Here is a 72,089-nt window from a genome sequence, read left to right on the forward strand (position 1 = left end):
ATCAATTTACATTGGATGGATACTTTGACAAGACAATGTCTTTCCTTTGTAATAGTTGAACATTGCACCTGAAGTCAGTGTATACTTTTATTTCCCCTTTTGTTATTTTATGTTTCAGAATGAAAAGAAGAACAGTTTAGCAATCCTGGATAGGTCATGGTTGCCACTGCTGCTTTTATTGGCATCGCTTTCAGGTAAATCTTTTGTTTCTTAAACCTAAAAGAGTGTGTTTTAATTTCTAATTCAATGAACAATACAGTGTGCAACACATTCAGACCTATTTAAAGCCCAATTTGTAAAAACATTATTAATAATACAGCAAAACTTTTTAATAACAAAACAAGGAATGTTTATTGCATTTCCTTCATCTTTACTATTCTTGGCTGCTCCCACAAATGCTGACATCAGCCCTGTGCTTCAGCCTCAGATGAAACTGTATTTATGTGATTTCCATAATCCAGTCATGTAAAGGGTTTTTTCTCTCTTGTACATTCTATTAACATGAATATTTGAAGTGTGCAAAGGCTCACCTTGTACACCAAATTCATTGAAAAGGATACTTTGCAAAATGTTTATATAGCCCTTTAGGAATCAAATGTGTGATGGCCGGACCAAATGATGCTGAGGAAAATCTTCCTCCTGTTTTCAGCAGAATAATGAGATCATTCTAACATTTTCCTTACAAAATCTTAGCAAATTAATTTGGCTGTACTGTTATTTGATGTATAAAATGTACATAATTGTACTGTTAATGTAAATAGTGATATGCCAGGAATGTATTTTTTAAACAGGATTGTAAAAGGGGTCAATTTATAAAACAGTCAATCAGAAAGTGAATATTCCCTGCTGGAGAATCAATTACTGCCACTGAAACATATAGACCTGGAATATTCACTACCAGAGAATGTTTCAGTGAATATTCATTGATCCATAAATAGCCCCCACAGCTAATGTTCCCGACTTGAAAAACTCAGAATCTAACATATATTGTAGTAATACAGATCTTTGTATGGGATATGTGAGATGTTTACTAATTCAGCACAAAAAAAAAAACTAACTTTAAGAAAACACACAGTTTTACTTGTAAATGTATACAAAAAGAGTGCAGTAAGTAGTGTGCAAGTTTAGATTTTAGATCAGGTCAGGGGGTTGTCAGCGAACTAGAGTTTTAAGTTAATGAAATGGGATGCTAACAATTCATTTGTGCCTCACTATTATGGGTGTGTAGTGGGCACTGCTTGTAATTTTTTTGTCAAACAGTCCCCGCCGCACACCCATGATGGTCAAGAAGAAGGAAAAGAGTGTCTTCTGGAGAGAGAAGCTTCTCGGTCAAATGTACAAGTACAGGGAGCCAGGATGGAGAAGAGTGGTGGTGAAGTGCCGTTGCAGCGTCAGCTTTGTAGGAGTACAGCCCCAGAGCGAGAGGCCACCCCCTCATGTCTACGACACAGCAGCAGTGAATGACCCGCAGGAAGAAATTTTATCAGGCCAGGAGGCAGAGCGGTATGATGTGGGAGTATCTCAGAGGATTTGTGGGCAGCAGAGTAAGAAGAGCAGGCCAGCATGTAAGTCATCTCAGCGTCATAGAATTGCAGAATATCAATCCAGAGGCTGGAAGTCATCCCCAAGGTGATGAGCTGTACAAAGGCCAGCACAGAATAGTGTGTCAGTAGTTTTCACTGACAGCTGCAGTGCACCTTGAACTTCTCAGCAGGCTGTTCTATCCCCTGTTCATAAAATAGGAGAGCAACATAATTCAGTTCCTGGTCCATCTTCCACCGGCAAGAGCGCCGGCTTGGGTTGGCAGAATTTTTGCTCCCAGAGCTAGAAATTCAGAAGACTCGGCAGTGGCTTAGCGTGCAGGGGTCACTAACATAGGTGAGTTAGGTCAATTCACTAATTTTAATATGTTGAAAAGCTTAGTCAGCTCTTCATCTAGGTTTCCAGACTTTAATCCATCAGCCAGGAAAGAGATTTTACTAGGTAATGGGGTTTAGGTCTTATCAGTAATGTAGGCAAGGGAGCCTTAACCCCCCTAGCGGTAATCCCGAGTGTGACTCGGGTGGAAAAAACTTGCAAAAAGCGGTAACCCTAAGTCACACTCGGGTTAATTTTGGAAGCCCCTCTTACCTGTCCCCCGCGCTCCAGCAGCGATCGGACGATCCCCGGAGCCCCCTGAGTAATCTGCTTTTAAATGCCGCCCGGCCACGTCGCCGCTCGCATCCGCAGTTAGATGCAATGCACCATGCAGGATTTCTGCATGGTGCATTACATCTAACTGCAGATCCGAGCAGCAATAGTAAATTCTGGGGGTGATGCCAGCTGCGATTTCCCACTGGTATCACCCCCAGAATTACTATGTAATCTGCTTTTACTTTTACTTTTACAGTAAAATACACTACAAAACACAAAAAAAAAGTATAAATATACATTTTAGTGCACCAAGCACACACCATTTTGCCCACTATTGGCCCTGATACTGATCTGACCTTTGGATGGCTTATAAATCACTTCCTGAATGTATCATTTCATCACTTTGTCTTTGACCTTGATTGTTCCTGACTGATTGCTGGAGACCACATGGCATCCAAAAGGCATCTCGCTGGTGCAAGCGCTGTTTTGGAGAAATTTGAAAGCAGCAACCTGGGATGAAAATTGAGGCTGAATGCGACGAATCGGTACGCAGGTACGATGGACAACAACAAGGTGCTCCACACCTGAGGTTTGCAATAAGCAGAAAGTGGGAACCTGTAACCAAGGATTACATTTGGCTGTTTTTGGGCTTGGTGATCCTGCAGGGAGTTGTGGGCAAACCCATGCAGAAATGGTACTGGTCCAAGAATAAAATTATTGCCACTCCATTCTTTGGCACAGTCATGCCAGAATACCGCTTTTCCCTCATCATGAAGTACCTGCTCTTCGCAAACAATGAATTTGATGAGACTACCCATCCTGCACCAAAACTGAAGACAATTTGGGAAGTGTCTCAGATGATTCTACAAAATTTCCAGCAAACCTATGTGCACAGCTGGGTGCAGTACATTGCATCAAAGAGGGCATGATTTGTCATGAAAACGTATATGCTGTGCGAATGCTCATCTGGCTACATTTGGAATACAGTACTGTACACTGGAAAAGGGACACAGTTCAACCCCAGATACAGCCATTATGGATTGGCAACATCTTCAGTGCTATCCCCCATTGAGCCATTGCTAGATCAGGGCTATTGTGTCATAACTGACGATTTCTACACCTCTCCTGAGCTTTATGAGTTCCTTCTGCAACACAGAACAGATGCCTAAGGAAAAAGGCATCTGCGTTTGCAAAAGGGAAGCTGAAGACAGGAGAAATTGTTGCCTGGCAAAAAGGCAAGATGATGGCCCCGAGATGGCGTGACAAGAAAGATGTGTGCCTGATAAGTACTGTCCATGATGCCTCCACTGTTCTGGTACACACAAAACGTGGGAAAGATGTTGAAGGCATGGGTGGTGATTGACTACAACAACACTATGGTAGGTGTTGACAGAGCTGACCAAGCCATGACATTCTACCCAGCGATGAGGAAACAGCAAAGGAAGTACTACAAGAAGATTTTCAGGCATCTTGTTGAGCAGTGCCTATGGAATGCCTACATTCTGTACAAAAAAAATAGATGCCCGTGAATCATTCAAACTCCATTTTGCAAGTTTCCGAGTCCATAGTCAAGAACCGCCAAACACCATTAGTGGCTATGAATAGACCTGGGTGTCGTGCTTCCACCGTTGTCAACCAAGAACGCCTGACCGGTCATCACTTCATTGAATACATCCCACCAACCCAGAAAAAGGCAGCTACTACAAGGATGTGCGTGGTTTGCTGCTGAAAGACAGATGACAGAGGAAGGAAGAAACACAAAGAAACCAGGTTCTACTGTCCGGACTGTGATGTTGGACTTTGTGCAGTACCCTGCTTCAAAATGTACCACACCTGGGATGTCTACTAAAAATGTGAATATATTTTTATTCTAAAATCTGCATTTAATTTATATTATTATCAATAATATTGCACCCTTGTTTGGAAAATTTCAGTGATAATTTTTGATAAATTATTTTTTTTGGATAAATTACATTGTTGTGGTCTATTATTTCATTATTTTTTTTAATTATGATTTTTAATTATGTATTATATTATAATTTATGATTATAATATAATAAATAAAGATAATTATTATACCCGGGAGTTAATCCTAAGAATTACAGGGGATAAATGCACAACGTGTTCAGTTAATTTTATTCTTACTAACCTGTGTGAATTTGCAGTAATTTATTATTTAGATTACACTAGAAGGAATGTGTGTTTTTTGACAAGTAGAATAAGACTGTGTAGAAGGGAAGGAACAGAACTGGGAAATAAGGGGAGCTTTCATATAATGTAGATGCAGTTAAAATATAACTAAACCTAAACTCGAAGATGCACATTGAAGAAAAGGTTGCAAACAAGCAGCTGTGTTTATCTTCTTGCAGAAGGCACATTGATCACAAAAATGTGCAGGAGGACATTACGCTACCTTAATTACTTTTTTTTAAACAAATAATTAAGAAAAATGTTTTTTTTTTTAAATAATGTACTTTTTATTTTCAGGTTCTCACTGCCTCGATATTAAAGGTGAACTGCACAGTGACGTACTCTTGCCGTGTGTTGTAATCTACAAGGATGAATTTGATTACAGTTTACTAGTGGTGAACTGGCAGAGACACGAAAATGATGCTTTGGTGCATTCATTTTATCATAGTTCTAGTCAGCCTGAGTATCAGGAGAAGCATTATCAAGGGCGAACCCAGATTTTCTTTGAATCACTGCCTAAAGGAAATGCATCTCTACTTCTAAAGAACCTTACTAATTCAGATGCTGGCATTTACATCTGCAATGTCATTCTACAACAGTCCAGTGGATATCTCACTCAATATATTAACCTTACAGTTGTTGGTAAGATTTTCCATTTTAAGATATAATTAGGCTGTTGCAAATTCCTAATATTTAGTGGTCTATTTATAAATCAGTTTTTCTGATATTCATCAATTTTCTAGGGAATTTTTAGGTCATGTATTCTAAATGGCAATCAGAGAATGTCAGATTCACTGTTTTATAAATAGATATCTTTGGTCTTTAATTACTGCTATTCCTAAAGCATATGGAAAGGTAAGATTTACCTAATTAGTATAGCCTTTGAAGTTAAAGCAGCAATTTAAAGTTACCGTATTTTTCGGACCATAAGACACACCTGATCATAAGACACACCCAGGTTTTAGAGGGGGAAAACAGGAAAATAATATTCTGAACCAAATTGTATAAATAAATATTTAATAAAATATATACTTTATTGTTTGGGGATTATTTGTTCCATACATTGCTACACATCACACTTCCCCAGCATCTATATAGACATGAGCTGCTGATAAACACAGGGAGGGGGAAGGCAGGGCTCTGTGATCGATAGGATAAGGTAGGGGTAGACAGCTTTATGTTTTCCCTAAACCGCGCAGGGGAAGGCTGCGGAACGAAGGGGCCATGCTGCAGGGGGGATGCCAGGCTAGATGGAACTGCAAGCCCCCCTTGGAAGCGTGGGAGGGTATTCAGAGCATAGGACGCACCCCCATTTTCCCCCACTTTTGGGGGAAAAAAGTGCATCTTATGGTCCGAAAAATACGGTAATTCAAATACAAAAGGACTTAGTACGTCTAACTCAGGGAATAATTTTTAAAATGGATTGCAAAGTTGCTTCATTCTAACTTTGACTTTATTTTTGCCAACATGTCTGTGATAACTCTCAACATTTAAATGATGCAGAAAAAACTCAATATAGTGATCCTGTTTCTTTAAAGGCATTTTTGACTTAAATTCTGATCCTGATCACCCTATTGGTCTGCAGCCTTTGTGTAGGGCAGCACATGAGTAATAATTTATTTAATAACGAAAAAAAAATTTCAGAAAAAGAATAGCTGCCAGTATTAGACATAGTGGTAGCGTCAAGGAAAAGGTCTTTAGTGTCAAGATCTTTAGCTTCAGTATATACTGTATGTGTCCTGTTAGAAGTGAATGCCTACATATTAATAAAAGCAGCCTACATGAAGTGGTAACCTAATTAACATAAAATTATGTTGTTCTATTAATAATCTTCTGCATGTTTGTCAAATATAGTTTAGGAGTTCCACATTTGTCTATTAGTCCTTCTGAAAGGACATATTTCACTTAATATTCCACTTAGTCTGGACACACAAACTGGTCAAAACATTGAGAACTTTATCTCTGGGAACAATGTCTTAAAGTTTTCATCCTCAGACAGACAAAATATCACTTATATATCTCCTAAATCTAATAATTGGAAATCAGCATGGTTATTTTTACATGTTTGCCCATCAGGAACACCCTGCTGAAGTGCTCTTTAACCCTATTTTATTTTCAAACTTTCTGTTACTTCTTGTCTATGATCAAATTTTTGTTCAGCAAAATATTACTGTATGTCAGCTTATCCTGGATACAGTTGTGATTTTTTTTTGTATGTGAATTTGATTTGAAGAGAAACCACTATATGTGTACAGTATTATTGAGGCTTTACTTTTACATACAAGATGCTGTGTTTTCCACATTACTGTTAATTCTAGCGGGACAAAACATATGTTGGACAAAGGGTTGTATGTGAAAAAGGAACTGAACTCCATGTTCAGCTCAGCTGTGCCCAAAAAAGCAACATACGGCACACAAATCATTACTTGCTTGTGGTCTTCCTTCAACTAACCTTTTCCCATTACTAATTTACCATGCCTTGATCTGTCCCTTGTTGGAGGCAACTATCTTGGCACAGCAGAGTTTTGCTTTGTAATGTCACAAGGTGAACAGTGAGCATCAACATCACACAATTGTCTGAGACTAGTAGTCAGAGGCAGCAGTGCTTTAGATCTCACATTTGAATAATCAACTAACAAATACTCTTGTAGGCACAGGGGTGTCCAACACATCTTTACATACCAAAAAGTACTGTACTGCACTGTATATTTTTCAAGAGCAAGGCAAGGCAGACGTTATGTTATTCAGGGTACTGCTTGATTACCATTTTTAAATGTTTCCTAAAATATTGCAAATGTTTACATTTTTGGAGTGTTCACTCCAAAGCTAATTTTCAATATGCATATAGTTTGCCATCACCACCCAACATGCTAATTACATATTTAAATAAAGCCTTTCTGTTTTGATTGCATATCCTTTTTTTGGCCAGCGGTTGCCAACCGGTGGTCTGCAAGCAAATTTGGTGCTCCATGGCTCTGGCCGGTCCTTTTCCACTGGGGGTCAGGGGAAGGATACTGCTGGGAGGGTGCACCGGCCAGAGCTGCCGACCATGTCTCCTGTACGGATCACAGGCTTAGAGCCGTGGACACAACCTGCCCATTCTCCCGATGGGAGAGTGAGAGGGTTCTGGCATCATGACGTCACTATAGGGGAAGTTTCTTCTCCTTTAAGTGACACACAGCTCCCCACGCATGCACGATACGGAGTCAGTGAAATTATTGGTCTCTGACATCTAAGAGGTTGGCGACCACTGTTTTCAACCCAGTTATATCATCACAGTCTCTCTATGCTTTTATATGGAAGGCACATAGATCATGGCTGGTAGTAAGGGTCATTAGGGTCCTGTACATAACTTTCTAATATATCACAACACCATGCCTCAGCACTTATTGAAAACCTTGATGCAAGCAGTGTGTTGGCTTTTGGCAGAATGTATGCAAATAAAAAAAATGACTACAGAACTATTTCAAATTAATTATTCAATAAAATATTGAGGAATGTACAGGGAGTGCACTCTCTCCTTCCCTGTTTATATTAGACCAATCATCTTTCTAATTTTACTTTTAGATGCAGTTTCAGATACATCTAAAATGAGTGATACAAAATGGATATTGGTTACAGCACCGACGATAGTAATGGTAATATTGGTATTGGGAGCAGTACTGGTAGTACGGCATTACAAGAGTTCGAAAAGGAAATGTGGACCACCAGATACAGGTACCATAAAATGTTATATATTAACATTTTCTATTGGTTAAATGACAAGACTGCCTCCTAAGTGCAAATATGAAAAATATAAGCTCTGCACTCCAAAAATAAGTGATATAATTCCTTTTGTGATCTAATCATTGCCATTCTGTAGTGGAGTATTTTTCCATGTTAGCCATCAATTAATGCAGAAGGTTTAATAGGGGTCGTTTTATAAAACTGTGAGTCTGACATTCCTTGAAACATTCTGTGATGGGGAATCAATTACTGTCATTGAAATTAGAAAGACCTAGACAATTAGCTCAATAGCCAGTTAGTGACAAAAACGAAGTTGGCAAGAACAGGATCAATTTCTTGCAAATTATAAAAAAAGTCCCAAAGATAGCATCAACTCTTTCAAGTATGATAGATAAATGTCACAGGTTGTTTTCTTCACTTCTTAATCATCTACATTAATATGACATCATATAAATCATACTTTGTATTGTTTAACAGTGAGGTGACATTTGATTCATTTGGCCACTCATACTTATACTTGTAATATTGTAAATGTTGCAGTCAGCAGATGGCAACACTGTCCATATCATTACAAGAGCAGCACATTTACATTTTACATCGTATTTCACTGTGTGCAGTAGATTGAAAAGACTCAGACATTTGTATGTTCCAGAGCTGCACCTTCTGCTAGGTGTAAAACAGGTGTAAACCTGCTGCTACCTGCTACCATGCTACTATTTTCTTTTTTGAACCAGAAATATGTGACCTATGTGAAATAAATGCACATTAGTAAGATAGCTTTATCCTATTTTTCTGTGTAAGGAGCAATTAAAAGCAATGAAAAATGTTACATTTGGCTGCAGTCATTTATAGTTACACCCTCAATGATAATATTATTATTGTGTTTTTTTTTTCAGAGAACGAGTTCTTAATTAAAGATACGCCAGGTAAGAGATGCTAAATTGATATGTACAGAGAAACAGGACTTTAAGGGCATATATAAAACTCCTAAAACATTTTATTGGTACATCTTATTTAAAAGTAAAGTAGAATACATTAATTTTTGCAGTGCCCCAGAATGGGAACCACTGTGTCCCTATATTACAATATACAGACATACATCCACTGCTTCATAAACATATGAGTATAAATACATAGTTGAAACATCATAGCAAGTCTCACAAGAAGTCCAAAAGCCCAATAGCACATTTTTTAGGGTTCGCGACAAACCCTGCTTTCCTCATCGCGTTTAGCACTGCCTGAACTTTTACTAAATGCAAGGCACTATGAATAATTACATCATCCAGGTAGGCCACAGCATATTTTTGATGGGGTCGGAGTACCTTATCCATCACCCGCTGGAACGTAGCTGAAGGATTCTGTAACCCTAAGGGCAAATTTTGGTACTTGAATGCTCCGTCAGGGGTCACAAAAACAGTATTCTCCTTAGCTGACTCGGACAGGGGGATCTGCCAATATCCTTTTTGTTAATGTATCTAGCATTCCCCAACCGATCAGTCAACTCATATATCCGGGGCATAGGATAGGTATCAAACTTTGTGAACTGATTCAGTTTACGGTAATCATTGCAGAATCTCCAGCTCTCCAGGAGACTAACACAATTGGGCTCGACCAATCGCTCTTGGGCTCCTCTATAACCCCCATTTCAAGCTTTTTTTTAACTTCCTGACGTATTAGCTCTCATCAAGCTTCAGGAATCCGGTAGGGTTTCAACCTTACCCTTTCACCTGGAGGGGTGATAATATCATGTGTAGCCATGGATGTTCGTCCAGGCAAGTTGAAGAACATATCCCTTTTTTGGAGCACAAAATCTCTTGCTTCCTGTTGCTGACTCTTTGACAAAGTGTTTGGTATCCAGACTTCTGGAAATACAGAGTCAGACTGAGCGGGTAGCTCTGTGGTCCTCACCGTTAATGCTTCCCTTTCTTTCCATGGTTTGAACAAATTCACATGATAAATTTGCTCTGGTTTCAGCCTACCAGGTTGGGTAATGTTATAGTTTGCGTCACTAAGTTTTTCCATGACCTCATAGGGGCCCTGCCAATAGGCTAGGAACTTACTTTCCACCATGGGAACTAGTACTAAAACTCTATCCCCAAGGGCAAAAGAACGGATACGTGCACCCCGATTATAAATTCTCTGCTGTGCCAACTGCGCTTGGGCCAGATACGCTTTAACCAAGGGCATTATCTGCGCAATTCTGTCCTGCATTTGTGCCACATGCTCATTGACACTACTTTGAGGGGAACTTTCACTTTCCCATGTTTCCTTAGCAATATCTAACAGTAGATCGCAAAGGCAACGTGAGTAGATCGCAGAGCCCTGCCTTTCAAAATAAACTTTAAAGTGCACAGGAGTTATTAGGTCCAAATACCATTCCACTATGACTGATGATCATTTGGAAGTCTGTTTGAGGCTGGCTACCAGGAACTACTGTCCGGACTATGCAATTTTGGCTGATTCCATTCAGTTTAAGACGTCATCGGAGTAAGGTAATGGCCAAAAATGTACAGAATTGTATTGTGCCATACAGGTTCATGCTGTTATGCAAGGTAAAAAATATATATTTTAAATAAAAAGTATACTCGGTATATATAAATAAATATATGTTTACAATTTTTATTGTTGAAATATTTTGACTTGGTTGTTTGCGAGTCAAAAAATTGTAGGCACCCCTGGTTTAAACCATAGATTCCAGTTATACAAAACTTTGTGTACTTATCATTCCTGATAGCAAGTATTCTTTCATAAGCACAGCAAAGATTTAAGTCATTTTTAATTTCTATATGATTTAGGAATAAACCACATCTAAAAAAAATGATTTTTAATACAGAAATATTGGCCTGCAGAAAAGTATGTCCATGTTCGCATTTAATAATTAGTGCAATAACCCCCCTGGCAGTATTTCCGAGTGTGAATTTTAAAAAAATCCATCTTTTTGATTGTCAACCTGTACTTCAAATTCAGAAGCCTGAACTGTTACATCCCTATTTCCCTTTTGCCTATCACAATTCCCAATTTCAGGCTACCTCTGTGCCATCTCCTTTGTTGGGCTCTGATTTCCTATGGAACTTCTTTTCCCTGTTAAGATAATCACTAAGCTGCCCATGCTGACAGCTTTCCCTCGCACAGCTGTGCTGCTGTTGGCCTCGCAGGAAAGCGTGGAAAGAAACTTCCTATCTCCAGCGTCTCCGGCACCCCGTCCTGCACCTTTAACGCCTTCCTCCCCATCATTCCTTCAAATCTCCCCACTCACAGCCACCCAATGCCGATGAACGCCCCCACCATCCATGTCAGGTACACAGCAGGAGAGCCAGCTGCACACCGCTCACTCCGTCATGAAGCAAACTCCGCCCCCGTATACAAAAGGCTGCATTGGTAAATAATGACATTTGTCATATGTTGTTTTAGAGGGTGTACTTTCATTTTCTCATTCAATTTACAACTGTGTGTGTGTGTATATATATATAAAAATATGTATATATAGCTGTGAGGCTGTTTCTTGAATTGTGTTTGAAAACACCATATCTTCTTAGATAGTAGTGACAGCACTGCTTTAGTACAAAGGTGCTTTATGCTGTGAAAACCAAGTTAGACAGTGTACTCAAAGCTCTTTGCTTAAGAAGTACTAACTCACCTATTATGTAGTTTACCTGTTTCCTTTTTGCTTTTTAGACCCAATAATAAAGTACAAAGAATACATGAAATCGAATACGAATAAGCGTAAATATGAAGACATTTTTGAAAGGCAGCTAATTGTTGTGGAAGGAAGTCTTTATATTACATCTCACTCAGACGATGTCAGCTTTGGAGACAATCAAAAAATGATAAACGTGAAAAAGCTATTCACAACAGCAAACAAACATCTTATGTCAAAAAGAATGCATCTTGTTGGTGATGCTGGGACAGGGAAAAGTTATTTCTGCAAATGGCTAGAGGAGGAATGGGTAAATACAGGAAGTCCACTGTATCAATGCATTATCTATGTGTCTGGCAGGAAAATAAACAGGAAAAATGAAATAACAAGGGTGGAAGATATTGTGGAAGAAAAATTCAATAAACTTTCTGAAGTTATTCACATGTCTGATGTTTTGCTCATTCTTGATGATCTTGATGACCTTGTGTGTTATGCAGTCAATACTGGAACTGATCTGCCTTTTGAGAAAGAAAATAACCTGGATACTGATAATACTTTGCAATTAGAAGCCTTAATAAAAGACATAATTAATGAAAAATTGCTTCCTGAAACCAACATTTTAATTGTTTCTCGCCGTGACTCGCCAGTCAACAAACTGCATAAAGACAGCATGTCTACATTTATACTTCAAGAGTTTAATGAGGATGAAGCAAGCAATGTCTATGTCACGGCTGGCAAATCATCATCAGATGATACGTATAAAAGTGTAAAACGTATTTCCAACAATCCCGCTTTTGTTTTAATGATGTGTAATCTCAACAGTTCTGATGAAAAGTTACATAATTTCACCAGTCCTTATGAGATGTTAATCTTTTGTTTTCTTCAACAATATTTAAAACAACTCCATGGTTATGGTTCTGGGACAGAAATTCTACAACTGGTGGAGGAATCATATCACAACTTTGTAAAAGCAAAGAAAAATAATCCAGAGTCCACAAAGCTATGGGGGGATTTTCTGAACTTTTTCAGCTGCACAAATCTAAAATATCAGTGTGTTATCTTGAGAGATATGTTAGCTGCCCTGCATTGCGTATGGCAACCAAAAATGACAGAGAGTTTAATAGAATGCTTAGACTTCTGGCTCTTTGGAGGAAAACACACCTGTTCATTGCTCTGCCCTGTTACCAATGAGCACAACACAAAGTACTATAATTTCATAAGGTTCTTTATGAGACTTCTGCCTTATCCAAATTATGACAGCCTATGTTACAAAACTCCAAACATGGATGATAATCTACGCAAAATGCTCAGTGACTATTTCAAGAATAGGCTGAAGGATCACAATGAGAACTATGAAAAGCTTGCAGTTGTTCACTGTGTTTTTGAGCTGCATGATGAATTTGTAACCAAGGAATTTTCTTCCATTGATCATTTCTCTCTTCTGAACATACCACTGAATCCCTTAGACATCCGAGCCCTGGTGTACTGCTTGATAGATGCAAGGCTGCAGAAGTTGGATCTGAGGTTATGCTCTCTAACAGACAAATATGTGGAACAGCTGAAAAATATCATCAAGAACACAAATTATGTCTTGTAAGTTTTTGTGTTGACTTTGTCAAGTCATGCATTGTAAGAAATGTGAAAACTATCCTGCTTTTTAGAGAATATGTAATACTATATGTGTCCATTTATCGAAATGACTCTATAACAGGTGAATGTTGGCTTAATAGCAATATTTTAAAAGAAATTAAGTCCCTGAGCACATTTGGGCTACTAAAAGATATTGTGGGCTGCCTAAACTCCACACTATACTGATGAATAAACATAATGGCTCTTGAGTTGTGCTATACTAAATCACCGGGGCTGACAATTCCTAAACATGGCTAAGCAAACTTTTTGTTAAATTTAGTTTTTTACAAAATTAAATGTTTTATACAATAGATACGTTTTTGGATGTGGTTACTGGTTAGATGGTCCTGCTTCATTTAAGAGCATATATTAGAACCATGTGCTTATCTAATACACTAAAGCTCATGTCTATTCAGAGATGAAGATACATTGCTAAATGTCAGCATATTGTCCCATTATAGTCCAACTATCTAAAAACAGTGCATAAGATAAAAACATATGATGCCAAGCCATTAATGACCCTGTATATATACCCATTGAAAAGCACACTTTCCATGAGCTGCGGAATCTTGGCTTTCATGCTGCAATGCTGTTTGTGAGAAATTGTAGAAATACCACTAATAATGTCAGGCTGCTAAAGTTGAGCCTGCATTAAAACCGAATTCAAAGATTTGGATATATAAAAAGCAACAACACCGAATCCAAGTGTGTGCCACTCAAACCAATTGCATGTCCATGAGCAAAAGGCATTAAATGTATTTTACATGGAACTAGCATAAATACCCGAATATGGTTTGGAATCAGCCTCTGTTTATCTCCTGATGGTTTTTGCACCACTGGGACAATCATAGCTTTATTGCTTCAATTATACATACAAGAGGAAAGAGATGAGAAAAATGAGATAAGTACACAAATAGATGTGACCAAACTGTATTGTTTACCTGCAATAAGGAAAAGTGAGGTCACTGACTCAGCTATGTTGTCTGGCCTTCTGAAGGTTTATTCACTGAAGCTTTTCATTTATCCAGGTCATCGTATAGCTAGTAGTCACATTCAGCTCAACTTAATTGAACTACTAGTAACTATCATTTAAGAAATGTACATAAGTGTAATAAGTACAACATATTATGTGAGGCTCCCCCCACATAGAAACTCAGCAATAGAATATATATTTATAAATTTATTTTGTTAAACCCATATTGTTTCTACACCCCAAGCATATGTTTTGAAATCTTTGTTTGTTCAGAACTAACGTTATCATTTAACACTTCTGCTGAAAATTAAGATAATTCATATTTCTGCTGAGAAAGGGTCATTTAGGTAATCTTCTGACGGCCTCTAAATGATGAATACTATGAAGCTGAAATTTCCCCTATGGTTGCTGGCACTTTACCTTTTTTCTTGTAGTCTTAGACATTTCTTCTTTCTTTTCTAAGACTTGCCTTTTTTCTGTTTTATATTCTGTGCATTTGTACAGATCTGTGAATTCAGTAGCAGTGATCTTGCCACCCGAGTTACCCAAAGACATACTACAGAATACAAAAAATATATTTTTTTTATTTTTTAACCTACTGTCAGTTTCTTGGCATTTTCAGTATAATATAAATACTAAAGAAAAGCTGAAGATACCTTGGTAGGTAGATGGTGTTAGGATTTGCAACTCATTAAATAAATGGTTGAAATAAATAACACACTAAGATGAATGAACATTTTTAATGATGGTTTATTTTACATGTTATCTGAAATGTGCATGTTCCTAGTTGAAAAATAATGCAGTTTTTGGTATTAATTTAGGCTTAGCTCAAATAGACTGACTGAAAACACAGGAACTTTTTTGGGGAAACTACTACAAGAACCTCAGTGTCTTATCGAAAAGCTTGCGTAAGTAATATTTTTATTTTACTTGCTTTCCTTTTAAACTACAGGTGTAGTTTTAACTTAATTAGTTTTGGAGACATGCAGACATTGCATGAAACAAGAGCAGGTCACCTACTTTTCGGTTTTTATTACGCTTTTATTTTACATGGTTTTCCCAGAATTCATAAGGGGATCCTAACAGTGGTATGAATACTTGCTAAACCCCCCAAACCTTTCCCTTTCCTTTTTCTTACCTATTTCTGTTTTTAGTAATAGATGTGCTAGTGCACAACTGTTCGGAGACTAGTTTACCACCATTTGGAATAGAAAATAGCATTCCTAAATGCAGGGCTCCGCCAATGACAATAAAGTAATTTGTGAATTGGATACATAATGTCTAATTTAATTTTTAAAGCTCCCTCTTTTCCTTTCTCACCCACTTTCTCCAGCCATGCTGGAGGAAAGGGTAGACAGTGCATTTACAAAATAAACACAGACCAGAAGGACCAATTATTTTATTATTATTTTTTATATAATATTTAAAAAAGGAAGTTGAAGTTGGGCTTTTACAAGTGTTTTGGTGCAATATTGCTCGGCTCTAAATATACTGTAAGTAGTGTCATTTTTGTCTGGCAGTAGCATTAAGGGGAGGGGGTACAGCATGTGTTTAGCCTATGGAATCAACATTGACAAAAAAATGTCCTTCCTTGACCTCTCTCAAATAGCAGTAAAAAAGCGGGTATAATAAATAATGAAACTAAAATTACATTTAAATAAATAACTTAAATAAATATGCACAGTGTTCACAAATAAAATTTGTGTTTATAAAATAAAGAATTTAGTGATACAATAGCTCATACTGAACAGCACATTATATGTTGAATCTAATAAATATTTCCAGATTTCATTCTATATAGAATATCTCTCATTTATAAAAATGAATATTTTATTGTAAAACATATATCATTTTTTTGTGTAGTAGCATTTTTTATGGTGTGCCTGTAAATTATGTAATAGTGCAGTTTACACTAACAAAGCATGCCTTATGTTGGATTTGTACAGCTTGGGAAGCAATGACCTTGGTCCACATGGTGCACAGGCTCTCTGGAAAGCTCTGGAACACAACACAAGCCTGAAAAGTCTTTATCTGTATGACAACAATATTGGAGATGAAGGCACTATGGGGATGGATGAATATTTGCTAAAGAATAATTCCCTTAAGGAGCTACAGTATGTCATTATATTTTATTAAGAGAATACCTTTTTCTTATTTTAAATACACTTTTTATATTACTTAGATCCTCATCTTCTCTATTCTTTGATGCTTCCACAAAAAAGTGGTTTTGAAATGTAAAAAAAAACTGACATATTTCAAGAGTTATGTTTAATTCAGATAAGTGGTGGAAAAAAAAAGGAAAACACATATTCTGCTTGATTGCTTAACGGCTTTTGCGGGCATTTGCCAATGATATAAGGATGAGGTATAGACAATTAGATATGTATGAACATGAATTTAGCAATCAGAGGTCTTTAATAAAACAGTAAATTTGACATTCAATGAATCATTGCCAGAATACCTGGCACATCCCCCCTTCCCCTAAGGGTGCTGAGGCTGAGGTACATCATATCGTTCTGGCCAATCAAGATTGGAATCAGGAAAAGAAGAAGAAAGATGGCAGGCCCATGACAGAACAGGGACAGGTGAGTATATACAAGGTTCAGCTCAACACCATACCCCCCCCTAGCGTTCTAATTCTGTCAGTTTTTTGATGCAAAAAGTGATCCTATTTTTTTTTTGCATAGAAATTTTTGTTTATATTGTGGCCCTGTAATTCTTAGGATTAACTCCCGGGTATATTAGTTATATTTATTTATTATATTATAATCGTAAATTATAATATAATACATAATTATAAATCATTATTATAAAAAATAATAAAAGACCATGTAATTTATCAAAAAAAAAATGTTTTTTTATCAAAAATGTCCAACTGAATTTTTCCAAACAAGGGTGCAACATTATTGATAAATAATAGGATAAATTAAATGCAGATGTCCTTTACCTGTGGGGCTTGAGAAAGCCCCTCAAAATAACGTTCATAGTGCAGGACTCCCATAATTCAACCAGTCATGTACCTAATTCAACGTATTAATTCAACATGATTAAACGATCATAAAAATGGTCCAATTTCTGTTAATGGCTTTTTAGCATAATCATGTCATTCCGTTAATTTCTACCAATGATTCAGTTCTGTATAGTGTCTTATAATATTACCTTATTTCTGCTTTATCAGTTTTGGAAAATTTAAACTAAGATGGGATTTTCCAATCTGAAACACACATAGCATTCTACCACATTGATCATTTGTATTCCCTGTGTTGATACTTTTACAATAGCCTTTCAATATGCAATATGTATATGAACAATATTTATATGTGCAATATTTTCCTGTATAAATATTTCCCTGTAATGGAAACCCAGACAGCCGCATGCAGAGCATGTTTTAGAATGTATATGCTGAATGCAGCAACACAGAATTAGCTGTCAGAACAACAGAATAAGCAAACCATCACAACAATAATGGTAGAAACATTTAGGCTGGGATCTAGGATTGCCTGTAATGTGCAGAGCCTCCATCCTCCTCTGTGACTCCTCCTTGTATCTGCACACTCTTCCAATCTCTTGTTACCATGCCCCAGCTGTCTCTACCTCCTGACACTCTGGCTGTTCTATCTCATCTCTTTTACCTGCAGCTGATTTTTTCTCATTCCTCATTTTCTCTGTCATTTACCTGCAGAACCACTTCCTGACATTTTCTTCTGTCTTTTCCTTATTTTCATAACCCCACCTGTTTTTTTATTTTTTTCATTCCAGCATAGAGATCCAGCAGACATTTCTATATCATTACCTTAGTTACCCTCTGTCTCCCCTCCATCTCCATCCTCTCTCAGTGCCAGGCTGTGTCACAGCTACTGCAGTATGGAGGATGTGGATGGGCAGAGTACAGGCAGAGCCCAGCAGATAACAGGTCCGTAGTGATGTATCTGTATCTCATTTGTCCTAATTTTCCCATTTTATCATGAGCTCACGATTTTCCGTGTATCATCGACACAGCAATGCTTTCTGTCTTGTTTCATAACCATCTCTTCTGAAGCACAGCTTTATATTGGTTATTTGGCAATGATTGCACATGTAATGTCTTCAAAATGCTATCTCTACTGCATTGTTATATAACTATTTGGTATGGAGTTTATAGATAAGATCTTATATATAATAATTATACCCATTAGTTTGTAAGCATCTAGCACACATTCTTTGTGCTTACAAATACATGTGTAAGAATGTCATCAACCCAAAGGCTGATTGTATTTATGGTGTTAAACAGGGTCCTTATGGTAAAGTGGGTCACATGACATGCCTTGGTGCGCTGCAAGCTGTTCTTAGCTCATGAGGTCAGAGAAATGTCGTGTCTGCATATCTCAGTAAGCATTACCATAGTCACGGTGCTGCTTTGCTGTCTACACACTGATTTTTTTGGGGAATCATGTCCAAAGATTCTTCACAATACAGTTTTCTTTTTTTTTTTTAGCACACTGCAGCTATTGAGGTTTGATTGACAATGACAGCTATTTTCAATCAACTTTTGTAAAGTTTCATTTTATAATTAGGAAAAATAGCTTTAGGTCAGCGGTGTCCAAACTTTTTGCAAAGAGGGCCAGATTTGGTGAGGTGAAAATGTGTGGGGGCCGACCAATAACCAGGGTTAGTGTGGGCGTGGTCTGCGTGCGTCCAGAACAGCACACGGCCACCAGGGTAACGCAGTCACACTATATATATAGCTTCTCCAGTTTGCAGTTTGAAAACATACATTGATTACATTTTTGTACCATTGTTTTAGATGTTTATAGGTGGTAAGATTCAATATGTTTTTGAACTATAGTAAAATTTATCTGGTGAGTTTTACTTCTATAGCAACACGCGTATTGCCTTTATTATAATTGTGTGTACACCTTTATATGTTAATAAATAAAAACATCTAACAAATGAAAATTAACTGCTCCAGTATTCTACTTGCTGCGTCAAGACATATTATTGCACTTAAATCGCTAAAATAGTCAGTCAGAAAGCTAGTCATGGCAGAAGGATACATCTTGGACAGGGACTTAATGCCAAGGTACAACTCAGTCCTCCTCATCCATTTCTGAGCATTCTCATTTTCAGTAAAATTATATTTATGTCTCAGTCACTACTAGTGCTATCTCTAATCACACTGTTTCACGTATAAATTGCACTTGTGGTTGTGGCTCAAAACTGAGGTTTTGGACTTACAGAAGTAATTGTCATGACCAGGGTAACTCAGACTCCTTTTGTCTTGCCCCCTTCAAACTGTTACCCACAAAAACCTCACCCCTCACCCACTTGCTAACCAACCTTTCTTCCCCTTCCCTAGTAAATTTAAACCAACACCAAATTTTGGATCTAAAATTGGCTGGCAAGTAGCTGTTTATAAAATAACATGTTTTATTAAATAACATTTAAGTAAAACATCAACCAATTAACACCGACTTTGTTACAAAAACATACATAAATAACATAAATAACATTTTCTCGTTATTAAATTCACAGAATTCAACCCTAACTCAATTTTTTGCATAGCTTCCAGTTACCAACTCCATCAACTAAGCTGCAGGTCTGATAGAACAAGGTCCGTACCACCACTAGTTCACCTTCTTTCCAACACCAACCTCCTAGCTGCCCAGCACCGCCTCAGGGGCTCATTACCATATTTAAATTATAGGGGAACTCCACCATAAAAGAATCCTCCCAGACCGTTAACCATTTTTTCCACAAGACCCTTGCCTTTCCAGACCCCAACCGCCACAAAGCACAGATGAGACACCTCACACCAATGCGCCCTGCCACACTTGATGTGCACGTTGAACCACATCTTGCAGTCCCAGGAACCACAGATTAGTTCTGATCGGATGGCATTCAGGTAAACCCCATCCCCTCTCAAAAACCTTCATGTCTCCTCCTTCAGCTCCCCGTGCCGTACCACAATACCACTATTCCTAGCCACAAATCGATCCACTTCTTTTTTATATTTGATTCTGCATTTGTTAAAACGCTCCACAGAACCTGCCCCCCCTCCAACTTCCCATTTTCCAAAACCTCTAATTACCTCCTACCCCAACCCCCACCTAGCCACTTCAGTAGTGGCACCAATACGGAAGGAGTGAGAAGAATACCCTTGCATCCCCTTTGCCAATGCCCATAGACACCGTTTAAAAACTGCCAAACACTGAAATTTGGACAAAAACTTGCCATCCTCGTAAATCAGCAACGGACACTCACTTCGCGATTGCTGACTCATCAACTCTTCCACCACCCGCACTGGACAACTCTCTATTCCTCATCGCTCCAAAAAATGCACAAGGCCCTGGTAAGTAAAACCTGCTCATAACCTTCTGTAAACACATGCCACAACCCTGCAACCACCCTTTGTGGAACTGCCCTTTCACTGCCTGTGGTACCACAAAGTCCTTCATCACATCTCTCACCCCATGCAACTTACACCAAAAGTCGTCCAAGACTTCTCACCCCAGAATAAGCTGTCCACGTTGCCGCACTCACTGACTGCTCAATCAAACTTCCAATGATCCCATTGCAATCACACAAACTGTCAGGACGGGCAACCTTGCTGCTCTGTCTCCGGAGCCAACTCTCGAAACCTGTCCCACTGCAAACGAGACAACGCGTCAGGCACCACATTACACACTCCCAGAATGTGCCTAGCAAAAATTAAAATATTAAATTGAAAACACCTCAGAACCATATGTCAGAGCAGTGGCACCGCTGGAACTGAAGACACCGAGAAACAACTGATAGCCTGAACAACCCCAAAATTGTTGCAGTGAAAACTAACTAATTCCACCTCCGCAACAATCAGAAAGAGCTCCACCCATTCCTGCAGCCATACCTCTGCACACCACTTACCACCAAAATAGGCCCCAAAACCCGTCACCCCCCACCGCATCCGTGAGCACGTTTAAATTTAATCCACTGGCCCATCCAACCACAAAGTCTGCCTATTAAAATCCTTCAAAAACCACTTCCATACCCTGAGATCCTCTCATACCTCTCTATTCAGCTAAATGAAGTAAAGAGGCCCTGTCATGCCCGTCATAGCAACCGCCAACCGTCTACAGAAAATCCTTCCCATCCGCATCACACGGCAAGGAAAATTCAACTTACCTAACAGCAACTGAACTAGCGAATAGCCACTTCAAATGACGGATAAGCCCCCACACAAAGCTCCGGGTAAATACCATCATTCACCTATCCCCCGGGCGGGAATGACAAATGATGGATCATCCTAAACTTACCCTGTTCTTTTTTAGGTACGATGCCCACTGGAAAGACCACCAAACCCTCTGATAGTGGCTCCCGAACGGGCCACTAACTCAACCTAATTCCATCTCCTTTCATAACTTCTCCGCCACCATTGCAGGATGCCGCAATGCAGTCTTTAAATTTGGTATCCTTGCTGGCCGCACTCCCCCACATGGGATTCGAAATTCTACATCAAAACCCTCCCCTAGCACCTGCGTCGCCTCCCTATCTGGGTATCTACTTATCCTTTTCACTCTTACTGGGGTCATCTCTCTTTCGACTCACAGCTTCTACTCCCCCCCGCCTAAAGCAGCGTAAGAGCGCTCTCCCACATCCTGAACACATGCTTATTTGACACCCCTCACCAAACTTGCATCCCCTCTCATTAAACAGCAAGCAGACCCCCTTTTTCTTGTTGGCTGGTGACCCTCCTGTCTGTGGCACACCACCTCTACCCCCACCTGTCTCGCCAATGACATCAAGTGCATCCACAAGCCGATATCCTTGTGGTCCCACCGCAACGACAGTCGCACCGCCTTCCTCTGACAAACTGCTTATCATATCTTACCAATAGGGATGAGCAAGAATGCCTCTGACATTCTCAAGAAAATTTCCTCGAACTTCCGATGGGTCCGCGAAATTTCAGCGAACCAAGGGTGAGGGTTTGCCCTCATTTAACCTCTAGTGCCCGGGGATCTAGCACAGGAGGATTCCCACAGCTGCATTTATGAATGCAGCCGCGGTACTCCTCCTGTAAGTGTGAGTACCGCAGCTGTGCTCATTAATTAATGCAGCCTTGGGAATCATCGCAGGATAATGATGGGGTGTCAAATGCATTCATTCATGATGAGCAAAGCCGCGGGACTCCTGTGTTCTTGGATAGAGAATCTCCATCCAAGAACACACACTTCGGAGCTGCTAGAGCAATCAGGATCATTCCCAAAAAACAGAACTAGCTGAAGGGGGTCTAAGAGCAGCCCCCCCAGCAGCTCAGCTAACCTCTCCTGCAGCCAGGCTTCACCCTGTGAAGCCGCTTCCCCCATGAGTTGTGCCATAAAGGCCTCAACTGACTCCATCACACTAACCTGTGTCCTCGCTAAACTTTTTTTTTCCTACAAAGAGCAAACTTTTTCTTCCTACAAAGAGGCCTCCCACTTCCGATACAGCCCCTCTTTACACTTTCTAACTACTCAACCCTCTGACTTCTGACCAATCCTCCTTCACACTCCCCTCCTAACATTCCTCAATCATTTAACCCTTATTTCTCCTGGGCTCCTAGCTGTGTACCTTGTCATGCAGGCCCTACGCTTATCTTTAAAGCTGCGGGCCTAACTTTATTCATGGTTGCATATATGAGATAATAAAAGTAATGTGGACACACCTTGATCCATATGGCTGGATGATATACATGTTAAAACATACACAAAGAAATCACAAACCCTTAAATCAGGGGAAAGAGGGGGGGGGGGGGGGTAGAAAACCAATCCCTGTATCCACTGTCCTGCCCCCTAAATTAGTGCATATATACCATGAAAAAACTCATATCATTGTTAAAAATGAGTTGGAAAGTAGGAAGTTCGTCTTTGGCAGTTCCAAACAGAAATAAGATAGTAAGTAAAAGTTTTATTGAAGCTTGGTCCAAAGGATCTGATTTTTGTGTAGTTTTTGTCCCGACATGTTTCGCAAAGAGTGCTTCTTCAGGGGCGGAGAGGACTAAGATTTAAGTAACTATAAGGTATATAGCAAATAAGAGGTTTTGTAAATAAATACCAAAAACAAGTAGTTTATTATTTGTCAATAATTATGTAATATATTTGTAGGCAGGCTCATATTTACCTGACATGTTTTGTCATAATAAATTACCAAGCATCAAAGCGGTTGGTCCAGAAGAAAAAAAATAATTTAAAAGGGACAAACTGTGTTTGTAAGCTTTTTAAAGATTAAAGGGTGGGTTGTATAAAACTTTTCAACACAGTGAATACATGAATTATTGATAACAGTTTTTAAAGTGAAACTATGGGCTAGCTTTGAATATCATCAATTAGGCAGGTCTTTGCAGAAAGAGATAGGAGATGTCCCTTCTTTAAAACATTCTCTTTTCACATGTTAAAGTTAGCTTTTTTTAATAGCTTTTTTTTTTAAAAAAAGATGTTTTTAAAGTATGCAAACCATTATCCTTTTACCCTGAGTGACAAACTTTTTAGTCTGTATGATCAGGCAGGTCATTATTGCAGAAAAGGACAGGCGATGTCCATAATGTGTCCTTTTTGCCTGATAGCGCCGGGTTTCTGGCAAAAAGTTGTGTTGCGCATGCACAGTGTCAGCTTTGATTGCTAGGGAAACCTGGCATTCCTGGCTTCCCTTGTGTGTGTCAGGATGAATGTTACTTCTTCCTGGCACTGCCAGTCAAGGTGGCTGAAGATCCTCTGGAAGAGGACGGAGAGAAGGAAGGTTGAGGCCTCTGGTGCTAGAATGCAGACAGGCAAGGCAGCCGGGTTTAATTCTGCTTTAATGTGCTTTCCAACAGCGATCCTTGCAGCACCCATGTGTTCACACTCATATAGACTTCCTGGACCTTAGGTTCCCACTAACTTCTGGGAATGATATTAAAACTCCCACCTTACTTTTTGCACAACCCCTGATTTTTTTAAACATTCTTGATATAGAGCATGTATTGCTATACACTACTGTTCCCACTAGATATCCTCATTGTGCATTTGCCCCATGATACCCTACTTGTGCCTCATTTAATGCTTCCTCCGCATCCCCTGGCTGTACACTACGCAATACCCTACATGAGCCACTAGATGTCACCAGTGTTCATTACTCTATTTGGGATGCACTACATACCGTGTTACCCCGATGATAAGGCACCCCATCAAATAAGCCACCCCCCGATTTTTGCTCAAACAATTTAAATAAAGCACCCCCCGGCAAATAAGACACCCTCCGATACCTGATACTGTGTGCCTCTGTGTGACTCCTCGATGCTGGCTGCAGTGCAGAGTGAAACTGAAAGTAACTTCAAAGGACAAGCAAGCTGCTGATCCCTGCCCTAACAGAGTCTGTTACCCGGCGAGTCAGTGATCAGAAGGGGACAATGAATGGCAAAGAGTGATCAGAAGGGGACAATCAATGGCACATACGGTAGTGATCAGAAGGGGACAATCAATGGCACATATGGTAGTGATCAGAAGGGGAAAATCAATGGCACATGAGTGATCAGAAGGGGACAATCAATGGCACATGGGTGATCAGAAGGGGACAATGAATGGCACAGAGTGATCAGAAGGGGACAATCAATGGCACATGAGTGATTTTCAACAATAAATGTGTACTGTAGTCTTCTTCATGGAAAAATAAGACATCCCCCTGAAAATAAGACCTAGGGCATATTTTGGCATTTCAAAAAATATAAGACAGTGCCTTATTATAGGGGAAACAGGGTAAATAATATTATATTAGGATTTTATATATTATTTTTATTGTATTCATAAATATATATATATATATTTACCATTACCACTACTAAACTATTTTGCAATATAATACCCACAAGTCTTTATTTACATGGAAGCAATATTCCACAAAACCCACATTTATTTTATAAGGCTTCAGAGCATTTAGTAGGTATATCCGTTTTACTTGTTTTTTGTGATATTTTCTTTTCATATTTAATCTTCCCCAGTGTGCCCAGTGGCAGAATCTTGCCATAGTAGGGTCTTTCTGATGGATCTTTTAAACACCTTCTTTTTTGGAAAAATTTTAATTTTTTGGGGGTTTTCATATATTAAACAACACAACATAACACACAACATAAAAGAGTAAGGTACAGGTAGACAACCAAGAAACATGCAATAAAACTGTAACAATATAATAATACCCAGGGTAGGTAGCATATAAATAACTCCAACAAGATTACAGCAAATCACAGATTTCTTTCGGGAGGCTTATTCTAAACTCCACGTCTTATGTAATATAAAGTTCCAATAATATTTTGAATTAAACCAGAAATTTCTTGAATCAAACAAAGAAAAGGGAAAAAGAGAAGAAAGGGAAAGGTGGGGAAAAAGGGAGGATACTAGAAGAATGTAGAACAAATGGTAAATATATGGCAGGGAATAAGGAGGAGTTCCCAGAGGTATCCCCGAGGGGATAATAGGAGGAATACATTTCCACTCTAACTAAACTGAATAGAAAATTGACATGTCACATACTCTCTGCAGCCAGGTGCCTTATTGCTAGACATTGGAAATCTACCTCACCCTCCGGCTTCATGGATTTATATGCTAGAATCAAAGACGTCCAACTCATGGAACACCTTACGGCCAGGATTTATGATAGATATGACAAATTCACAGCAATCTGTGCCCCATGGGACTCATATCTGTTATCAGCCACTAATATGTTTCAACATGTGACTGTTACTCTTCAGTTAGCCCAAGGAAAGAGTTAAGTAATGATGCAGGTGCCGTCAGGGCAAAATTATCCTTACATTGGAGCCATATACCATATGCCTTGGAAAATGCATAGGCCACAAAAGCAACTGTTCTGTGGCATCATGATGTGAGTTCCCGAGAAAAGATATTGAAAGAGTGCAGGGTAGAGCAAGAAGGAAGGTGATGCAAATGCATCACCAGGTAATACTTAAGGAAGTCAGGGACACCAGGGCCGCCTGTTTCTCAGAGGGAGCATAACACTGATTTAGGCAAACCGTGACGTTTATTTCCCAACGCCTTCTTAATATTACTAAGGTGTTGATCTTGTTGCGTGACCCAAACACTTGAGGCCACAAGGGTACTCCAATACACAGGTCACATATCTGGTATGACATCTACATTTCATATTCCCCTCCCATCGCTACTTTAAACATTCCAAACATCTCTCTGATTTTATTTTTAAGAATGTAACAATGTGGGCATCTCCTACAAAGGGAAAAAACAAAAAAAATAATCTATCTAAATGATTTTCAAAAAAAAGTTTTTTTTTGGGGGTCAGTGGGAAAATATATTCTTACAGATGGCTAAGAATATCATTAATGCCAGGTTTGGTGGTACCAAGTGGCATTGGACCCAGAGCTACACAGACATCATCAGACAGGAGCTGAATCAATCACAGGATAAGGAACCCACTAGCAAACCTCAGGAGAAACCCGGGGGTTTCACAGAATCCTGTTTGAGAATGGCAGTTGTGGGTGGTTAGTTCTGTTCTGAATCAGTTCACTTCCATTTGCAGTGGAGATTTTATCTCCAATTTATCACATTAGGTTTGTTTGGGAGTTTAGGTTATAGTACTTTGTCTTGTACTTCTTTGTATTTCATACTATAACCAATAAGCATTGCATATTCTTTACCTTTCCTGGATTTCCCTTTTGTTTTTAATGTATGCCCTCTCTGTTTCTCCAACTTCTTTACAGATTTCTTTACAGATTTTTTCCTTTATAACCCATTTCCTTGTTTAAAATATTTTCCAATTGGCCCCAAAATTCTTCTTTTACTATACAGTTTCTCCTAATCCTAACCAATGGCCAATATTCATTTTAAATAATGTCAGCTCTTTGTAGATATTCATCCATTTCTGTCTGTAGACTTAAAATATATTTTGTGCATGGATGGATCTCTTGCTTAAAACATGAGCAGATCTAAGATGTTAACACTATCCTCATCAGCATGACTTGTACATTTAATTCCATACTCATTGTTATTGATGTTTTTTTTTTTTTTTTAATGAATCATTATCTGTTCTCCATAATAAAATTATTTCATCAATAAATCTTTTCAGTTCCAGGTGATTCATTCTTTCTCACCCTAGCCACACTCTCCTTCTCTATAAATATTTGTGTAAAGTGATGCTCATCATAGTTGTTCAACATATTGTCTGCTGGGCAATGAAAGTACTAAATTGGTTCCTGTAGCAGAACAGTTATGTTCTTTCCAGTGCAGCAGGTTTGGTCCAGTATATCCAAATATTTTTTTCTTGTAGAATTACTGATATTTTTAGGGCCATAGTTTTTATTTTGTTGAATAAATATAAATATATGTTTGTGCTCCTCTTCACAACAGGAACCAGTCCAGGCCCAGGAGGACCTGGTCGCTGGCTCCCCCAGCCTCTTACCAGAAGAAATCATTCTTATCCAAAAGAGCTACTGAATGGTGGGTGTAAGTAAAACTATAATTTCTACCTATATAAAGCATGATTAAGGTTTGGTAGTTTAGTAAAAGAAAAAAAAGTTTCCACTGATTAAGATCAGCACATTGCACTCTTTTCTGTAAAGTTAAAAAAGTATTTTGATATTGAATATGTGCTGCTGAGGATTTCTATTGAATTGGTATTGAATTGGATTTCTATTGAATTGGTAGTATTTGAAATGAAAGTAATGTTGGAAATGTGTGAATTAAAACAATGGTAAAAAAAGACCTTGAATATGATTAAGGCTACGTGCATATGTGCAATAATTGTCATTGGAATTGTCGTTGCAAAACGAACGATTGATCAACGATTATGCATGATTAATATGAGCGATCCCATAGTGCATGATTCTGTACATGCTGTAATGATACGATCGTTCAAAAATAATCCACCAGTAATGTACACACACTAGATACGATTGTTTGAACGATGCAGGAAGTCACGTGTACTAGAGAAAGTGTACTGCAAAACCATCCACAATCACTGAACGACCGTACACACAATAGATTGAGAACTATCGTCACCCAATCTGATCCGCCGGGATGGTCGTTCGTTTTTAGCGACTTTTCTCGTTTGTCGGCATCATTGGCAAGTTATTGTGGACTTTTTTTATTAAAGATTATCAGTCGATCGGTCGTCAATCGTTTGTTTCCAATGACAATTATTACACGTAGCCGTAAAATGAACTTTTTTTATTTTTTGTTTTTGTTGGGGTTCTTCTCCACTCTCAGTATGTGGTAAGGTCCTGACATCATATCAAAAATGCTGAAATTGTACAAAATCTGAATTTAACATCTTAACGATGAAAGTCAACACAACTTTGGCCAGCTAATTTGCTAGATTGGCAAAGCCTTGATTTGCTAATCTGAGGGGAGCTAAAGCATGTCTGCAGATCTGGGCATTCTCCAATGTTTAAAGGCAGCCCAAGGTAAACCTTGGCTCTTGAAATCATTCAGTAATTTGCAACATAACGCCATTTAAGGTGTAGATTTTAAGGGATTATTTGCATGTGGAGTTACTTACTGTATGTAGTTTCCAATGTTTCTAAGCCTTATGGATAACAAGCTTTTGCATTACAATTTAAGCCAGTTATCACCCTAGATCATTGATTGCTCCTTTTCAGCTGCATCATTGGTTTCTCCATTAGTTACAAGCAGAATAAAATCATAAAGCTCATACTGAAGAAAAAACTGACAAGCAGGCTGCTTATTTTGGAGCACTGCAGAATCCAATGCATTATTCATCACAACTAGAAATCGATATTTAATCAAGTCACAATTTTGTCTGTGATTACAGAGAGTAATTGAAAATGTATTAGTAATGCTTTGGTTTTCTCTGAAAAGATTGTTCTTGATAGGATTGTATATAGACACAAGGTACAAGACACCTCAAATATTTGCAGTAATCTTGCAGTTTTGTGCTTTTATTTTACATAATCTTACATAATCTTCCATCTAATGCTGAATACAGAGATGTTTATTTTCCTGAAATGTACTACTTTTGTGTCCATCTACAACAATATTTCAGCTTAGTATATGCAGAAGAATTACTGAAAAATGTGTAATATCCCTGGAATATTGCATATCTATCGAGAGAGAGAGAGAGAGAGAGAGAGAGATTACCACTGACTACCACATATCTCTCTCCTGGCAACAAACTGGTTAGCATCTGCACACTTTAAGTCTGATGCAGGTGCAGTCCTGCTTACTAAACTATTATTATTATTTTTCAAGCAAAAGACAGGTTACATAGACTGAAATGGCATTATTTGAAGTATGAAACCAACATTAAATGCATTGTTTCAAAATGCCCATATTACATTTTTTTTACATTTGTTGTCAGACTCAGAAGATGAGGAGCCACCTGACCTGGAATCGGAATCTGGAGATGTTCCAAGCAGTTCAGAAAGTGGTCCAAATAGCATGCTCCTTGAGAGCCAAGATTTGAGGACACAGATTATCCAGCTGTTGACAGAGCTGGAGGAGACTCGGGAGCTAGCACTGAAACATGAAGTCAGCTTTCTGGAGATGCAAGGTATATGACATCATGTCTTTAGGGTTGTAGAGATTGCCAGTGAGGAATGAAAGGATATAAGACCTTGTTTCTTTCATTTTTTAACACATGCTTAATTCCTTGATTTAATTATTATCAAACAGTGGTATACATATTAGTCTATTAGTCATAGTCTTTAAAATCATGGGCCTATTCATCAAAAGGTCCTCTTTTTTTAGAAAATTGTTTGCACATAAATGCCAGATTGATCAAAGTGGAGACAGGTTTGTTCCATGGTGAAAAGAATTTCAAATGTAAAGTCTAGAAACTTCCTGGCTGCTCTTCAGGCTGCCAACAGCCACTAGCAAGTATTCTCTCAATTCACAAATTCCCTCCTTGGGACACGGAGCAGGCTGGGAATATGCGTTGGGGGACAAGCTTTGTCTAAATAAATACTTTCAGCAAGCAAAAAAAGTAGAAGCAAGCATTGTAAAAGTAGAAAGGTATTAATTCTACAGCCAAAAATGTGTTTTGGAAATATGTGGTTGTTGAGGCTAGGCTATCCCTAAAAGTCATTGCTTTTCACTAACAATACATACAGCTGTAATAGATCCTCCACATTTGTAATTGTAGAGACTTGTTTATTTTTTATATTACCCTCAAACTCAAAATGCCCCCTCCTCTGCTGTATGGAATTAGACCAGGTGCCCCTAGACTTTCTTGGCTCTCCCTTTTTATTTCTTTTACCAAAAGCTTGTCCAGTTCCTTTTTTTGCAGAAAGCTGGGAAAGAAGAACTTTGCAGAATTTGGTCATTACTAGTGACAATCTAGTCATCTGTATGGACTGTACAAACTGTGAGACTGGTCATCCACCATACATTTCCCAATTTAAAACTCTATTTCCTCACACAGCGCCTCTGCTGCACGCCCCAGCTCTGCTTCTTTCATAGACAGCATAACCAGACATGAGTGCTACATCCTTGTATCTCCTCCATTCAAATATATTCCTCCCTTATCTTTAAAATATCTCATAACATCATCCAGCAATATACAATAGTTCCCTGAAAAAGCCCTCGGAGGCTAAACACGTGATTGTGTAATCACTCCAATTCATCTAGGGAGTTTATGTCTAGTTATTAGGTCAAAAGAAACTCCCGTGCTGACATCAGCCATGTCTATTTGTAAATACACTCATTATATTGTGTTATGCATATTCCTATAATTAGGAATAAACTTCTTCTAACATAAATGCCACAAAACACATACCCTGGCTCCTTTCTTCTTTATTTTGTAACTTTTATACCAAAGCCAAATTAACATTATCTAGCCACAAGGACTTACAAGACTCAGTCAGTGTCAAAACAGGGCAATCATTTCTGTAAATGAAGTGAATAAGTATATTCAAATTCTTACCCGACTCATGGAGACAATGCATTGTAGTGTTGGAGAATATACAATGGTTCTTTGTGTGATATGGAGTTTATTTGCAGGTATCCTTGAAGAAGAAAGACTGGCTAGTGCTCAACAGGCTGAGATTTTCACAAAGCAAATCCAGAGGCTCCAGGGTAAGCTATGGAGTAACATATTTTTGTCAAATATTTAATATTATCGTTATCATCTATCTAAATAGTGTCAACATGGTACCCTCATTATTCTTTGAATTTATGGTGGAAAAATATAAATGGATATTAAATGTTGAACCACCTAAAATCATATATCAGTTTTTATATAAGGGCTGGAAAGTTAAAAAATGCAAGGATTTCTTACAACTTTACAAGTTCACCTCCCAGATGTGCTCCACTGCCGTGAACATTACAAGGGGGGAATAAATAATTATACATTATTAATAAATTAAATAAATATACATTGTATGCAACAGTAGCTGTATGGGTCTGAACACACTTTAACTTGTGCATGAAAATTGTTCAGGTATTAAGTACTAAAATCTTGATTTTGTCAACAGAATCTTCAAACAATATAAAAGATCAGAAGGTAGTTCAGTTTACCAGACTCCATTTTTATAGCAAATATTACTTTTTGGGGGAATTAACCTTTTGATAAAATTTTAATTATTTATGCATACAATTACAGGTAATCAGGTTTTAGATTTTTTTAATTGCTTAAGATTTGTGTTAGAAAACTTTTGCATTCATGCAGTGATTGACAGAGCTGGGACAAGGTTCTTTAGCACCCAAGGAGAAGAGGCCAAAGGGTGTTCCTGTCCATGTTCTGTGTGCTGCCTTAGTGTTGATTTCAGTTCTTGGCACATCTTTGCTGCTGAAGCACCCTCTGCCCACCCATCAGCCCAGCCTTGGTGTTCGATGACCCACATTGTTAATATTATATTTGTAATCTGTTGATGTAATATCCACTAATTGGTCCCAGTTTTAACAACACGTCCTGGGTTGTTAGACCCCAATTACCAAGGTAACCAATGGTAAGTCTTGGCAAGTAGGCAGAAATGTAACAGATAAGGTTTGGTCTAAAAGATAAATTCATAAAATAAAGGGAAGTATATGGCACAGTTCAGCTCATAAATTGTCTACATATCCAAATAATAGTCAGAATTGTAAAATGTTTGCCACTTAGGATTTGAAAATACTCCTTTGAGGTTTACCATAAGGAGGTTGAGTATCTTGGTTCTACTTAGTTATTTGATTCTGTTATCTCCCAATATCAGACAACGGACTGTTTAATATCAGTTATGTATTCCACATTATAAATAAACCTTGTTATGACATTTTGTCTTCATCCATCTGTAGCTCAGCTGCGCTCAGTACAGGAGGAGGTGGACAGCTTGGAACAGGAGAAGGACTGTGAGCTGCTGGAGGTGTCCCAAGAGTTACGCTGTGCACAGGAGGAGATCATGTCTCTACGTCAATCAGCAGAGGAGGCGGCAGCTGAACGTGAGAGTGACATTGCCGCACTACAAGAGGAGTTGTGTAGGCTGCGGGCAGAGCTTCATGAGCTTCAGGAAACAAGGCAGGAGTACGAGATGGAGATAACCACCTTAAGGGCAGAGATCAGCATGAAGAGCTGTAGTGTGCATGTAGGACAGGAACCTGCAACACTGCAGGGTAACCACACTGACTTTGAGTTTTTTTTATTGTTCCTTTATGACTAGCAAACATTTCCCTATCGTGGTATTTTTTCTGTCTTTGGCCAGTTTTGGAGATTTTCCTTTATTTCCTGTTTGGGAGTTGCAAGAGGAAATGAAACTCTTCTTATAGTGACCAAATTTTGGAATTTTCCCTCACTTTTTACCCTGTGGAAAACTTAAAAGTTTGCCACAATGACTATGGTTATAAGGTGAATAGAAAAGTTAAACAGCCACATAAACCAGATAAGAGCTGCACCCCTAAAACTAAAAAAAGATTGCATTAAAAATATTTATACAAATAGTATTCTTAATCAATGAGCATTCTGTGCCACCACTAATATAGATATCAAACATGTGTAAAGTGCAATCATTGTGGTAAGTATAGGAACCTGGGTATATGAAATATTTATAAACAGACTTGACTACAACAAAGTTATATTTGTTATACTAGTACAGCATTCTACACATGTCCATTTGCTTTTGTTGGAGTTATGTTATCTCCACAGGTTATATTTGTTGGAGTTTTATCTGCTTTGCAGGTAGGCATGCAAGTCAATGGAAATCAAGAATGCTGATTTGGCTTAGGAGCAGAAGGAGATCAATGGCATTGCAGAAGTACCAATCAGTGTTGGAAATAAATTTAAGAATAGATTGGTTCACATAAATTCAGGAATACAAAAAGAAGTGAGCACATTTGTCAGGAGGAATCTTCCTTGGAATGTGACCTCCATTCTTACCTGTGGTTCTTTTAGAGGTTCTTAAAGCTTCATTACTGTGGCTGATTGCCCTCTAATGTCTACCTACCAACTTTAAGTCAAAGGTCACTTCCATGACATCAATTATCTTTATAGCTGTCTTTAAGGGTGGCATTGAAAAATACATTAATATCTATAAGTCTAAAAACTCTAACTCCATGCCTAAGATTTTCGGCCTGCTCATTTTTGTGTTCCATTTACCTCTGTAGATCTATATTTCGTAATAGAATGCAGGTTGTTATGATTTATTATGTTTGTAATCACATGCCCCTTTGCACATTTTTGTCCCTATGGCAGGAGAGCTGCAGTTCCTGCGGGACCAGTGCCAACATCTTCAGATGGAGCGCAGTATTCTGCAGGAGAGTAACAGCCAGCTGAAGAGTCATCTACTGCTGATGGGAGGAGAGAGGTACCCATCTTTATTTTATTTTTATTTAACATAGAGCTGTGGTATCTTGTGATTAATCTATGTGTTGTACTATCTAATCCAAGCAATGCCTCACAAACACATTCAAGATGTTTTATGTTCCTGTATTGTTGCATTTAGTGAACCGCAGTTTTACTTGCTGCAGAAAACAACTGACTGGTTCATGATAAATCTACTAGATTCTGATATATGAAAAACGTTCTTACAGAGATACTCGTGATAACCCTGCAGGACATTTTATTTGAGTCTTTATTAGTTCTGGCACCTTAGGTGAGCATATTTAATTATTAGCTCAGTTTATTATAGATATTAAGCCCTGATGCTGAGATAATTATCTTGTAATGGCTGACAATTACAATGAAATGGGAGGAGTGCTTGCTTTGGAGTATTAGCATAAACACAATGGAAACGATTTTATTAATCTACTGCACCAAAGAGCACTTGTTTGATGCAGAATAGGTTTATTATAATTATATTCACAATACAGAACCATGGCAGCAGAAATGTAATTCTCCTTGTCTCTTGTAGGGGAGAGGATGAAGATCAGGGTAATGCAGTAATTGAGTCCCAACCAAAGCAAGCAGAAGAAAATGACCTAAAAGAGGAAACACTGTCACACTATGATGCTGAAAGCACCATTGTCATTACGGTGGCTAGTGAGGAAAAGGCAATTGCAGATGCTGAGAAGCAAAAGCTGACCAGAGAGGAGGAGAGACAAAAACTGCACGTCCAGCTCCAAAGTGCAGAAAAGAAAGTTCAGACAGCACAGACTGAGGTGGGTAATGGGTAATGACAGCCTATTATTATTACAAAGTCCATAGTCATGTCACTAGCTGTCCCTCAAGGAGGCTCACAATCTAATGCCCCTACCATAGTCATATATAATTAACACAGTCTAAGGTCAATTTTTGGGGGGAAGACAATTGACCTAACTGCGTATTTTGGAATGTGGGAGGAAACCGGAGTACCTGGAGCTTGCTTTTGGCTAAAATGAGAAGCTTCCATTATCATTCATAACTCATTACCATTGACTGCTGCGTTTGAGTCCTAAATTTTCATACCACATCCCTATGAAACACTGACATAGAAAAGGGCTAGCAAATGGGACTTTAAAGGTATGCACATTAAAAAAATAATTTACACTTTAATAAAAAAATTACAAACATATATACAAATTATAAAAACGAAACCATCACAATTACCATTTTTCTTAATAATCACTGACACGTTTCGCACTTTACACATTTTTGTGTCTAGAATAGACAAACCCTTTTATTGCATTTGACTTTCACTCTACTTCCATTTATCCTACTGTTGCATTCCCAAAATTGCAGATGTTGTTCTGTCATTAACAAAAGCCCATCATAAAATTTCTTCTATTTCATTCTTTTTGTAGTGTGCTGGTCTTCTAACTGAGATTGAGGATCTTCAGCAACGTCATCGGATCAGCCAGGAGGAACAGGAGAAGTTGCAGGAGGAATTAAGGTTGTGCAGAGAGGAGATTCATAGGCTGAAGGAAAGTGGCTTGCAGGTAGCAGCTCTGCTACATTTCACTTACAGGCTTTAGTTTCATAAACCATTATTGTGTTACAGTGCAATAATTCTTCCTTCTTGCTTCCTAGTCATTCTGCTCAAGCAGTATAGTTTTCCCAAAGAATACCTAGTTCTATTGACACCTGCAGCACATCTGACACTCTGCTTACAAACATATGCACATTACATGCACCCTTTCCTATCTATTGTTAGAGTGTACTACACTAGATATGAATTCAAAACCCAGCCAAATATACAACTTAGGAACTTTACACTTGGCAAGTTAGCAATATAAAAAATGTAATAATGATGCTTATAGCAGTTATGAACTATATGCAGCCAGAGATGTCTTCCCAGAAACTGCTACTAGATGCAATGTGTGTGTGGAGGGGTGGGGGTCCAGAAAAATAATAGGTAAGCTCTGACACTTTTCCTTAACTTTATACCAGCATAGTTAGGTTCATTTTGACAGTCTCTTTATGTCTAGAAATGGGGACAAAATAATTTACTCCTGCTAAAATAAGAACATTAGAGCTAAAGTACAAGGAGTGCATCATTATTTTGAGAGGTGCCATTTTTATAGTCATATAGCTTTTTTCTTAGTGAATTGTGATAAGATACATGGTCATACTGTCAAATCCCATGTAAATGAGGTCTCAGTTCCCATATACCATGTAACTGAGATGATTTGTTGTCATATCCCATGTTACTAAGATGCCATGCTATCATATCCTATGTTGTGGAGTCACCACGTTAACACATCCCATGTTACTGAGGTGCCATGTTGTCATATTCCATGTTATTGAGGTGCCATGCTATCATATCCTATGTTATGGAGTCACCATGCTGAAATATCCTATGTTACTGAGGTGCCATGTTGTCATATGCCATGTGACCGATGTGACATTCTGTCATAACTAATAATATTAAGGTGCCATGCTGTCATATGCCATGGTATTGAGGTGCCATTCTGTCATATCTTATGTTACTGAGGTGCCATTCTGTCATATTTCTTGTTATTGAGGTGCCATGTTGCTATATCCCATGTTACATAGATAAAAAGTATTCATATACCATGTTTTATCCTGATATGATTTGGGGTTATATGTTGTTTGTAACATATGTCACATTTCAGTATATATTTAATTGATGTGCCATGTTTTGTTACATTATGTTGCATTAATAGAATACAATGTTACCATATGACATCTTGATGAGGTGCTACATTGCTGACCATGTTACCGAAGTGCCATGTTACTGTACTACATTACCATGTCTTATATGGAGGTGCTATGTTACACAGTGCCATGCTGCCATGTACTATGTTAGTGAAGTGCCCTATTACCGTACAATATATTGTTGAGCTACCATATTGCCTCATACTCTGTTATTGAGTTGCTATGTTATACAGTGCTTTGTTACTCTTTATGTTGTTATGGACCTGCCATGTAACACTGCGCCATATACCATGTTATTCAGATTCCATGTTGCCATGTATCATTTACTGAGCTGAATGTTACCATATACCATGTTATTAAGGTTCCATGTTACATAGTATCATGTTACCATATTTCTTGTTACTGGGGTGCCATGTTACATAGTTAAGTACCATATTTAAAACAATATTTCAATAGAGAATAGAAAGCTTAGAAGCTTAGCTGTCAGGTTTTTATAGTAGTCTGTGAAATCTTATCTATGGGGACAGTTATCAAACCTGCTACATGGAGTTACCATTTTACCAATAGAATCAGGTATTTTTTTTATTATTATTATTATTATTATTAATAAACAGGAGACCTTACAATCTAGGAAGTGGGGGAAGTAACACACAATAGGAGGGCAGAAATTTTCAGCTAACAATTTTTTTCCCCACTGTTTATGGGACTCGGCTAAGACACCCAATAACATACTCCATGAAAGTATGTTAGAAAAGTGAGAGAGAGACATTGCTTTGACCTATATAGAGAGGGGCTTCCAGAGTACCATACCAGTACCAGTATGGTGCACGCTCCATGTGGCTGTGAATTTGAGAGGTAGGTGTGATTTATAGCATTTATTCTTTACGTAAAAACTGGGCTTCCCTGCTGCTTTTGTGCAGGACGGAGGCTTTAGGAGGAGAGGGGGCAGTTTGCAGGACTTGCAGAAGAAATCTTTTGCTAAACACAGCTGAGGTTGTGGGTGATTTTAAGGACTTATCTCTTCTGCAACCTTTTATAACCCTTTAATTTCCAAGACATACTCTGTAGTTGTTTCTTTTTGCATTTCGGCTAACAAATGTGATTCCGGAACTAATTATCTTTGTTAGCCGAGGTATCACTGTATATATATATATATATATATATATATATATATATATATATATATTAAAACTTGGTATTGTCATTTTTTAGGAAATCTATAATGAAAGAAGCACAGATGTCAGACATGAAGGGCAGGTATCTGAATGTAACTGGTTTGTTGGACTTTCTAAACCCTAACAGTGGTGGCCAAATTTATCCATGGGGGACCTGACCTCAAACAAATTGAACTGTTCTATCCTCTACCTCAAAGACATTTTTTTGTCCGCTTACATCAAGGTCCACTTTGCAGGTCTAAAATACTGAACCAATTGGCTACTGTCAGAAATTTCATTATGTCTTCTATTCAGATGGATCTTCTGGATAAAAGTAAAATGGTCAATGCAGATTGAATACACCCATTTCTTTAGGGACCACTGTGATGGGGGAGGCATAGGGGTTTTTGAAAAATAATAATTGCCCTGTTTCTTCTTAACTCTGTAATCATTCTCCTTGTTTAGTGATCATTCCTATTATTTAGTGAGACAGCCTATTCATTCATCATAGTTATAAGTCGATAGGAATTCACAGGAATAAAGCACAAGCTTCAACACAACTAGGATATGTTGAAGATTTGCTCATTAGAAGAGGCTGTTAGGCTGCTGAAGTTATGTACATGTCTAGGTACCTGCACTTTATATATGTTAACAGGTAAGTTGCCACCCCTATCACGGGGTTGTTTTAGGAGTTGGCTTCTTTTCATTCACTGTAATAGGAAGTCTGATTATAAACTTTTTTTGCTAATGTACTATGCATGTGTCATCTGACGTCTTTACATTAAACATTACAAATCCTGCAGCTGAACATTTCTTGCATGCAGCTTTGGCAGCAGACAGTCTTGCATTATATTTTGCTGCTAACAAAAAAAACCTCTTTAGACTACAAATAGTGATACAGGAAAAATACTGTAAAATACAGTTAACCTTTTTTATTATGTATTTTTTATTCCAAATTTTTGTTTTATAAAATAAATGCCATCATTACACTGACCATAGAAAATTTATAAATATATCTTTTTTGCATGGTCTCCTTTAAAGCCCACCTGTCATTAGATAAATATGTCTGGTTTCAGTAATTTAAATCACACAACCAAAACAAGCAATGCAACCAAAAATTACCTAAAATGAAAAAGTATCTGTATACTTATTTTGGGATATTTCCATTATTGGCATGATAGCCAGGCAACAAATAATCTTCAGCATTAGACAGCCGAAATGGCAATATTTATATTTTTTCAATGATTTCCTTATACCTCCCTGGCGGTATTCCCAAATGTGGCTTGGAGTTTATTTTCAGTGCCAAAAGCGGTAACCCCGAGCCACACTCTGAGTGGAATTGCCGGGAAGTTCTACCTGGTTCCCACATTCCAGCAGCTTCTTCCAGCAGTGCTCACGGTGTCCTTCAGCAATGCCCGTGGCGTCCTCCAGCAATGCCTGGCATGTGCTTCCCCGGCGTGTGAACGTTGGGGATGCAAGACTAGGGAAAGCAGATGCCAGCCGGGCATCTGCTCGCGAGCCTTAGGCTGGGGGGCAGGACTGTGGGGCTGGTGGGCCAGACCAAGCAGGAAATTTAAAATAATGGGTATTTATATGTACAGCTTTAACATTTAAAAATACCGCCAGGAAGGTTAGACTGACCATAGTGAGGATTATTTTCTTCCAATCGATCTGACGAAGGTCATTCCATTTATGTCTTTCCATTTATTTAGGGAACAAAGAAAGTTTGTGACTCTTTTAGCTAGCCTTTTACTAGAACCACGTCTCATTATCCAATAACCCAGTTTATACAAATACAAATAACATTTTGCTAATGGTGCACTATGAACCTGTTTCAGTTCTAATATACTTCAAACTAGTTCTAAACGTGATTTCAATTGTCCATTTTGTAGGACTAATTTATTAACCTCGACATTATCTATCGTAGTAACAAATTAAGATTGTTAAAAAGAAGAGAAGAAATTGTGCTCCCTTACCTAAAATAACATAAGGTGTCCAACCCCTTATGTAACATAGTTGAATAAACTTAAGAAAGAAACAGAGGAACAGGGGTTTTGTTTGGCTGTAAAGTATATATTGTTTGCTGTACAAAACAACAATAACATTAACTTAAACAAAGTACAAGCTTACATTGACAACAATGCCCTATCCCTATTAAAAATAATGATAATGAAGGACAGTTATTAGTCTGACAAAGACTCAGTCATTATAAATGATTCCGTTTCTTCACAGTAGGGTGAATTTAAAAACCACCAGCAACCTGTTTCCTCACCCTACAGAGAAGAAGGGAATCATTTATAATAATATAAACTTAGTCTGATTATTACCTGTCTAGACTGAGTCCTTTATTCCCATTATTCTAAATAGGATAGGGCACTGTTTTCATTGTAAGCTTGTACTTTTTTTAAGTTAATTTTATTGTTGTGTACAACATACAGTATATACTTTATGGACAAAGAAAACCCCTGTTCCTCCATTAATTGACCTGGAACTGCCTAGAAAGTCTCCCCACTGATTTAGAAATACCCATTCTAAGCAATCAGTTTTCCCCTAACGGTAGAAGTCTCCAAGGGTCACAAAATGTACTCATGTGTTTTTATAAGCTAATTATTATCAGCCACCCACCTGTCATTTCTAGGAGTATCCTGGAAGCAAGTATTTATTATAAAAAATACCACAGCCAACCAGAATCATCTAAAAATGGTCAATTAGTAACAAAACTGTATTGTTTTTTTTCAGGACTACTTCACATTATTACTTACCAAACTTAAGAGTTACAAACTTTCTTCTACTACTTTAGTAGCAGTACAATCACACAATGGCTTTCTAATTTTACCTTTACAACATGAAAACAAAATATCTGCATGCATTATTATACACAATACTACAACTGAGTTGACTGATCTTTCTTCAGGTGCCTTTATAACCAAAATATTTCTTTTTCTTTTTCCCCTTTTTTTTCAATCTGTCATGTCACTTGGTCTTTCTTCATTCATTATGGCCTATCCTCATTCTTTATGACTCCTATAAACTATATTTTCTTCTCTATACATGTTAATCTTATCTCTTGAAAATAAACATGTTCATCTATTTCTCCTCTCACACTCTACTGTTGCAATATTTTTTCATCCAACAATCCATCCATGTGTTTTCTTTTGGGATTTGCTGTTCATGCACAATTGTTATTTTCTGTGCTTGCCATATGGTATGTGGGGAACTATCTCTTCATCCTTGTGTTTATTTTTTCACTAAATCCACTGACCTATAAATACAAACTTCTGCATTCTGGCTGTTGGGGGGGTCTGTTTTTTATCTCACCCTTCGACAATATCCTCTTACCCTGGTGTCTTGTCTCATATTGATCGGTCTCCTGATATTTGTATGGAATCTGCCATAACTTGTCATAATACTTTCCATACACATCTGTTTGGTTTTTCTATTTTTTATTACATAAATGTAATTTCTTTGTTCCTACTAATTCTAATTCTAATTTATACTCATATGCATTTTATTTCTGTTGAACCATATCTTTCTTCTTTAAATTGCATACAACATAACTTTCTCTCAACTTTTCTTTACTGTTGCTGTGACTTTCCAATTCAAACGCCTGTTTGAAATCATTCATACTTTTATTCCCATTCATGTAATTTCTAAAACTGGTTTGACTCCACCTTCTCCATACATTTTTCTTATTTTGTTCCTCACCAAAACATTCATCCTTCCCTTCTTATTTTCTTTCCTACTTCTTTTGTCCCTCCTCTTTCCTCTCAGGCCCCCTCTGGATCTGACCCTCCTGTTCTCTCCCTTCCCCTCCTAGGACTTATTGTTATAATGGGGACACTCTGGTGCTGGTGGGCTGAGACGTCCTAGTGCACATCAGGTACTGGTTTCCTTGTGACTCCTCGTGCTCTGCATGCATTGCTTTGCAAGGCTAGGAGTATCTCTAATGCTTCTGCTTCCATGCCTGAAACCTAATCTGTCTGCCATCTTTGTATGTGCCCTGGCATCTTCTTTCACTTTTCTTTCATAACATTTCTTCAGATGTATAACACTGTACTTTAACATGTGTCAAAAAGCAAAATCAATGTAAAACGTTTAAGGTTATGACATAGAAAGTTGATAATGAATGTTCCCCATGTGTTTTGTTCTTGTGGTTCATTGCTTATATTTGTGGCTTAGTAAATGCCTGTAGATAAAGATGGCTTAAAATGTGACTGTGAGCCAACATTACACTGACATTACTTCATACTAGTATGAGGGTAAATATGTAAATTATCAATATATGAAGGGTTATAATGAATGCCAAGTGGGTAAACAATGAAAAATGTCAAATACATTTTTGAATTTGCAGATGGACTGATTTTCCTACAATGCAAAACAGTTTTGGCAGACTGGACAGTTTGCTAGCATACCAAACTTTGTACCATTTGACTACCTATACCTGTATAATTGGCTGAAGCAGGCATTACCTATGGGACCAGGAGAAGTTAGTTATTAGATGTCAGAGCCAGTTAGATTTCTGATTTCCTTTTCCATTTCCTTGGAAGTAATTTTGATGAAATTTTCAGTGAATGACATTTCTAGAACCTACTGTTCTTAGTAGGGCTAACTTTTACTAATATATTGGGTTGTTTTGCATTATGGGAAAGTGTCTATTAGTGTCTTTATTTGCTTTTACCACCATAGAAATTATTATTGTTAAGACAATGAGCCTGATTTATCAAAGTTCTTCAAGACTGGGGAAGATAGGCCATCATGGGAGAATCTGGGTGATTGAGCAAACCTTAAATGAATCTGGTCTAGGATTGAAAACATTTGCCAAATAATAGCATATGATTTAGGAAATGTTCCAGGTTTGCTGGATCACCCAAGTTCATTCAGTCTTTCTTCTCCAGTCTTGGAGAGCTTTGATAAATCAGGCCCAATGTGTGGAAATAACTGTTCACATGTGCCAAGCCTCCTCCGCTAATTACCATATGTAGATGCAAAATGTACCTGTTATAAAAAAAAAATTAGGATTTCTTTACCCTCATCTTCTGCCTACGGTGCCGTGGTGGGGATGACACTACCATCCACCTGATGTGAAGCAGTTCTGGTGAAATTTTGCAATTATTTAGTCATAATACGTGTCTTCTTACGTGTCTTCATAATACAGTGTCTTCTTACGAAAATTTAGTCTGCTCTGTTTCACCTAACACATATACCCAAAAGAATTTTGGTATTAGATCCAGCAAAGCTCAAGACAGGGTTGAGTGAAGATCACGGGAGTAATCCTAATCTAACCCTTTTATACGTAAGTTTTTTATCTACATATGGTATAGTAGGGGATTTGAGGAAGAAGGAGAGAGCTCTGAAAGAAAGGTAAGGCTGGAATTTGGCATTAATATTCTTTCAATAAAGCATAATAAAACTGGTAAACAATGCTTTCTAATGCACATAAGAGACTTTCTAATATACTCCCAACAGAACTAAAGTTTATGGCAAGAATTTGTTTCAAAAACTACCAGCGACTGACCTATATGCTTCCTACAGAGCACTAGCACCTGGACAATACACTTTACAGAAAGCATTGAGAATGAGACCATAATGTTTCTACAAGACACCAAGGGCTGGAACACATACTGTATTTTCACCTGGCACCATGGACTGAGTAACTTACCACTAACTGGAAAGTAGATACTGGACCAGATATTGTGTACTGGAATTAAAGACTGGGAAATCAATTTTGTACTGGACAACAGCAATTTCACAGACAACCAGGGACTGAGTGATGTATCATACACCAAAATTACATGTATTTTCTCAGAATTACAATATTATGTCAGGCATACTCAATTTGGAAACACCACAGTTTATGGAATTTTACAAATAGCTACATTTTACACAGTTATTTTCTGCGCTCAGAATTGGCAGCACACTTTACCATGGAGCACTCATAAAGGCCCTAATGAAAACAGGACAGGCTTACAGGTTTGGTGTACATAATATTACAAAGAGCAGTGACAATATGCAAAATATAGTAACTTACAACAGCCAATCAAGTTTAGGATATCTAGAGGAACTTATCATAAATCAAATACAATTTCTGTGATTGGTGACTCACAGAGCGGGTACAAGTATGGTGAAATGATTTAAAAAAATGCTATAAAGGGGTCAGGGAAGAAAAGGTATTATTATTAGCCAATATTTATATAGCCATGACATATTATGCAGCACTTCACAAAACCCATAGTCATATCACTAACTGTCTCTCAAAGGGGCTCGTCCCTACCATAGTCATATGCCAATATTGTAGTCTACGGACAATTTTTGAAAGCTGATAATTCTAACTGCATGTTTTTTGGGATGTGGGAGGAAACTGGAGTACCCAGAGAAAACCAACGCAGACACAGGGAGAACATACAAACTCCTTCCAGATAGAGTCCAGGCTGAAATTTAAACCTGGGACCTAGTGCTGCGAAGGCCTGAATGCTAACCACATGCTGCCTGTATGTTGATCATATATGTTCTTAATGGCAGATTTACTTTTTTAGTGAAATATGAATTCCAATTGGTTACTACAATTTTCACTTTTGTTTTATAATAACCCCATATCATACCATATCACACTGTATGCATGGTACACCTAAAGGGGGACAAGTCTGCAATGAAAGGTTAGGTTAATTAGGTTTTTATAATGCTTATCTAAATTTTTCTCATCTGTATACATTTCAAATAAAACTTTAAATTTCAAATTCAACATTTGGGTTTGAAATAATTCCACATTTTGTACCTCATTTTGTATTCATAGTAGCAGTTTGCTGCATTTAAGTTCTTATTTATTATATCTTTCACATCTCGTGCTTTAATTTGTGTGTGCTGGGTCTATTATTGACTGGGGTTAAAAACAGTGCAAAATAATCGTTATGAGGAATACACACTAACAATGTTACAGCATGAGCAGATGTCTGTGTTGAATGTCTTGGGCTAAGTCTACATAGACTGTTTGCCCGAGTTTAATGCAGTTTTTAAAAACTCCTGTTTGAAATTCTCATTCATTCAAATTGGCTAGTTCACACCAAAGCATTTTGTTTAAAGGCTGCAAAGAGAATGCATCCTGCAGATTGTGGACAGTACTTAAGTGCCCATAAACGCTTGCAAATGCCCCACTTAATATCACCTACAAATGTATGAGGTATTCATTAATGTTGGTTATTTATGTGGATCTACAAATGTTTGTTAGATGATTGAATGATTTCTAGACAGTTTATCCCAAAATAATTCTTCTCTGTCACATAGCTTGGTTTTAAACACCTTTAAAATGCTTAAAAACTCAGACAAAAGCTGCATCACCATTTAAAAATACCATCAGTGTAGACTTAGCCTTATATTTTTTCTATTGACTATTTGTTTGTGACTTTGAGTTCTTTTTTAATGTTTTCAATGAAAAAATATCAATCAGTAATAAAAGCCCCACCTTCTTAATAAGAACATAGGCTGGTAATCTGGTTTATTCAGTAATGTTAAATAGACCCAGCTGCAGACCATTCATTAAAACAATATTGCAGTTACATACTTTATGTATGGTATTACACATTTACAAAACTTGTGTACACATCTAAAGCCGTGAGACTGCTGCTGGGAGCCGCCATCCAAGATGTAGTGTATTGAGCCCCACAAGCCGTTATCCAAGTGACACTCCAAGGTGTTTTCAAAAAATAAAAGTCTATGTAGGGAAGTTAGGGGCAGAGGAGATGGGCCAGAACAGAGAGTATTTAGACACTACAAGAAAAGAAGAGGGCTATGGTGTGATAGGAGGAGTATGACATAGCTGTGCTAGGGAATTTACTATTTCTGGAATGTTTGACTTCCCTAGTAAGTCCAAAGGTACATTTAAAGTGAATACATTATTGTAAATAGAAGGGAAAATGCTGCTAAACTATTTAAAAAAAAAAAAGATTACATAAAAGCAAATTACTGCTTTTTTTGTGCTTTTACTTGCAATCTTTTAGGTTACTTGGAGCCTGACCACTCATCTTTAAAGAGGCCCATTATTACAATACCCAGTTCCATTTGCACAGATTCCCATAGGACCTGTGTTTATCCGTATAGATCCTCAATGACTCCTCCTGCTGAGTTATATTCCAGAGGACATATGAGACTGTGAATCCCCTGTGAAGTGTTAGTTTCTAAAGAGACTTCTGGGGACAATTTATGTTTAATTAAGCAGCATTTAATGGTGTTTATAAATGCTTTTTTTCAAACACTTACTGTTAATTATTGATGTATTCATAATACCACAGTTAGTCTTCTGTACTGCAGGAATCCATAATTTATTTTATTCTATTCAATGTATTTCCTACTTGCTATTACTATAGTGTCAGAGAGCAGGATCAGTTTGTTACCAATCACATGCTTTCTCCATTGCCCTGCCCAACACATGGCCTATGGGCTGTATGCGGCCCACCAACCCTCAAAGTGTGGCCTGCTGTGTTTTGGCCCGGGTCCGTCACCTGTTGGGCACCAACTGGGGCATTACAGAGCAGCACAGGGATGTCACCGAGCTCTCTGCATTCCAGCACCTGGCATTATAAAAGAAGTAGTGTCAGATCCACCAAAACATGGTTCCAGTTTTACTTGGGAGAAAGCAGAATTTGATCAGGTAAGTGACACTCTTGCCATCATGAGGGTAATATTGTTACACTGACACAAATGTGGGGATATTATTACTGTTACTGACACAATTGTAAGATTTGTTTTTGCAGCTACTAATGTTAATGCTGGAGAATTTTACTGCATCCACTGACAACAATGTGGGGTTTATTTTTGTGAACACAGACACCAATGAAAGGGTTATTATTGTGGTCATTGACAACAATGTGGAGAGGTATTACTGAAGTTATTAGGGCCAATATGGGAGTTATTATTGCAGTCCCCAACACCAATGTGGGGCTTATTATTGTGATAACTGATACCAAAAATAGGGCTTATTTTACTCCCATTTTGTCTTTAGGATATGTTGTGGCACAGTATAACCAACATTTTCTGTAAATGCTGTAAATGTGCATTACAGCCTGTTCCTTTTTGAACAGACTGCCTAATTTGATTTATTACACGTCAACACGTAACACATGCCACTATTTAGCATCCTTCCTAATGTGTCGGGGCAGAACTTGCTACCCTCCATAATTTTAACGTTAGCCACCATTGTTCTATTACATTTCCTTGCATACTCCCTTCCAGCTACGTATATCACAAGGCTGACTCTGATCACTGAGCTCTAGCATGAACAACTCACAGCAAAAATGTTTCTTGCTTCCAATAATATAACTGAGGTAGGAATAGAAATAATGAACAATTGCTAGTTGTTTTTGAAGCAAGGAATCTGTCTTTATACATTTATAATCACTGGACAAAAGGCTGTGAGTTATAAATCCTTAAAACTCTACCCTAATATCAAATAAGGTTAGTTCAGTTCAGTTTTTCCCCTAAATCTCTACTTCTATACCTGACAGATGTATTAACACTTCTGCACCAAAAAATACATTTTTTGGCTAAAGGTCTATTGTACATTGTGCACTTGTCATGTTTTGAGTGTGCTAGTTGCCTGGATGTAATCTATGAAACGTTTATAACCATTTGATTTTTGTTTATGCCCTGTCTTTTTTTTATTTTGTTTATAATATTTGTTGTACTAAACAGAACACTATGAAAGTGTTATGCATGTTAAATATCCTGTTTCGCCCAGCAGTCTAACATATTATTTACTACTTTCCTTCTGGAAGTGTTAAAGCTGACATTTTTTCTGCTATTACGTTTTCTGATTTTGCTTCAGCAAAACACATCTTACCTCTGGCAGAAGGTTGGTCACCTCATACTGGTAATACGACTAATGTTACCCAAGCTACCCACTGGCTGTTGTCTGCCATTAAAAAGGAAGGGCAACCAGGGGTCCAATATACAAAGACAATCTATAAGCTTGGATTGACTGAGCTTTTGTTTTTAATTTTCCAGTCAATTTAATGAGATGTAATAGGATCAGAAAAGAAAAATTAGTAATACTGATCAGCTACTTTCCACTTTCCCCTACAGCTTGATTTTAATGAACGCTTGGATATGTCAAAAAAAGGATGATGATTTTATAGGAAAATCGTAATTAAATCAATTTTTTTTTAATATATTTAAATGGTATATAAATCCATTTTAAATAGATTTTATTATAAAGTGGTAATGTCGCTGGTGGTTGCCTGAGGTGATGGAGGTGGCCTCTTTTGCCAATTTGGCCCCGGTGGCCCTGATTTTAACGACAGAGGGTACTGGGTGTCATGAGGGCACAAGTGCCAGTACACAAGGTACAGAAGCACAGATCAGAGGCGGGTTGAGTAAAAGGCAGAGAATCAGCCAGGTGCTGGCAAGTGCGGTAGAATAACAGTAGGCAATGCAGGTCTAAGGACAAGCCAAAATCATCAATAGTTAGACAGAGTCCATATAATGTAACAAGAAGTTGATCCAAGATCAAAGTCAGGGTACAATCCACCATAAGTGATTCTGAACATAGGTCAGAAGAGGTGCATACAAGGCTAAAGACCAGTCAGCAAGGTAGCAGACTAGAGACCGGGTTTAACTGCTGACACTGCTGAGGAATGCATATGTGCATGAGCATGTTTGTGCACAGATACGCATACAAGTATGGGCACACGCCTGCTCAAATCTTTTCTTACTGGTATGCACATGAACATGAGCATGTGTCCTAACTAATCCACATGCTTTTTTCCTTACAGCTAAGGGGTTACTACCAGTGTCAGGTTTTTATTGGCATCAGTATCTCTGTTAAGAATATTTACTCTCTTTTATTTGTCTATGTTAGCACTGTCACCAGGTGAGAGGAAAAAAACTAAATTTTGAGTTGCCAGGATAACAGGAATAGCGGAGAAATCTTCCAATGACAGCATTTGTTCCAGTGATAAATATCTAATAGGGCATTTCCCAAACTTTGGAGAACTTTCCTCTTTTCCTGTTGTGAAGGGAAAGGATTTTTTTCAAATGGGACAAACAACAACCTGCTCCCACCCAAAAAACTTTACTGAACCTTGTCTTTATTATTGGGCAAATGGCAGTAAAGCAAGCATTCTGCTATAAATACATGGGCAAGTCTGCATGGCAAAGGCACATTAAAAAAGCTAAGAATCTCTTAATTGGTGTCTGACAGCAAGTGATCAACAAGACAACCATTTGTTATTTTAGAACTATGGCACACAGTCACATAAAGTAGATTGCTCATAAACATGGCTGAAAGTAACATGAATATCGAAAATAGAGTTTTTATATTAATAAATTAGTTATGCAGAATCCACCGCATTTAATAAATGGCTGCATATGGAATGATTACATTTTTCTTACATCCCCTTCTTTCTCTTTCCCAGGCTGCTCTGTGGAATCCTCTCTTCCTCCTGGCAGTGGCCGCAGCTGTTGTATTATTATGTCCGAGTCTAAGAAGAGGCCCCGACTGATTCTCAACAGGAACAACACAGTACAGCATTTCTACACAGACCAATATAGTGCACCTCCTGTATTTAGTGTCATCCATAACCACCTATTTATTATTCTGTTAATGTAACAAGAAGCTGCACAGTGTCTTCAGCACTCTAACACTCCATATACACCTAAATACAACACAACAATTTCCATCTACACAACACAGCATAGTGGGTAAAAAATACCCAGCATTGAAAGTGTTTTTTTTCAATGATTCTTGATGAATATAACACTTAGATCAATTCATAGAATAGTCTGTTACAGTGAGCAGTGTCTTTAAGAGCCAATACATGGCACATTGTTTAAACAAAGTGTATACAAATTCCATATAGCTGTTGCATTTTTATTTGTATCAGTCTAATGTATGTCAGTGTGGATCATTTTAGAAGTATCATCATTCAGTTTATAACAATGAAATTCTTTTTATTTCAAAGGCAGCAACTGGTATGTGTTATACACCCCTGCTTTAGCCCTGTCCCATGTAGAACAGTGTCTAAACGAAGAACTCCTATATATTCACGGATCACTTTTACAGTGCCGAAAGGAACATGGAGAATGGCTGCAATGGGCAGAACAATCATTTCCTTTAGACACTTTCATACATGAGGGTCAATGTAACTGTATTCAGTAGCAGGCTGCATGTTCTCTAGGGCCTTCAGAACTACAGGGGGAATGTTTGAATCATCTTTAAGTATTAAATCTTACTGTTCTTGGAACGTTTAAACTCTAACTTAGTTACCGCTTAGTTCTATGGTTATCATGTTATTTATTACACTAATGTTCGAGTACTAGAGGTGCTATGCTACTATTTTATTTTATTTATTTTAGTATTTTATATGGTCATAGCCATGATAGTTAGGATAGTTTGATATATTAGCTGTTTATTTAAAGAGCCAACTAAGTAGACCTTTCTGTTGTGCGATATGGGTGCTAAGCTTTACCTTTTCCTATCTTTAACTGTATACCTGATTTTAAAGATTACCAGCTACTTTTATAGTAACGTATAGCCTTTTGTTTCCTTTTTAGGATTGGGATTATCAGTGTAGGTTCACTTTATATTACAGAAGGAACCATCCAATGAATAATGTATAAAACAGCAAAGCCATCTAAGATTTAGTATAGTTACCATTAACACACATAAGGAAAATGCTTTATAAAGATTGATTGATTCATGATATTGTAGAATCCAGCCAAAATATCTTTTAGTTTTGGAGAGTAAAAAAGGGGTTGAATCATTTTGCTTATTAAACTGAATTATCACTCTGTAATATTCACTTAGATTAGTGAATGAAGCGAAGCCTAGCTATCCAATCATGTGCATGGATTGGGTATACCTTGCAAAGTAATGCATTCAATAAGCTATGTAATACTTGTAACAGCCCAAACTTTAGTAAATCAACCCCAATGAGTACTAAACCCCAGAAGGTGTGCTGGCTAAACTTAGGGTATTATAAAAAAAAAGGTAGATTCAAAGTACAAAACTTTGATGTTTTTTTTAATAACTATATAATTCCCCTAACCCATCAAGCATGTAAAACCTCTTCAGATACAAAAGCAAAATATAGTACCCAGTTCAAAACTGGACGAATACATACACAAATGTATATCAATCCATATAATATTATGAAGATTTCCCTCCCAGTCAGTCTATTTGACAGGTACCAGAAGTAAGGGAATTCCCTATTTGATGGGCGGACATCAAACAGAAAAGTTAGCCAGGGGAAATCTCCCAATAGTAAGGAAGGTTTAGTATTTCTCTCAGAAAATATTTGCTGTATATTTTCCCCAAAGAGATTTCCTCTTACTTTTCATCCAAGTGACTGATGCCAGGCAGAAAAGGAAACTTTTTGAGAGCAAAATGGTGATCTGAGATCTTTAGATGGCACGTTTGTGTTCTCTCGATTTTTGAAATCCTAAATACAATTTAAATCACAATTTTTACACTCCAAATTGATAAAAGAGGCAACAGGTTTTGTTACGTGGTGATAAGGGTTTCAAAAGTAGTAAATGCCCATACTGTATTATTCCTAAAATAGCAAACATAAGCTCCATTCACTTGAATAGAGAACCTGATCACCATATTCGGAAACAGCTTCCACAGCCTATTCACTTTCGTTGCAGCTGCACACTCCTATTTTGTATTGTGGTAATTGCAGCAAAAGTGGCAATCAGGGTGAAACAACCACCATTTTCCATAGGCCTACTACAATTTCCATAGGCCTACTTAAGGAAATTGATGAAGCCGGAATAAAGTGCCAGAAAATAGGTAACACCTAATCATAACATTGGCATTCATTCAAAAGAAGTGGTAATCTTTTCTACTGATGGCCACTTCTATAACTGTGGTGATGCTAAATATACTGCTACTTTAATAAAAAGAAAAAAACTTTTCTAGATTGCCCTTTTTATAAATGTAACAGAAAAACGTATTCTACCTCTTTACCCCTCTATTCAAATATAAAACAACATTTTGGCTGGAATTGGACTTTAAGAAGCCCACAGGACCTTAGGGCCAAATGCTGTACAAACCTTGCATGCTCATTGGTGAGCTTGTCTAACAAGATTCCCGTGCTAATGGCTTTGTGTGTTTAGGTGCACTATTACCCATTCAGGTAGGTTTCACTTGGTCACTTTTAAGGATACTTTGTTGTTTTGTGGACTTTGAGATTCTAATAATAACAGGTTGTGTGCTTTTGTGTAACGAATATGTTTTTAAAAAGTACAGCATACAATTAAAGTTTCTGATAATGATGTGATCAGTAAAATGCAGATCATTTTTGATAACATGTTAACAGGGTTTCCAATAGTAAGGAGGAACTGAATATTATTAATATTTAAAGCCATTTAAAATATTTAAAATTTATTAATATTAAAGCCATAGTTGGAGGATAAATTTGGGATTTGGTGCTTCCTTATTGTACACTAAAATAGTATATAAAAAAAGTTCTTTTTTCTTTCATTCTGTGTTATAAACTTTGTTAGAGGTAGTCATTTTTTGGTAAAATACACAAGATATGTCTGACAAACACTTAAAACATGCAGAGACCATCAGTCGACATATAATGATTTTGGAACGGATTGCTATTTTTATGGCTTGGGAAAAATATATACTATTATCAGGTTTTTATTGTTATCCAATACCCCAATAGAAGGTTCTTCCTGTTTATCTGATCTCCTGTTTGTGTGACATTGTGATAAAAAATTGTCACTGGCATAGGAAGACAAAGACATTATAATAACATGATAAAGGTTCTACTTATTCCCTGATTTACAGAAAATGGGTGACTTGGTGCAGTTTGAAGTTAATGTTTGGCTAATTAACATTAAGACATTCAACTTTAATATGTCATGTTTAGAACACCCTACGTATTCTAAGATTTTGTCATCTACATCATGGCTCCCATACTGTGTAAACTTTGCTGACCAAACTGTTGCAGATTTGTTCTGACTGTTATGTCATGTTAGTTAATAAAATAGCAAAAGCGCAGCAAATAATAGCATGTCTTAGTACAAGCCAGAAATATGTAATATGGTGATGTCCATATCATTGCAGATAGTGTCCAAGCCATAGCAGAGTATATTTAATTTGCAGAAGATAGATAGATATATGCTTTTGTTTATTAGTACATTTGAAAGTTGGCTGAACATTTTGTTTCTTGTTCATTTCGTTTTCAGAAGCAGACCATAGCTGGGAGATGGCAGATTTGGGGCCCCAGTTACTATAATAGCAATTATAAGGAAGTGTCCAGTGCAGCAGGATAATGCAGGGACCAAAGGGCCTCAACATTTTTAAGCTGATAAATGTATCAAAAATTTTGTTTCCTGCTTATGGCCACCCCTGGTGGTTTAGGTTTTATGGTCATACTTACAAGTGTACTCTGGGGGTTAAAAGTTATGTTGGGAAAATTCAAATGAAATCAATCTTCCTGAAATAGCAAATAGCAAATTGCAGTCATGTACTATGGACCAGAAACTATTCAGCTCACATCTTAAAGTTTTTTTTATATAAATGGCCAAAATGTTAGTCATTGCTTAACTGTTATTACTAAAGTTTTGTAAATAGAACCTGTGATCAATCACAGCTTTCAGATCTAAATCTGCACTGAGCTGCTACTTTATGCTCAAGAGCCCCCAGTCTCCATGGCATGCTAATTTCAACCAACCTTTCTTTCTCTCTTCTCTTCTCTCTTTTTCTCTCTTTCTCTAACTTAAATATTCACTTTGACGTTATCCACATTTTATCCCAAAGTGATCACTAGAAGAACTATGCTCACTTTTTAAGGTTAAGCTTATGTGAGATCCAAAAATTAGGTTCATTTCGTTATTAACTGTCTAGCTTTTAAGCATGAGGCCTCTGCAGAAGACTTAGATGCATAACGTGTTTGAAAAGCTGGAAAGGCATTCAACCAAAGCAAAGCTACATAATCCTTTGTCTTTAGTGAACAGCAGACTTAATATACAATATGATAAATCAATTTAATCAGTTTATTAGAATAAAACAATACAAATGGTTGCAAAAGTGCTATAAAACCTAATGACTGCTTTTTGGTGGAAAGCATTGATAACGTGAGCAGAATGCAACAACAGAGGGTTCAAGCATGCCAGGACTTACTGGCATCCAAAAATTCTTACTATATGAAAACATTTACTGTCATTTTGCTATCGGCTGTTCTTTAGTAAGAGCCTTCTTTTGCCTTTTTGCTTAGGCAGATATTCCAACAAAAAGCTGTATTAAGGTATAAATATACACATACACATTCTTTCCCATGACCTGCCCACCCTAATCCTTGGTGATTTTAATGTTGCAATGGATGAGCCCAACCTTCCCTCCTCAACCAAACTGCTCTCCATTACCTCCTCATTTGGACTCACACAGCACATCAATGGCTCTTCGGGGCAGGGTCCTCTCCTCCTGTATCACTGTCTGTATTAGTCTGTCATTTGCAATCCCTATTTAATGTACAGAGCTGCGTAATATGTTGGTGCTATATAAATCCTGTTTATTATTAATAATAATAATAATAATAATAATAATAATATTACAAGAAACCATAAACAAAATTGAACTAACTACAGATATCACAAAGTGATAATTTATTTATATTAGGCAAGGCAACAATTCAAGAGTCTCACTGGTCTATGAGCCACAGTAAAAATATATGTTTTGCAGGGAGGTCTGGTCTTGAATCATACTAATATTTAGGTAACCTCTAAATATATATAAATCAACTATGATACATGTTAATAAATAAAACATTTTTATAGTTTTTTGAGATTACCTGTAAATGCTGCTTTGGTACCCACACATTTCTAGCTGCTATGTACATATCACAAACTTTGGAGGATGTACCAGGGTGCCATTGGGATACAATATATAGGATGTCAATGATAAGGCTAAATTACACAGTAGTTGCATTGTAATAAACAGAGCACTTTAACTTTTATAATAAGTCACACATTTCTAAAGACTTTTATCATTGATGTAGTGATTTAAAAGCAGCTAGGCAGGTAGGTTTGTACCAAAATTAAACCTTTAAATGTTGCATGTACAATCACAAACTGGATGTTGGGAACAATCTGACACAGGCTAAAGACAACTGTGTATCAAGCTATTGTATTTCACAAGGTATATACTAAAGTTACACTTGGGAACTCCAAGTACATCACCTTACAGAAGGATACACATATTAACTCTAAAAAGATGTGTGAAGCAACATGTTGCCATGCATCAGAGTAAGAGAAAGGAACTGGAGCTCCCCGCGCATGTGCGGTCCGGAGCCCGTGCATTTAATGGTCCGCGACCTGCAAAAGGTTGGGGACAACTGTTTTACAGTTTTCCAAGATGCTTTATCAGTTTTACTAATGTAGGAAAAATGCCTCAATATTTACAGTCAATATTTACATTTAATTCAATCACTGTGGAATGTGACACTGCAGATGCTAATTTTCCAAGATCAAGGATGAAATATATAGGATAACTCTATTCTATTAACATAAACCTATCCTTGGTATCCTATCCTTGGTAACATAAACCTGTCCTTGGTCAAGTCTGCATAGGCATTAAAACTTCAAACTTAAGATAAAGGTGTAAAGAAGGTAAAAAAAAGTATGATAAGTAGAAAAAAATATAGCATCAAAGGTTCCCACCACAGGGCTACCCATCCCAGTCTAGGTAGCCAGATTTCAAAGCACCCCTGGTATGTTATTTGTTCTTTTGTCCCTGTGCTTGTTGCTACCATCTGAGCTCAATGTTGCAGAAGTCTCACAACCCCCAGTATATGTTCCAGTGGGCTGGCAGAAGGCTGGCACTTAGTAATATCTACTAAGTGAAGTAAGAGCCCTCCTCCCTAGTGTGGTCACAATGGAAGGACGTGCTTTGGCATTGCACAAAACTTCTGAGACCCCTACACAAAGATGTTTAGTCTCTTCTACTGATATGTAATATATGATTGGATTGCACTGAAGATTTTGTAGCTGGGATAATGTCCACAGGGACTTGTTGGGGTGCACAGCTTGGACTAAAAGTCCCCTCTCTGATTGAGTAAACGTTCTGTCTGAAAGGATCTTTATACACTTACCAGGTTAACACTTCTATTCTGCTGCTGTTTCTGGATTGTAGTAGTAAGTTATTGAATTTGTTCATCTGTCTTTGCTCTTAGCATGTTTCACTAGTTAGACTCCTATAAAAAAAAATACACTAAGATCACAGTAGGTAATTGTGATGCCAAACACTTATTTGTGCATCAATAGTGTAATGAGTCTATCTCACCCATTCATTCAGTTTCAGAGGCCCTTGTAAAATAATGGTCTATATACAGCTTTTTTTACTGACGAATCCAAGCACAAACTAATAGGGTTTAGCTCATGATGTTGACATCTGATGTTGAAGCATAGTTGGCTCCTGTAATCCACAATTTTTCTTCTCGTATTCTTATGTTACTGCGCTAGTTTCATGGTTTACACCCATGGTTATCACACTCATTTGCAGAAAGCATCTCTCTAGATGGACAATTTAGCCATATTGACTGTAAATAAGATGGAATATAAGTCATTTAGATAATAATGTGTATTTATGATTTTTTTTCTAAATTTTTATGAGGATGGGTTTGCCATTGTATGAATTTTTTAGGGGTCAGTATATCAAATATAAGAACCTTTGTACCCACAAAAGGATTTGATGTTTTGTGTAGTCAAGTTTGTAACACAGACAGATGCTCAATTATTTTGTTCAGCAGCAGCCACAATTTTGTCAAAAATACTGATAAAAACACACACTTAGCTTGCTGATTTGACAGTGGAGGAACAGCAACACATTTATGAGGTTATGCCTCTGCTCATTCTGCTCTCTGTTGTTATCAGCAAATGTACATGCAGAAAAGTCTGATTGGCTGCCAGTGCTGCATCTCCCTCTCCCTCCCTAAGTACCGCTATATAAAAGATTACAAGAGGCTGCTAATAAAACACATTTAGGTACTTACGCTTGTTTTATTAAAAAATACAGGTAATGATCTTCTACTAAATATAGAACTGCATTTTTTATATTTCTGCCTTGTGATATATCTAAACTGAATGATACATACTGTACGGCTGTTGTTAAAATGACTGGTTACTTTTTGTTTTTTGTAAATAGATTTGCACATCCATTATGAATGCTTTAATATTGCTGTAAGTAGACAAAAAAAGTCTGGTGTGCCATTTGGTAGGTCTGCAAACCTTTCTTAGAGCATGTGACAGTGTTTTGTTTTGTTTTTTTTTGCTCAAAGTTATTGTAAGAAGATAACCTCAATGAACATGCATTGCCCAAAAAATATTAATGGGATGGAAATATGAAAGGTGAGAAAACATATTTCACATCTATATCAGATTTCATGTATCACACCCTGCCCTGGAAGAAGGACAGTGAATGTGATCAGGTGCTATTTTAGCACTTTTGTTTTACTTTACTTTGAAATCAGACTCATGATAAGCAAAATACTCCATGCTTGTAAAATATTTCACAGACATTATTGGTGCTGTTCAAATGGTGCTAATTAATCTAGTGAAATCTCCCATGCAAATATTTAAACTGTGAAGAATATATACAGAAAACTAACCGGGCCAATAAGAGGATCAAACTTTTGACACTTTTTGATTATTTTATATGCAAAACAAAGCTGACAACGTTTTGTAGCTATTCTCATACTAATAGAAAAAAAGTACACTAAATATTACATAATATACAATTGTTGATTTTTATATAGCCATATGAAAAGGAATTCCTATTTTGGGATATGGTTTTTGTCCCTTCTGAACAGCTGGACTCACAATACCATTTGGGGTTAGTGTAAGCTTGAAGAGCAATTGTTTCTGTGATTTATATAGTACAAAGTAGATATTATTTGCAGGTCACTGTGATTATTTTGTGATGCATTTAAAAAGTAATTAGCTAGACATGAGAAATACCTTACTCACCGTTCTGCTCAAGTAGTGGCTAAATAATGATGTTCTGCTGATGCATCTGCTATGATTTAGTATGTTAAGAACATATAGCACTTTATGAACCGCATACTCTTTAAGTATTCTACTGCTTTTCGTAGTATTTTAAATTAAGTTATCTTGGCTATAGTTACTAATGTTAGAGCTATACAGACAATTTATAGCAGCTTAGTCACATTTTGGAAAATCACTAGTGATGCATTATTAAGAGTAGCATTTGGTGGCTAAACAGCTGAAACAAATAATTGCCTATGGTGTAAAATACATCAGTACCATGTAGGAGCAAATATTCTTTCATGATCACACAATACTTTAAACTAGTGATCACTGCTACATGCTACTCGTACACCTTACAATAATGGGAGCTGTGAATTCCATCTAATTAGTGATCAGAGGCTACTCTTAGAGATTTTAGTAATGTGACTGAGCTCAGATTGGAGTTGTGATGATGCCAGGTTTGGTATTTTTTGGATATTTTCTGTTAATAACATAATATATGTATAACAGAGAGTTCTGCTTCATCAAAGGCTTTTTTTTCTAAATGACAAAGATAGAAGAAGTTTGTATGACTAATATGCTAATAAAATCATGTATAGTTCATGCTGGCTTTCTCTTCTTTTCAATAATTTTTATAGAGATGTACAAGATGAGATAGAAGTCTCAGATCAATAACAATAAATAGAGCCAACAGAAGAATGCATTATAATGAGTCATGGGCTAGACATAGACCAAAGGTCAACAACATAAAACAGAACTACAATAAGCTTTTTAGGTATAACCCCATTACAGAATGATCTAGTCCACAGAGCTTGAGGAAAAGAGGGTGACAAAACTCCTCACAAACTGGAATTAAGGAAAATCTTGTCATTACCATTAAGCTTTACTAAGAAAGGAAATAACAAATTATACATCACTAGAGAGCCAAACCAAGGAAATTAGTCCAGCTAGAAAACAGACATATAAGGAGGGTAGGTGGAATAAAAGGGGAAGACAGGGAGGGCCAGGAGCCATCCCAGTGGGACAGAAATGAAGGGTTCTTGGGATTATTAAGATCCTGAGATTTACAAATCCAAATCATTCAGCATGTAATGGTCTAACCAAGAGGGCCATACACGTGAATTTGTCCATGGAGTCAGTCATAGCTCTCATCTTTTTAGTGTACAATATATACTGTATATAAAAATTAGGCCATTTCTTGTTTTACTTGAGCTACAGTAGGAGTTGCAGACCACTAAGAACCTTCAAAAGAATTATTTCAGCTGCTGTGAATAGGTAAATCAACAGGCGGAACTGAACATTAGTATACCAAGTAGGTTTATGGTTGCCCAGGACAATTTGTAAACCTTGGAAAAACTTGGAAGCACCACCCATATGAAGTTGGGACACATTTCTATAAGCTCTGCACAAACTCATTATTAATTTATAGTCATGTTAGCTTTCCTAAATTAATTTCTGGTAAAGGTAGGCAAATAGATAAACATATACACATAAAATTCATGTATGAAGGCTGTTTTACTTGTGTTTCAGTTCTTCCAGTCTTGAGATTTACACAGTTCTTTCCAGCATCACAGCCCTGTCTAGCAGAATACAGCCTGATATTTTAGATTCTCTTTTACTCAATAGTCCCCTTACCACTCAAAATTGTGCTTGGACTGTAAAAAGAAATGCCGCACATGTATGATCTCTTTCTGAGCTCTGCTGTGCACATTAGGTTAAAAGCAAGTTATATTCAAGTACTTAACTGCTTGCATTTAAAACAAGTTTAATGATATACTACTGATCACTGGACTACAATAAAGTGTGACATTTTATTGTATTTCGCAAATGTGGAACAGGAAAAACATTTAGACTCTCTCTAAAACTAGTTAAAACAAATCACAGAATCTATCAAATGGCCTAAGTTCCCAAAGTTTTAATTTTTTTAAAGGTGATCTCCATCAAAAAATTATAGAAAGAACAGCAAAAGGTAAATGTCCAGACAGAAGGGTGTTAGGGTCAGACACCTGTTAGGGGTTGGTAATCAGACAGCAGGGTGTTGGGAAGTGACCAGGAAATAGGTAAATGTGATGTTAAAATATACGTAAACCAAAAGAATAAAAACATAACAAATGTCTATGTCAAATCCATGGAGGAGCAGGATTGTCACCCCAAGCTGTTCCCATGATTTGGATCACAAACTTCTTTCTTTCTTCTGATCCCTCTCCATATTGCACAGAAGACAGCTGGGAGGGCTGATAACACTGATATTTCAGTTTAGCGCGCAAAAACAAATAAAACAAAAAATAAAAACAGAAAAGTAACCACCACACCTAAGGGTTTGTAAGAAGCAATATATTATGTTTTTGTACCTGGGTTTTGATAGACTTTAATTGCATTTTCCTCTGTGCTGTTCCAGATACAGCGCTATTTATTGTACAGCGCTGCGTAATATGTTGGCGCTATATAAATCCTGTTTAATAATAATAATAAATACAGCTCTCCTAAAACTATCCTAGGAGATCAGAGATACTATAAACAAATGGCAGCTCCCTATACGTCTATGGTCATGACTGATTTGATCCATAAAACAGCAAGAACCTGAAGTAGAAACCATATGGACATAGCTAACTGTACATAGCTAACTACCGTATGTTATTATAAATATCAATTTAGACACTAAAGTTGTAGCTTTAATATGCCAGTGCATCATGAACATAAAGTAACAACTTTATTATTAGGTACCAACATGATCTTTTCTGTACAAACTAATAGTTAACAGTAAAAAAAAAAAACAGTTATACATACCAACCAAAGTTTGCACAAGGAAAGACAAAAATGGAACATTCAAGTTTCATTTCAGTTAGCTAAATAAATGGGGCAAAACCTCAGTTACCCTATGCCTATCGCATATGGAGGTCCTGCCCCTTTTACATACCCTAGACTGCAATCTTTGACCATATATACACTGCTCAAAAAATTATAGGAACATTCCATTTTATAACATCAAGTCAGATAAAGGTCTGACATATTAATCTATCCAGGTAGAAAGCGTAAGTGATTGTGATTCCTTTCTATGTGCTTTGCTACAAACAAAGGCAGCAACAGGTGGGGCATCAGCCAAAGAGGGAATGTTTTTTTAACACATACCATTTCTCTATCCTTATTGTTCCAGACTGATTTGCCATCTGTCTTGCAGTTTGCTATCACCCTTGCCATTATTGCTACTGTACAGAAGCATAAGATGGCACTTGGGTTGCACAGGTAACCCAGATCCTCCAGGATGGACATCCATCCATGTAATCACAAGAAAATTTGCTGTGTCTCCCAGTATCAAGAGCATGGTAAAGATACCAAGAAAAGGGTATTTATGCAAGGAGATGTGGGCAGGGCCAAAGAGGGGAAACAACCCAGCAGCAGCACCAGTATCTGCATTTTTGTGCAAGGAGGAACAGACATACTGTAACGGCATAACACTACTTCTACAAGTCCTACAAGATAACATCCAGTGGTTACACATATGTATGCTTCTGAATCACTGGTCAGAAACCGAACGGATGAGGGTGGGATGTGGGTCTGATGTCCTGTAGTGGGACCTGTGCTCACAACCTAGCATCATGCAGATCAATTGGCATTTGCCAGAGAACATCAGAATTGGCAGCATGCAGCTCAATCGGAATTTGCAATGGAACACCAGATTTGGCAGGCTAACCATTGATGCCTGGTTCTCTTTACTGAATGTATCCTCGGAATCAATGTTCTAGCCAATGGTACCATAACTGCTGTTAGGCACTGGGATGAAATACTTAAGCTCACTTTCGGACCTTATTCTATTGCAGCTAGGCCTAAGATCCTCCTGGTGCAGGACAAAGCCTGTCTCATATGACTGTGTAAGCAGTTTCTAAATGATGAATGCATTGATGACATTGACTGGCCCCACACTTCCCATACCTAAATCCAATGGAGACCCTCTAGGGCATTGTGTATTAGTGCTACAGGTTGTCCAGGAGCTCAATGCCCTGATTCGGGTCTGGAAGGAGATCCCCCAGGGAACCTTTCACTGTGTAATAAAAAGCATGCCCAGACATTATCCGAAGGCTCACAAAGGTATGTGGTGGCCATACACATTACTAAGCCCCATTATGAGTTGTGATCAATTTCAAGCAAGTTTTATCATTGTCTGATGTTGCTCAGTATAATTTTGAATCCAGCCTTTCGTTTCAATTTGACTGTTTTCAAATATTTACACAATTTTATGTCAATACAGATTTTCAACTTGTATATTTCAGCATCATCATCGAGATCTGATAGGCAAGTAGAATGTTTTTCGGAACAGTGTATATATAATGCAGTTTATATAGAGAACACTAGATGGCACATCTATGCTAGCACTCTAATAAATAAGGTGTGTAAAAGATTTGTAAACTGACCCATGTACTGGGAACTGTTCCAATTTAGATTTAGGTTGACTTTCAGTCCAAGCCAAAAATCCTTCCCAAAATTAACTTGCCGATAAAAGATGTCATATGGGAACACAGCCAGTTACTAGAGAAGTTCTAAGTCCAACTTTAGGTGCAAAACTACTCGTACGAGGTATTGCTTGCTAAAAAAATGTGTAAAATAGCCCATAGCCTGGGTACAGGTTCACTTTAACATATGAATATGTCAGGTTTGAGCAGATTGAAATTGGTGCACCTGGGCTGTTAAAATTCTGAATTATATTGCATAGGCTTTAATTGGTGTTTGGCATTTAAACCTGTACTCCAGCCATGAATTCCCTCTTCTCCCTGAACAGTATTCCCATTACCTTATACCTAATCAGTGAAGCAATTTAAAAAAAGGAAATTCTGAAATATTCACGTAAATCAATGTACAAGTACTGTTCCAGAGTCTTTGTTGAACTGCAAAATGGGATCGTCCTCTTTGAAAAACCATGTTGCTTTCTGGTGATGTGAACACTTTAAATTGGATGTCCATTGGCAGGGTCCTGACAGATCCTAAAGACTCCATTGGCAGCATGGTGAAACCACCAAGAGGGACAAAGACAAGATCCATTGGAGGTGCCTGGACTATAGAACTCAATTACGCTGTCATAAAAAAACATCATGGGGAGGGGGGTATTAGTTAATTTAAAAATTTGCTTTCCTGGTAATAAAAAAGTTGAATTACTGATATAGACATAGAGTTTTTCACCCAGTTATGTTTAGGCCATATGTGCACGTTATCCACAGTGTAAAGTGATGACTAATATTAATGATATAATTCATGTTGTTATCGTACTGATTTTCTGCTGCAGATGGAGGCGGAATAAAACTGGATCAGTATTTTTACAGCAAGGCTCACAAAAAATGCATGGTGTCAGAGGTAATTCTGTATCAGCACCCTGATTACATTGTAATTCTTGTACGGAACACTGAAACATTAGAGGACGTGCAAAGAGCTGATTGATTTAGATGACTGAATAAGTAGAAATAGCATAGGTTTGAGGGCCCAAACCTAAAACTAGATACAGTATGTTGCAAGATACCAATCTATATATGTGGTGGCCAGGGGTGAAGTAGAGAAAAAATGTTTATCTTGCCATAATCCCAGGTTCTTTGTACATTTTGGTGCATTCTATGAATATATCAAACAATTTTATTAAACAAACTTCTCCCTATATAATGGAGATAAAGAGTGGGGTGGAGTTAGCAGTCTAAATGTAGATAGCAACCTAACAACAACCCTTACAGCGGAGAAGTGAAGGTTGTCACTCCAAGACAAGAAGTCTGGTATTCACAGGTGTTCCAGGTGACAATAAAGGTAAAAAAAAGAAAATGAATACAGTCATCACACTTGAGGAAAGATAAGCTGTACAATAGAAAATGTTTTTTTGGGGGTAAAATACAGTTTAGACATCAAGCATATCTAAAGCAAAAACTTTTTTTCTTTACATTTTAAGTACAGTAGGGAACAGTTAAAACCAATTATCTTTTCTCTTTTTCATTTTCTTTAATCCTGCCATATAGACCAAGAAATGATAGGTTAGATTTCCAAAGTGAGGGAAATCCCCAAAAAGCAGAACCAAAGTTTTACAATGCAAAATTGCAAGCAAGCAAGATTTTGTTTGCAGAAGGGTCGGGCAATGTCGCTTCTGCAATAAGACATACTTACCTGCCTGATCGAATTCTACTTTCCGAAATAGACTAATATCAGGATATGCCCAGTATCCCTGCAGCCCCCTGAAGGAACTCCTTCACACCTGCATAGGAGTTACGTCATCCTGGGCTGGCCAATTAGGATGGCTGAAGATCCAACACCTGGAAAAAGAATGACAGAATATGGTGGTGCCCACATCAGAAAAAGGACAGATGAGTGAAAATATTAAATTGTGATCAGACTGGCAGGAAGATTTGTTTTAGTGCAGGAGGAACAGATGATGCCTGGTTGCGATTTTTAATTTTTAACAGTTTTGCTATAATCAATGGTCACTATACCAAGAATACCCACTGAAAGATTTACCCTCGGCCCCTGTTCTGCTGATCAGGACATTTATAGAGTATGCATTCACCTAACAGACAGCAAACCTGAAGTGGTTCTATTCATTTCACTACCCAGATTGATATAAAAAAGTTTTGACTTAAGTTATATTTTAATCATTATGGTCAAGTAGTCTGTGCCAGATTTTAAATTTCTAAAAAATCAAATACATGAAGTTGTAAAAAGTGCAAGTCCTGAAACCCTACACATAATCAGCAAATACTTCCTTGATTAATGTTTATAAATTGACATCAAGAATGTTTAGGTTAATACCTAACCTTAGGGGATATTCTAACTCTTCCATTACAATAGGTAAACAGATATAGGATGAGCACATATGATGGCAGACATGAACCTATGCTAAATAGATTTTTTCCAACCACATAAGTGATTATAATAAGATATACTTTGGTAATGTGCCTTGGAATGTGTGTCTCCTGATACTTGTGGGGATATAAACCAAACAGCCTAATCTGTTGTAAATATATTCTTTACAACTTTATGCTTGATGGGTCCATAGTCTTGCTGAATAATTTAATCTCCTAATTGGAGATGCGTTTAGTTTCCAAACACATAAAAAAAGCAAAGTTCTGTCCCAGGTGTTAAGAGGACCTCATAGGATTTCTGTCATAGAACCTGGCACCTCACATTTCCAAGCATAATATATATATTTCCAAGACACTAAAATGTAATGCCAGCTCTATTTATTGTACTTCCTACAAATGATAAAGAAAACCTCATAATTGGGTTGTTAAAGTGAAAAAGCATAACTGAAGTGAATATTTACACAGTTAACTCATTTATCTTTTATTAAACCAGCCCACTATTTATAATGAGTAAAATGGAGGTGTATTTTATTTAAAGCAATCAAGCAATTGTGGTAATGAGAAGAATTACTATATTTACCTGTCTGGAAGCCTGTGTGTTCTAATTTCCCAGTTCTAGACCTACAGTCTCTATTATTGCCATTGACACTGCTGAGGGATGCCTGTGGCCCTTGTCATGAACCGTGGTCCCTTTATTTGCCCAATATGTCACTGTTGAGTTCTGTAGTGTTGTAGTGGTATGAGGAAGGAAACACGACACAAAGTTGGGGGCACAGTCATCTGGAATTCCTATAGGTATAAAATTCATGGGAGGGAGGAAAAACACACACCAAAGAGCTGGGTGTAATAGCTCTTCTACTGCACATACATGATTGTTTAAATGCCCCTGAGAGAAGCTTCCTTATTTAGTTCATGCATTGTGTGTACAACCAAAGTTCAAGAAGAAAATAGAATTAATTGTCCCTACTTTACTAATATGTCATTACTAACCTAGGTTTAATTTATGGGATATGGAAGGAAACTTGGGCAGAACATACAAATTCCAAGCAGACATCCGGACTGGGATTTAGACCTGGGGCTATATTGCTCTACGGCCACAGTGCCAGGCACTGTGCCATCATGCTGCCCTATGTGATCATATCATCATGTTGATATATTGATATTGATATATTTTTAAACATTATAGACTGATATTGAGATACAAGGATGCCAACGCTTTCCATTTATGAACAGTGACATATCCACTAATAAACAACATGTCCTCTTCACGTGGAGTGACTGAATGGTGAGGAATCTCAGACTGCATACTGGTAACATATAAAGTTCAATGCCACTGCCGTCTCAAGGATACACAGGAAAGATGTCAGCTCAGCCAGCAAACACGTTACATTCTGTCCAGCACAGAGTTATGTAGACAACCAAGTTCAAGAGATTAAGGCAAGCAGCCAGTATTTCTCGTTTTATCCAGTGCAGTGCTTTTCACCTTTTGCTTTCAGTAACCTTGGTGAATGATATAAAGATAGGGCCACAACTTGCATTTGATGACTTGCATTTTACATCAGTTACACTTCATCTGTTATTTTACTTCATAAAGAGGGTTCTGATAAACGATGTTAGTAGTACTTGAAGCCATGTTCAGCCATTTTCCATATATCTACAATATCGGAGTAAGCATTGGAAATTCATGAGCAAACACGTGTTCTGGCCTTCAACCTAAACTACATCTCCCACCCTTTAATAAAACAAATGGAAAAATCATTCTATATTTGGCAAGCCTAATGTTGTCTACACAAATAACAAAATAATTGTAAAGTATCCTTTTGATTTACAAATACAGTTTGAGGACACACTAAAATATTCATACCTTCAATGGATATTTAAGGTGTAGCCCCATGCGGGCAATTATTGCTGCCCAGGCTTGGCATGTTGTCTGTTTAATAAATAAGCGGAGTGGAGAGGATGAACGGGAGGTGCCCCACTGTGTCTTGTTGTGAAACAATAGCTGTTGTTTGTGTCGGTGTTTAAGTGATCTGACACAAAGAAATAAATTATTAAGGAACAAGTAATAAGGTAAGTACCCTGCAGTACACTAACCTAACTTGATTCTAGCAAAAATGCACTCAGCTTCTAGTTTTTTATTGTGGGTTGATCAATGCTCCATTGGAATTGTAAAGAATGGTGTCACCCCCTTTCCATAAGTCTAAAAACATAGATGGGAGTTGTTCCAAGGGAATACCTGTAAAGGTTGGTGGAATGTTTAAGAAAAGATTGCAGAGTGGACAAAACACAGGAAGAGGCATTCTTTTGCATTCATCAAACACATATATCAGACACTTTCAATTGTACATTTAAAGATAATTTCTGCTATTATTTTAACCTACCACCTTACTCTAACTAACCTGTCTTGGAAAAAACATCTAAAACCCTTTTTTACACATCATAAGCATGTATCATGGGATACCTAAGCCCTTAGTATGCTTCGTTCCCGCTTTACTTCTGGTGGCAACTTTCTTTGGGTGTCCAGAGGATCAGGGGACCAGTTAGCATATCAGCAGTGCTGAATCAGTTATTACCCAGGCCAAGAAGCAGGTAAGTATAACTTCCTTCAAAAGGTAAGGGAAATGTGAAAGTATTAGGGGCTGGGTTAGAAGGGGTGAGCAGGAAAGATTTTTTTCTGGAAATGGCTTTTAGGAGACAACAATGGATCAAATAGTTTATTGTTAGGATTTACATACACTGTCATACACTGAGCTTGAGAAGAAACATACTCATAGAGCAAAATACTAAATACATGGAGTCATTAGCGAAATATATTCACTTTGGTAGCTTTATAGGTCAAAACTGCATTTTTTTAACGTTCTTTATTTTTTCATTTGTGCAGGTTTCAAAAAGACAATACAATACAATACAAACATATTAGTAGGAGTCAGAGATAATGTGATACAACACTCGGCCTACATCGGAATTAGAACAAGAAACAAATTTTACATTGTGTATGACAGATCACTATACATGTAAACATGAACATAGTCAAGTATCTATTCCAAGGCCGCATTTTAATATTGATATAGCACTGGCAACCCCTTGTATTTACTGCATACATTTTGTACAAATTTGTACAGTGAATAAAATTACTTGTAAATATAATAAATTACCATGCAACATCGCATTCACATTAGCTTGGCTAGGTGTAGGTACATATATTTATTAGTCCTATGTCTGATCTATGTGTCTTTTATTGTTTTGTTCTAAAAATGTGTCCGCTTTTTCCACTGGCTATTTCCAATATTGTACAGGCATTTATGTGTTAAAAGTGTTAAGTCTCTGACTGACAGATGGCATCCCTACTATAAAATGTGACTGGTACAATGTCTACATGCTTCTGGCATCCAATGAATGTTTGCTATTTGCCTGTTGTCTTATCATACTTCCTTAGCCATAGAAAATTATTATAAGTAACACCATACATATACTTATATATACCAAAAGTAGGCAGTATGACCCATTTCTGTAATCACCATTTTTAATAGTTACCAAATGAAGCCCATTCTTAATTCACCAAACTTTTATCCCTTACTGTAAAATACACAGGAGGGTATGTCAAGTCAAAAAGGTTTTTCATAAATTTTTGATAGCATGGGGGAAGATTAGAAATCTGGTTGTCGGGGAGAGGGTTTTTTTTTTGTAACTCAACAAATGTGGAAAGAGGGTTAGGGTAGCAAAGTGTCAAGATATCAGCAGTTCACATGCTGCAGCATTCCATACAGTCAACACTGACAGCTGACCTTTAGCATCCTCTCCAAATTGATCAGTCCATAGTGAAGTGTGAGAGAAGCGTTACATCTCTGGAATGGGTTACCCCTGTGAATAACAGTTCCAAATTCAGCACCAACAGGATTCTTTCCTAAGTTTCTCTTTTCAGGGTCTAATCCTTTAGCTTCTTCCTGCTGAAACCAAGCCCTCTGGTTCATCCCCGCAGTAGTCCAGTCTGCAGCCTCCCTGCCCTAGCCATGGGGACTGCAGACTGGACCACCGCAGACAGGGCTGTCCTGCCCTGACTTCCTTAGCTTCTTTAGTAATCCATAGCATGGGTCTTCTTGGCCCCAATTAGCATCAGAAAAAGGCGCCAAACATTATAATAGGCCCCAAAAATGACTGTGGCAAAACGTAGCCAACTATCACTTATTAAGGAGAACTAATTCTAAAACTGTCCAGAATACACTAAGATTAATACCTTAACCCATGAAGGTATCTTGCTTTACTAAAGGGGTGCCACATGACAATGACCAAAAAACCTCATATTATAACTATATAACTATATTATAAAGGGTGGGATGATCCCAGATGTAACATTTTGCATGTTAACTGCATATGTGCTCTTTCCCCTCTAGAAGGAAAGGAGTTGGCTCTGGCAAGTAAAAGGAGGTGCACTGGCACCCAAAGTTTCTTTACCTTGCCACACCTCTTCCTACCTGCACCACTGTTTCATCCATGGTCCTCCTGTGCACAGTCACCTTGCGTTGTATTTCACAACCTTCCCAACATTTATATAGATCCAACCTCTTCCACAGTGCTGGAGTTAAAGAGAGCAATACACAGCAAGCACTTTGCAGTATACCCTGCCAGTATATAACAATACAGATAACAAGAGAAAAGGAGACAGAATACTTATTATTGCTAATAAAACAGTTACAAATGCCAGATCTTTCTGGGCCATCCTCTTGGCTTGCAATGGTGATACCTATGTCATTCATCTGAATGAATAAAATACAGGTTAACTTTTAGAAAGCCATAGGCATAAAAATGATTGTTGCCCAAATCTACTGACTTGAGGCAAATTAAATCACAATCCTCATGGCTAAGCCAGCTTTAGACCTTACCAGTAACCCAGACCTAATTTTTAACCAATATATATATAGGGAGACTGACCACTACAATTTCACCTTTAGATCAATATTTGGAGTAGTCTAGCAGTGCACATCTGCATTCTCTACAGGGGATATCACACACCCATGTATGCAGAATAATTCTTTATTAATTCTTCCATCTGTCAATATAGGTTTGGGTTTTTGGTTTATGACTCAAATGCTTAGAGCTGCTCGTTTATATTGCTTTGGAAAAGATTCAGTGATTTGTGTATTATGAACAAATAGAAATATAGACTACGGACTTTATAAGTAAGTCATTTCTTTCAAACAAAAATACATTTGTTGATGCTTTTGCTTTTTGACCATGATGCTGACATTTTCTGCTTCGGGTCTCAGAGTGACCTATATTACAATGTGCAATGATCTGCCATAGTTCAGTTCATAGTTCATAGTCAGATGGTCTGGATGTCACAGTCCTGAATTAGAGGGTGAGGCAGGCCCCTGTGCTCGCTGACTCATCCGGCCCAGGACGGACTGTATTCCAAGCACAGCTGACAACTCTCCAGGGGGGAGATAAAGGGACAGCTTATTCCTCCAACGTTTTAAATAAATATATATCATATATAATGGCCTTTTAGAAAAGCATTCAATCAATCCTAAATTCTATATTCCAGAGTAAGTATTTAGGAGTATTACTTGTATTTCTAGTGCAGTGTGGTTTGGAACCCAAATTGGGTTGCATGCATGTTTCTGATGGGTTGCCACTTGACTGTGTAGCCTAGTTTATACAAATATAAAATCAGTGTCTAGTAATAGAGCACTATGGTAGTTCAAATGTATTAGGGCTTTTAGGGGTGGAAGAGAATTAAACATCAAGGCCTAACCAAATGTAGGTGCTTTTCCTATTTGCATTAGGGAAAACAACCATAAACTGCAAAAATGTAAAAAGCTCTGCATGACTTCTGGATGAGGTCAGATGCAGCTTGCAGCTTCCTGCATACGGCCACTCTTTGACATGGTACCTTTACAGCTTACAAGGGACCAGTGCACAGCTTATGTGAACACACCCTTAGGAATAAATTCTCTTTTTTGTAATATATTTTTGGTTTTAATAATATCGTGTTACTGGTTCCCCTTTTTTCCTGCAAATAATAAAACATTGAGAGCTATACTTAAAGCAGACCCAATCTAAAAAAAAGGCCCCTAATTCGCACCGGGATGAATGAGTATTCCAGGACCACGCTGGACCTGATCCAGGAAACCTCCAGAGGGATTGACGGATTTGCAATAATAAAGGTGAGGTGTTTTTTTTTAGTTTACTTCCACTTTAAAGTGTTTAGTAGTTTTGCTGTTAGGGGAGGATTAAGACCCTGCCATGTTTTGGACCCGGCCAGTCCTTGGACCAGTTCTCTTTTCTCTATAAACCTCCTCTCTCGGTAGTCTCATATCCTCCTTTGGCTTACAGTACCATCTGTATGCTGATGACACTCAAATCCATCTGCCCACCCTTGACTTGTCTCCTTCTGTCCTGGATAAGGTCTCATGCTGCCTGTCAGCCACATTTTCTTGGTGTCACCTTCCAATCTACCCTCTCATTTACCCCCTCATCCATCCTTCCCTCCGCTCCTCTTCCGCTGCATCTCCTTTTAGTTCTTTCTGGCTTCCATTTAACCTTAGAATCAAGTTCAAGCGCCTGTGTTTTGCCTTCAAATCCTTCCACAGTTCTTGTCCTATTCACGCTTCTGACCTGGTAGAAAAATACTCCCCCAGTCGCTCTCTCTGCTCCTCCGATGACCTACTAATGACTTAATCACTCATAACCTCATCACACGCACGGATACAAGACTTCTCTAGAGCTGCCCCAATTCTCTGGAATGGTCCTCCTCGTCCTAGTCGGCTTGCTCTTACTTTCTGATCATTTAAAGGAGCACTCAAAACCCATTTCTTTAAACTTGCCCACCCATTTTCTTCTTGACTAGGGCACAGCAGAGGAAGCCATGAACTGCACCTTCCCCAATCTAACCCAACTTTCCCTTAAAAATAGACAACACCATTTTGTTGGATTAAATTGGCCATAGCAGCTCATTTTATTAACCATTGTATATAAAAACCTTTATATATATACATCAACATATGTACAACATCAAACAAATTTTTTCATGACAGCCTTCTATTCCACCAGCCATTGTTTTTCTTTCTAGGTCCATGAACCACATCCTCCCATCCCAATCCTTTTACCAAATACCTCCACTCACTACCCAGGCCCCCAGCCGCTATCACACCGACTCGGGGACAATTAGCAAATAAGCCCTTTTAACACCTAGTGTCGTGCAAACAAACAAGTGTCTTGCAGGACCACCACTAACAAAAAAGAGCCCATACCCTGATAGGCCCTACCCCCTTGTTCCCTTTCCTCCCGAACCTTAACCCATTCATGGACCTAGTAAAAAACCACCCCGCTGCTATGACAAATACCCAACCCTTCCTTCAAAAAACAGGGAGGGAGGGTGGGAGTTG

At 37.7% G+C, this 72,089-nt stretch overlaps 2 protein-coding genes across 6 annotated transcripts in view; both read left to right on the plus strand.

Annotated features, from left to right (window-relative positions):
* Positions 1-16,471, plus strand: part of LOC140324219 (uncharacterized) — a 21,590-nt gene extending 5,119 nt beyond the window's left edge. For both annotated transcript variants that reach the window (XM_072401902.1, XM_072401903.1), the window contains exons 5-11: positions 119-194; positions 4,621-4,965; positions 7,891-8,040; positions 8,946-8,975; positions 11,725-13,279; positions 15,110-15,196; positions 16,235-16,471. In XM_072401902.1, coding sequence (XP_072258003.1) covers positions 119-194; positions 4,621-4,965; positions 7,891-8,040; positions 8,946-8,975; positions 11,725-13,279; positions 15,110-15,196; positions 16,235-16,424 — 2,433 coding nt within the window. In that variant the 3' untranslated portion in view covers positions 16,425-16,471. The remainder of the gene's footprint in view (positions 1-118; positions 195-4,620; positions 4,966-7,890; positions 8,041-8,945; positions 8,976-11,724; positions 13,280-15,109; positions 15,197-16,234) is intronic.
* Positions 16,472-27,586: 11,115 nt separating this feature from the next.
* On the plus strand, positions 27,587-54,289 carry CCDC136 (coiled-coil domain containing 136). 4 transcript variants are annotated; one of them, XM_072401904.1, is made up of 9 exons: positions 27,587-27,718; positions 29,598-29,789; positions 31,238-31,312; positions 32,510-32,824; positions 33,900-34,011; positions 34,558-34,804; positions 35,426-35,560; positions 41,666-41,774; positions 49,297-54,289. In XM_072401904.1, the coding sequence occupies exons 1-8, from the start codon at positions 27,604-27,606 to the stop codon at positions 41,762-41,764; spliced, it is 1,290 nt and encodes a 429-aa protein (XP_072258005.1). In that variant the 5' UTR covers positions 27,587-27,603; the 3' UTR covers positions 41,765-41,774; positions 49,297-54,289. The 4 variants fall into 4 exon arrangements, with proteins under 4 accessions (XP_072258005.1, XP_072258008.1, XP_072258006.1 ...); XM_072401907.1 differs by having other exon boundaries at positions 41,712-41,774; positions 49,297-49,371; XM_072401905.1 differs by lacking the exon at positions 41,666-41,774.
* The last annotated feature ends 17,800 nt before the right edge of the window (positions 54,290-72,089 follow it).

Source organism: Pyxicephalus adspersus, chromosome 2, assembly GCF_032062135.1.
Source record: "Pyxicephalus adspersus chromosome 2, UCB_Pads_2.0, whole genome shotgun sequence".
Lineage (NCBI taxonomy): Eukaryota > Metazoa > Chordata > Amphibia > Anura > Pyxicephalidae > Pyxicephalus > Pyxicephalus adspersus.

Excerpts from the sequence above, each read along its gene's own strand:
- CCDC136 (XM_072401904.1), top strand. The coding sequence starts at position 27,604 with ATGTTTGTGCTCCTCTTCACAACAGGAACCAGTCCAGGCCCAGGAGGA. Across the intron at positions 29,790-31,237 it reads CAGCTTTCTGGAGATGCAAG|GTATCCTTGAAGAAGAAAGA; the intron begins GTATATGACATC and ends GTTTATTTGCAG. Across the intron at positions 35,561-41,665 it reads TGAAGGAAAGTGGCTTGCAG|GCCCCCTCTGGATCTGACCC; the intron begins GTAGCAGCTCTG and ends CTTTCCTCTCAG.